The sequence below is a fragment of the Phyllobates terribilis genome, unplaced genomic scaffold, assembly GCF_046119375.1.
Source record: "Phyllobates terribilis strain yellow unplaced genomic scaffold, ASM4611937v1 Scaffold_2__4_contigs__length_985480577, whole genome shotgun sequence".
In the NCBI taxonomy this organism is placed as follows: Eukaryota; Metazoa; Chordata; class Amphibia; order Anura; family Dendrobatidae; genus Phyllobates; species Phyllobates terribilis.
The window spans coordinates 345,409,048-345,481,136 of record NW_027362762.1 but is presented as its reverse complement, the minus strand read 5'-3'; the positions used below and the strand labels follow the sequence as shown (position 1 = coordinate 345,481,136).

The 72,089-nt window shown below is 44.3% G+C and overlaps 1 protein-coding gene across 1 annotated transcript; it reads left to right on the top strand.

Annotated features, from left to right (window-relative positions):
* The first annotated feature begins 40,762 nt into the window (after positions 1–40,762).
* LOC141252004 (SH2 domain-containing protein 1B-like) lies at positions 40,763–61,186 on the top strand. The gene is made up of 4 exons (XM_073670441.1): positions 40,763–40,958; positions 43,425–43,488; positions 49,935–50,118; positions 60,640–61,186. Exons 1-4 carry the CDS (start codon positions 40,825–40,827, stop codon positions 60,678–60,680), a joined length of 423 nt encoding a protein of 140 aa, XP_073526542.1. The 5' UTR covers positions 40,763–40,824; the 3' UTR covers positions 60,681–61,186.
* The last annotated feature ends 10,903 nt before the right edge of the window (positions 61,187–72,089 follow it).

Sequence of the window (72,089 nt, the reverse complement as noted above, 5' to 3'; positions counted from 1 at the left end):
TTATAATGTGAATACTATTTTAAAAAAAATCGCTAAATTTCAGTTTTTTTCAGCACCTTCCCTGCCAAAATAATGGATTAAAAAGTGATTAAAAAGTATGTCCTCCAAACTGATACCAATGAAAACTACAGCTAGAGCACCAATTCCACACAAAAAAAAGCCCACACAGATTTGTGGACTGAAAAATAAAAAGTTATTGTTGTTCGAATATTTACCCACATAACGGAGGGAAAAAATGTGCCCCAGTTGCCCCCGTCCAAACCCCCAAAAAAGGTATTTCTTTCAATATATAATATGTAGCTGAAAATTGTGCCCAGCCAAAACAAGCTCACGTAAGGCTACACTGATGGGAAAAGAAAAAAATAATTGAAGGTGTTGTTTGGGAGTTTTAAAAAGTTGAATGACAGCGAGTATTTTTAGAAAATGATAAAAGAACCATGAGTTCCCTGTTCTATCGTCCTCTGTATCAGCAGCATGGTTCTATTGATCCCTAACAATCCTTTAGCAATGACATCACATCTATCAATCAAGTCACAAGTGAAGCCAATCAATGGCCTGAACAGTAACATTTAGTATACCTTGTTGGATGGCTTTTAAGCTATGTTCACACGTTGCGTTTTTTAATGTAAATTTTCAGCTGCGTTTCACAGTACCATCAAAGTCTATGAGATTTCAGAAATCTCATGCGCACACCTTGGTTTTTTTTCCTGACTGTTTTGTCAAAGAGCTGCGTTTTTGCAAAATGCAGCATGTCACTTCTTTCAGCGTTTTTCACATATAGAAAGCAACGGATAATACAAAAACGCAGGTATCAGGTTTTGCAGCATTTTTTGTGCCAAAACCTGAGAAGGTTGAATCAGATTTTATTTTTATGCACTAAACTTTACCAGCATGCACAAGAGACAAATGTACCCTAACAAAAACACAGTAAAAAACGCACCAAAAACTAAGCAAAAATCGCAGTAAAAACTAAGCAAAACCTGCTTTTTGTAAGCAGCTTAAAAGTTGCATAAAAAAACTGCAAAAATGCAACATAGAATAACTCAAGAGAAAACAAGAAGTATTGCAGACTCAAAAAATAAAATTTAAATTTTATTGAAATAGAATTAAAAGTTATGTTGTACAAAAAACACACAAAATAAAAAAAAAACAGGAGACATATAAAGTGACATAGTGCATGGCCACCAAATATCCATAATTTTAATTCATATGAGGCTGTCAGACATGTAAGTTGTCATCAGTCTGAATATAAGTTACAGAAAAAAGAGGGGGAATGTGGATACCGTATCCAAATGGGCACCTCGGAAAAGGTTACAATGTATATAGATCCCATCAAAGTTGAGTATAACATAGGTACCCAGATGTCCTAACTAATAAACGGCAGGCACCGCGCTCCCTCAGGTATTAGACCAATAGCCATATCAAAAAGAGAATAGACAAACCTCAAAAAGGAGAAGGTGGCCAGCAACAGAAGAAGAATCCCCCTCAAGGACCCCTACACGCGTTTCGCTGTGTTGTGTTCACCGCTTCATCATGGGGGATGTGTGTAACATAGCTGGCAGGACCCTTAAATCTCTGTGACAACATATCACATGGTGAATACTGGCCAATAGTGCTGAGCAGACTGGCGCACGTGCGCCCAATTATAAGTCATAACAGAGGCCAGGACCTGGAGCTTGTAAGTCATGTGCTCACATGGGAGCCACCCCCTCCCAAGTGGTGCGTGGCGGCGCATGCGCGCCCCGGCCCGAGAGCCCCAGCAACTTGCCGGCGGCGTCACTACCCCTGCGCATGTGCGGGAGCCAGGACGCGTCATCATGGCATGCGCGCGGCAGACACAGACACCCCGGAGAGCACAGAGCACAAGGACAAGGAAGCGCACGCACACTGCACCACTGATGACCTAATAAAAGTCAAGGTGAGGAGACCACACATAATACACTGTGTTCCAAATTATTATGCAAATAATATTTTCTCAGATTTTCCCAAATTACCTATATGAATTGCAGTCATTGTAATTTTCCAAATAACTATTAGAGTACAATTGAAAGGTTTTTGTACAAACTGCCTATGATAGCAGTATATTTAAAAAAAAATAAAAAACTCAAACTGCACTCAAAATGCATGTTCCAAATTATTATGCACAGCAGAGTTTTCAACCTTTTCATTTTAATAAAGAACAAAAAAATGGTCATTTTTGAAATTATAAGCATTAGCAGGTTATTACAAACTGAAATCAAACAGTTTTCAGCTCAAAACTTTATTCTAGGTGATGTTACATTTGCACATAGGACCCCTTGTTCGAAAGGAGCTTCTGAACTCTCTCGTCCATTGCATTTGTCAGGTTTTGGATGGTTTCTGCTTCCAATTGTTTTGCATGAGGACAGAATACCCTCCCAGAGCTGTTGCTTAGATGTGAACTGCCTCCCGCCATCATAGACACTCCTTTTGATGATGCTCCAGAGGTTCTCAATGGGGTTGAGGTCAGGGGAGCATGGGGGCCACACCATAAGTTTGTCCCCTTTTATGCTCATAGCAGCCAGAGATGCAGATGTGTTATGTGCAGCATGAGACAGGTCTGGGTCCTGCACTGCCCCCATCTATTTTGAGGCCTGATGGCACATACAGAGGTGAATTACAAGACTAATCTTAAGGCCACGGCCCCCCTATCAGTATTTGGTCAGTATTTTTTCTCAGGAGTGGGAGCCAAAACCAGGAGTGGGTGATAAATGCAGAATTGGTGACTTGTTTCAATTATACCTTTTCTCTGATTGTTCCTCATCTGGTTTTGGCTCCCACTCCTGAGAAAAAATACTGACCGAATACTGACCAAATACTGATAGTGGGGCAGTGGCCTAAGAGTTGATTCGGATTGGGTGCACATTGTCGCGGGTGGGATGGCTTTTACGCTCTTTTGATCAAAATAATTTCAGTTATGTACCCTATGTTATTTACATGTACTATTACTATTTACTTACTGCAGGGTATTTGCTCATTGTTTTTATCCTAGTTTCTGTATGTTAAATGGCCACAGTGTGAACGCTCACCTACACATTGTACTTATACCAACATGTGTGCCAGCCCATTTCTTCAGTTTTGCTAACATTTAGAGTATAGTACGCATTTATGGTGCATAACCACTGAGGCTAGTGAATGACTGCAGCAGTTTACTTGGCTGATGGATGATACATCTAGACAGGCAGAGATCTTAAAAGAGGTGGTGATGGACCAACAGGTAATATAAGGGGGAGTTTAAGTATTAGTTATTTTAATAACTTATAACAATTTCTGCTGTTGACCAACTTTTTGAAGATTTCAGACAACCCCTTCAAGTACCAGGCTAGACTGTCGTCTTAAGAGGTTAACAGAAAGCTATGAAATGTATTCTTATAACATGGACATTTCCTTTAAGATCTGTGAATTTTCTACAAGTTGTTATTTATAGATATGCATTACTGGATTATATGCAATGCGCGCAAAGAAAATTTCGCAACAAGTAACCCCCAGTTTGTAGCATTTGTAGTTTTATGAAACCAGGAAATTGTGGCCAAAAACAGATCACCTTTCTACAAGTTTATTTTATATTTAGTGTCAACCTCAGATATCCGGAGTGAACAAAAACAGGAAATATGTAAAAGGTTTATATCAGGAATGCATCTCTACTGCAGATCGTCTTCATCTTCAAAGAACAATGAGACCTAAAAACAAGTGAGGAGAAAGACAATGGAGAAGTTGCCCATAGCAACCAGATTCTTCTCTATGTTTTTAATGCAGCTTAAAATTAAGAATATTTGTTACACTAAGCAATGAGTATTTGTTACACTTTTAAGTATTATACTTGTCGTCAGTTCTGATAACTTTATTATACCAACATATTTTGCAGCACTTTATACAAGTAAAACGACAAGATATCAGATGAATGAAATTTAGAGGAGTAAGCACCGCCATAGGAATAAAAAACTGCTGCCTTTGTGTTTAAAGAAGCCATCTATAGCAAAGAGAAAAAAAAACAATACACAAAAACTAGGCATATATCCAAGAACCAGAGAGATATATTATAAAGTTTATTCTAGCACATAAATGAAAACTTAAAGGGGTTGTCCAGCAGGGCCGGCGTCAGCACCCGGCGCACCCGGGCAAGTGCCGGGGCCCGGAGCAGGCAGAGGGGCCCACTGGCAGTCGCGCACCCCGCTGGGCTATGGGTGGAGGAGAGCGGTGTCAGCGCCCGCCCTTCTTCCCCGCTTGCTCAGGGCCCCGGCAGCGGGATACTTACCTCTCCCCGTGCCTCCGCAGATCCGCTGTCTTCCTGCTCTGCGCTCCCTGTGACGTCTCAGGTCAGAGGGCGCGGTGACGTCTCTCCACCGCGCCGTCCCCCTGAGCCGTCACAGGGAGCGCAGAGCGGGAAGACACCGACAACGCTGGAGTCCGGACCCGAGCAGCTGCAGCAGGTAGCAGGTGAGGAGGAGGGAGGTGAGTATTTGATTTTTTTTTTTAATGTATGGAGGCATGGGGCATTATATGGGGGGGTGACAGCCTGCATGGGGCATTATATGGGGGGGGGGGGTGTGACAGCCTGCATGGGGCATTATATGGGGGGGGTGTGACAGCCTGCATGGGGCATTATGGAGAGAGGGGGTGACAGCCTGCATGGGGCATTATGGAGAGAGGGGGTGACAGCCTGCATGGGGCATTATAAGGGGTGGAACAGCCTGCATGGGGCATTATAAGGGGGGGGGGGGACAGCCTGCATAGTGCATTATGTGGGGGGAATAGCCTGCATGGAGCATTATAAGGGGGGGGCAGCCTGTATGGGGCATTATGTGGGGGGTAACAGCCTGCATGGAGCATTATAAGGGGGGGGGGCAGCCTGTATGGGGCATTATGTGGCGGGTAACAGCCTGCATGCAGCATTATATGGGGACCAGTATCCTGTATGGAGCATTATAAGGGGGCCAGTATCCTGTATGGAGCGTTATATGGGGGCCAGTATTCTGTATGGAGTCTTATATGGGGGCCAGTATTCCGTATGGAGCCTTATATGCGGGCCAGTATTCCGTATGGAGCCTTATATGGGGGCCAGTATTCCGTATGGGGCCTTATATGGGGGCCAGTATTCCGTATGGGGCCTTATATGGGGGCCAGTATTCCGTATGGGGCCTTATATGGGGGCCAGTATTCCGTATGGGGCCTTATATGGGGGCCAGTATTCCGTATGGGGCCTTATATGGGGCCCAGTATTCCGTATGGGGCCTTATATGGGGCCCAGTATTCCGTATGGGGCCTCATATGGGGGCCAATTTTCCGTATGGGGCCTTATATGGGGGCCAGTATTCCGTATGGAGCCTTATATGGGGGCCAGTATTCCGTATGGGGCCTTATATGGGGGCCAGTATTCCGTATGGGGCCTTATATGGGGGCCAGTATTCCGTATGGAGCCTTATATTCGGGCCAGTATTCCGTATGGAGCCTTATATGGGGGCCAGTATTCCGTATGGAGCCTTATATGGGGGCCAGTATTCCGTATGGGGCCTTATATGGGGACCAGTATTCTGTATGGGGCCTTATATGGGGGCCAGTATTCCGTATGGGGCCTTATATGGGGGCCAGTATTCCGTATGGGGCCTTATATGGGGGCCAGTATTCCGTATGGGGCCTTATATGGAGGCCAGTATTCCGTATGGGGCCTTATATGGGGGCCAGTATTCCGTATGAAGCGTTATATGGGGGCCAGTATTCCGTATGGGGCCTTATATGGGGGCCAGTATTCCGTATGGGGCCTTATATGGGGGCCAGTATTCCGTATGGGGCCTTATATGGGGGCCAGTATTCCGTATGGGGCCTTATATGGGGCCCAGTATTCCGTATGGGGCCTTATATGGGGGCCAGTATTCCGTATGGGGCCTTATATGGGGGCCAGTATTCTGTGTGGAGCGATTTGCCGTTTTCTGAGCTATTATAGAATTTACAATAGATATCACTCATGTAATGTAAGAAGTGAAATCTTTGCATTGTACTATATATATATATATATATATATATATATATATATATATATATATATATATATTTCTCTGCGGTATCTGTGCATCATGAATCGTGGTATGTGTTAAAGGGGCCACTGAGACTCTTTCGCCCGGGGCCCAGAGAAACCTGGAGCCGGCCCTGTTGTCCAGTCTCATAAGGAGAGTCTGCCAAATCCTGCAATCTGTCACAACTTCCCTGTACACAACAATGGGAGACAAGAAGTATGCACAAATGGAGATCAACCATAAAATTACATTTCTTTCTCATTGTTCTGAGACCCTGATAACATTCTTTTGGGTCTAGCGCCCGGTATGTTTTATATTTCAGTAACTGTACTGTCTGCGATGGGTTTCTGTTTATTTCATTTATAGATAGGGAAGGTTCAAGCTCTATTAAGGTTTTTTTTTGATTATCATATACAGCCCTTTAGCTTTTTAACTGTTTTTAATACTTGGCTTTTATGTTAATAAATATTGTCATTTTATAGGTGATCTATATTTGTGCATACTTCTTGTCTCCCATTCTTACTTGCACTTTTTGGTAGGATTTTTGGTTGATCCCCTTGTATTTTGCTGATGCCCCCAAATTAGTTTTTTTAACTTCTCTGTCTGCGTGACCACTTATATGCAGTTTTCATACGTGGAGTCACCTGCCGACTAGACTCATATGACTGCAAGTATGCAAATCGCCCACTCGCACAGAGGATGCCGGGGAATCATCACAGCATGCACACCACACACTGTCATGGTTCTGCAGTCACATAGAGTGACTGCAGACTTTTCTTATGAGACTGGATACCCTTTTAAATGACCCACACTAATAAAGAAACAATTAAAAACATTTCAAACGACATGAAAACAACACAGGGTCTGTATAAGATACAAACCACCTAGCAAGTAACAATTGCCACTTACAGGAAAGGATTGTTGTAAAAATCTATGAATATCAAATTCATTAAGAGCTGTGCACCTTTTAATGAATTTGGCGCATCTTTCAGTTGCCTTGTGCCACCGCAAGAAATAGTCTGAAACAGAATTATGTCTATATGGAGAGATAATTGGAAAGGATCATTTAAATGAAGTGATAATCGGATATGAGCGTTTTAACGAGACCTCGTCCACTGATTATCAGCTTGTGTAAACTTGGTGGCATTCACCCTTTGAATGAACAAATTGCTTGTTTGTAAGGTAATCGTTCATGTTGGCATTAAAAAGATCGTTATCAACAGAATCGTCCTGTCAAATCATAGTATAAGCTGCTTCTGGTGATGATATTCAATTACCTCAAAAGGATTGCATTAACCATTTTTCTATGTGCATAGACTTCTGGTCTGCCTGTCTATGCAGGTCTTTAAACAACCACTGGTCAACTTGTATATAGCTGATTGTTGGTCGTTTAATGGTCACAGTCGGCAGGTGTAAATGCACCATCTTTTAGGCTTAGCTCTATTTGCATTAAATTCTGGATTGAAAAAGATTTCTAGATTTCTCCCTAGGGTATTATATATGCTTTCATGTGATGTTAGAGACTCCTGCAGGCAGTGTCGGACTGGGGTGCCAAGGACCCACCAGTAACCAACTCCAGGGCCCCACTTTTCAGCTACATGCAAATGTGCTAACAAGTATAGATAAAGTGGAGAGTCTTCAAAAAATTTCTCACAATAGGCTTATCTCATCCAGTTAAAAAGTCATAATTTTATTAATATCTTAAAAAGAAAACAAACAATTTTCTGGTCATAGACAATAATAATAATAATAATAGAGCGGTAGTATCAATTCAAAGAATAAAGTTTTAAAGTAAATGTACACTCAAGATTGTCAGGGACCATGATCTATTTGCTTTCCCTCCTTTTCTTCCCTAATAGACATCCCTGCCGCGAAGGTTGGCACCCTAGATGCAAATCTAGGGTCACTTAGGGCAAGACGACGGTGAGTGGGGGCGCCATAAACTTGCGTGCATCTAGGGTGCCAACCTCTGCGGCCAGGCAGGGATGTCTATTAGGGAAGAAAAGGAAAGCAAATAGATCAAGGTCCCTGACTTTCTCCGCCCTGTTGTATCTATATAATTTCAACTCTATTGAGTGACATTAACATAACTCTGGGTATATGTGTGACATCTTGAGTGTACACATTTACTTTAACACTTTACCCTTTGATTGGATACTACCGCTCTATTACTGTTATTGTCTATGACCAGAAATTTGGTTGTTTTTCATTTTAAGATACATGCAAATGTGGCATTATCTTCAATTATAAATTTATAGAACAATGAACTGGCTATATTGTTAAATGAATAAGATGCCGCCTTTGTCTGTACATAGTGATTCAAGTATATAGTGCCAAGTACTGCTCATATAGGAGGGTGGTGGCCCACTCTTGCATAGGGGGACCCACTGGAGGATTCTCCTGTACTCCTGTGGGCCAGTCCAAGCCTGCCTGCAGGGTATTCCAATAATATGATTCATTTAGTGTTATATTGTATTACAGGTTTTTGGTGCTGCATTTAATTTTGTTGTTTTTTTGTTTCATTTTTTTGAGTCCTACTTTTTTGGGGAGTACATACAATGTATGACAAATACATGCTAAATGAGCTCCTCCCTCCACCTCACTCCTTCCTTTTACATATAATCTTATGAGCAGCAACTGTCACCTCCTATCTCAGTAATGTAAAAATCCGTGAATTGAGAACTTTCAGGATGAATGATTAGTTCTGGTGCTGAAAGAAGCAGACTTGTCTGATAAGTTATATTACAAAGTTCAGGGACCACATTGATTGTTTATAATGGGGTCCTTCAAGATTCCGTTATATGTCTATTTTAGAACAAAAGAATAATCGTATCATATGGAACCATTTTCCATTCTAAAAACGGACAAATGATAAACCCTGAAGGACACCATAAAATTCAAAGGGGTCCATCTGCTTCTATTTGTATCAGTTAGGAAAAGGATCTGTTTTGGACTTGAATTCCGTTGATCTTTCCCTAATAAAGTAATAGACAAATGGAGAGAGAGAAAGCATTAACTTGTACCAAATTTATTACAAGACCTGAGCCACTGTGAAAAATCTGGTGCATTTTCTGCCTGCTTGGTCTAGTTTTTCTCTGCCCTACTATTAAATCTTACGCTAAATCTTTTTTCTAATAGTAGTATCTAAGGACCTAAATAACAGCGATCACAGCAACCATAGTGGCATGCCACAGCCCTCCACGGCTGCATTTAGTCTCAGAGCGTGAGAGTTCATGTTTCTGGCTAAAGAAGCCTTGTCTGCATCATTTAAATAGCAGTTACAATCTGCAACTGTTGTGCAGGCAGATCATCTTTACTTAAACACGTAGGTTTTTGCATTAATATGTATAATAATGTAGAAAACGCAGCACAACTGGACCAGGGTGCACGAGTAGGGTCCAAAACCATAGAATTTGTAGAAAAGTCTCGGCACACCAAAGATAGAATCATAGAATCATAGAATCATAGAATGGTAGAGTTGGAAGGGACCTCCTGGGTCATCTGGTCCAACCCCCTGCTCAAAGCAGGATTCACTAGATCATCTCAGACAGATGTCTGTCCAGCCTCTGTTTGAAGACGTCCATTGAAGGGGAACTCACCACCTCTCGTGGCAGCCTGTTCCACTCATTAATCGCCCTAACTGTCAAAAAGTTTTTTCTAATATCTAATCTGTGTCTCCTCCCATTTAGTTTCATCCCATTGCTTCTAGTCTTTCCTTGTGCAAATGAGAATAAAGATGATCCTTCTACAATGTGACAGCCCTTGACATATTTGTAGACAGCTATTAAGTCTCCTCTCAGTCTTCTTTTTTGCAAGCTAAACATTCCCAAATCCTGCAACCGTTCCTCATAGGACATGGTTTGCAGACCAGTCACCATTCTGATGAATTTACTGGTTTGTTATAGCAGTCCCCAGCAAAACACGTTTCGATCTATACATTAGACCTTCATCAGTGTACTGCAGGTGAAATATAAGCATAACAAAAGTACATCAAAAGTACAAAAGTACATCATTTTGGTTGAGCAGGAAAGGAACATACACAAAACACATATGGAACAGTAGGTCACTGTGTCTAAAGCAAGTTGATGTATAAAGATGAAGCAAAATTAAGATAACCTACCCACTTGCTAGGAATAAGGCAATAGAGCAAGGAGTGGGGGGCGCAGTGTCCCAGCTAGGGAATCCTGTGGGTGCAAAATACACGGTGGTTCAGTGGGACAGCCATGCAGTGTGAAACTGCTGGTGCTAATAAAAACTGGTTGGACTATGCATACCTTGAGCGCTGAAGCAGAATGCGTGAGGACGCTTGGAATCGCGATATCCACCGCTGATAGCTGGCATGGTAGTGATGGGAGACGGAGTTTATCTCATGAGTGGGTGGGACAAGCAGTGGCAGTTAGCCAATGGGAAAGGCTTTAGGTCTGATAGGAATCGTACGTGTCCGGTGACGTTCATCCTCCGGCTCCGATGTAGAACGAAGGGAACCACTGATACAATCTGCTCCTTTTTTAGGCCAGCAACGACGACGACCAAACAGAAGAAGGTGAGGCGAGCCAGCAGGCGTAGAAAGAAATATGGACTTCACTCGAGTCACCCGGTCCCAGACTCACCATTGGTGGTAAATATTTCTTCCAAAACCCTGAGTGTTGCCCAAACTTCAGTCCTACAGAAAGGACTATCATTTTGCCCCACGTACAAATATAGTACCTTTAAATTAGATATGGAGTTACAGCGTTTTTATCGGACACTTCGCCTTAAAACACACTTTGGCAATAGTCCTTCTACCATTACACCATCGGAACCAGTAGCATGCATTACATCCCATAGTTTGGGTCTAAAAACAAGGAGTACGTATAGACCCCCTCGAGGGACCCATGCAGTAGAGACGTTCATTTCTTTTGTAGACGGTGCCTTTCAGGAGTTACGTACCAATATTGACCGAGGCAAGATACACTGTCAGGCCAACCTGACTTCCCTGGACTGACAGGCCCTCTGGAGCTTGCAGGAGGATAAAGATCTAATTATAAAACCAGCCGATAAAGGCGGGGCCATTGTAGTCCTGGATAAATGCGACTACATTGCCGAAATCCAGAGACAATTGCAGGATGGGTCCACTTATCGGAGACTTCCTAAAGACCCCACATCCCAAGTGCAGTCCCTTATAGCTTCTGTCTTACAGCGGTTTTTGACAGCGGGGGTCATTGACGTCAAAACGTGTGAATTCTTAACTAATAAACATCCGGTAATCCCGGTGTTTTATGTTTTACCCAAGATTCATAAAAATCTGACTAAGCCCCCAGGCCACCCAATAGTAGCTTCCACGGACTCACTTTTATCACCACTCTCCATATTTTTAGAAAAAATCCTAACACCCTTAACCCAAACGAGTCCCTCCTATTTACTGGACACAGGATCTTTCCTCACAAGTTCCCCCTGAAGCTATTCTAGTTTCCTTTGATGTATCAAGCCTCTACACCTCTATTCCCCACATCCAAGGCATTAATATGGTGGAACACATACTCAGAGATTCACAGACAGACCCATCAGTCATAGATCTCTCCATAGAATTGTTGACCCTTGTTCTGACACAAAATTACTTCTTATTCCAAGATACTTTCTTCCTGCAGACCAAGGGGACCGCCATGGGATCGAATGTGGCCCCTCCATATGCAAATTGCTACATGACTGCCTTTGAGGCACAGATCGTGTATCCCAATTCGCTCTTCCAGAGGCATTCCATCCTTTGGAAACGCTACTTTGACGACATTTTTTGCATATGGGGTGGCCCACAGGAGGCCTTGGACGAGTTCTTTAGTTTCCTGAACTCAGCATGGCCCAACTTGAGTTTTACCATGGACTCACATCCACAGCGGATCAGCTTCCCTGACACTCTAGTCATCGAGGATAACTTGGGCTTTCTGAATACTGATCTCTTTCGGAAACCTACGGATCGTAACACCCTATTACATTTTTCTAGCAAACACCCATGCTCTATGAAACGTGCCATTCCGAGGTCCCAATTCCAGAGAGTAAAACGTATTGTCACGGACGCATCACTTTGTAACCAACGGATACAGGAAATGTCTCTCAAATTCCAAGAAGGAGGATACCCCCAGGAATTACTATATGATCAACAGGGGGTTCGCAGACAACCACGATCAGACACTTCCGATCACATTCCGTTTGTTCACACATTCCACCCCTCAGCCTACATCCTGCACAGAACAATACGGAAACACTGGAATATCCTCCGCACAGGGTATCCCACCATAACTGCATTCCATCAACCATTTTTACTGTGCTTTAAAAGAGCACCCAACCTTAAGGACTCACTAGTACGTGCTGACATAGGACCAACAAAACAAGGCCCACGCCAAATATTTTTACAAACACCCAAGAAAGGCACCTTCCCTTGCCTCCAATGCCACCAGTGCCACAACATCCTTAAAGGAGACACCATTCACCACCCCCAAACCGGCAGAAAATACACCATAAAAGGTTTTTTCACATGCGACACAAACTATGTGGTGTACCTCATTAAATGCCCTTGCAGTTTGATTTATGTAGGGGAAACAACGCAATCCATTAAAGATAGGATCTCCAAACATAAATCTACTATCAGATGTAAAAATTCACTATTACCCATTCCTCAACATTTTATCGCAGCAGGACATAATATTGCACAATTACGCTTTCAAGTAATTGAACAGATTCAGCAACCTCATCGTGGTGGCGACCATATCCGTAAGTTGAAACAGAGAGAGGCCTACTGGATCCACGAATTGCAATCCCTGGCTCCCAGAGGGCTCAATAGAGATTATGATTTACTTTCATTCATGTGAATCTCTCTGACTCTCCGTTATCATTTATCTATAATACTATGGGTACTCTAGTTGATCTGTCTCTATTATTATCTGCTATTTAGCATATGTCCGCTTTAAAAGTGTGCTTGAACCATACTGTATGATGTACCATGTACACTAATACATTCCTCCTTCTGTTCCAGATGATCTTAAGGGCCAGCAATCGTTCTCCTCCAGCATCCTCCCCATACCCTTGGTGCATAGTTCACGCCCCACCTAAGTGGAACGCAATGGACAGCCCCTGGTTGCGACTTCCTGCCCCGTGGAACGCACTGCTTCATCGGATGACACGCTCACTCGCGCATGCGTGCACCCCGACCAATCAGATTCGCTATCCAGAGCCTCCTAGCGTCACTTCCTGTGATGTCACCGGACACGCGCGATTCCTATCAGACTTAAAGATTCTCCCATTGGCTAACTGCCACTGCTTGTCCCACCCACTCAAGAGATAAACACCGTCTTCCATCACTACCATGCCAGCTATCAGCGGTGGATACCGCGATTCCAAGCGTCCTCACGCATTCTGCTTCAGCGCTCAAGGTTTGCATAGTCCAACCAGTTTTTATTAACATCAGCAGTTTCATACTGCATGGCTGTCCCACTGAACCACCATGTATTTTGCACCCACAGGATTCCCTAGCTGGGACACTGCGCCCCCCACTCCTTGCTCTATTGTCTTATTCGTTGCAAGTGGGTAGGTTATCATAATTTTGCTTCAGCATTATACATCAACTTGCTTTAGACACAGTGACCTACTGTTCCATATGTGTTTTGTGTATGTTCCTTTCCTGCTCAACCAAAATTGATGTACTTTTGTTATGCTTATATTTCACCTGCAGTACACTGATGAAGGTCTAATGTATACACCGAAACGTTTTTTGCTGTGGACTGCTATAATAAACCAGTAAATTCATCTTTGGTGTGCCGAGACTTTTCTACAAATTCTATGGTTTTGGACCCTACTCGTGCACCCTGGTCCAGTTGTGCTGCGTTTTCTACATTATTGTCTACGCCTTTCCGAATGCACACTGTCGTGTCTTGACATCGCCAACATTCTCCTATAATGCAGATGAAGCATCCAATATCATTGCGCAGACGAACCTTTCAAGTGAATTCCTGAGAATTCCACCCAGGGAAACACGTGGATGGGATCTTGAGAAGGAACATAGGCACCAAACAAATATTGAATTACATTGTGCAACTTTGACTGAGTACTTAAGGGTCCACAGGATCCCAAGAGGACTAAAGGTACCGATACGCCCTACCCTATTTGCAGATATTCCGGATTACTGTACCAAGTTTGAACTTATCCTGAATAAGTGCTCAATTGATCTTATGTTACTAACAGTTGATTTCTTACACAAGGCAATTACCACCACTAAGGAACAAATCAAGAACATTGAGACACAGCTAACATCTTCGATCAGCCCAGAGGATTTCCGGAAACTACAGAGCAAAATCCAGGTTAATATCGATTTACACAAACGGGACACCGAGACCAGAAAAAGGAACAAGTTCGCCAGGGACTCTGAGAACTACGAACTGAATCGAGTCTACAAATGGCGGGACAACTCCTCTTCCGGCAGAAATACCCACCGCTCAGCCAAGTCATCTACGGACTTTTCATCCTCCGGCTTCGATGTAGAACGAAGGAGACCACTGATACAATCTGCTCCTTTTTTAGGCCAGCAACGACGACGACCAAACAGAAGAAGACGAGGCGAGGCGGCAGGAGTAGGAAGAAATATGGACTTCACTCGAGTCACCCGGTCCCAGACACACCATTGGTGGTAAATATTTCTTCCAAAACCCTGAGTGTTGCCCAAACTTCAGTCCTACAGAAAGGACTATCATTTTGCCCCACGTACAAATATAGTACCTTTAAATTAGATATGGAGTTACAGCGTTTTTATCGGACACTTCGCCTTAAAACACACTTTGGCAATAGTCCTTCTACCATTACACCATCGGAACCAGTAGCATGCATTACATCCCATAATTTGGGTCTAAAAACAAGGAGTACATATAGACCCTCTAGAGGGACCCATGCAGTAGAGACGTTCATTTCTTTTGTAGACGGTGCCTTTCAGGAGTTACGTATCAATATTGACAGAGGCAAGATACACTGTCAGGCCAGCCAGACTTCCCTGGACTGACAGGCCCTCCGGAGCTTGCAGGAGGATAAAGATCTAATTATAAAACCAGCCGATAAAGGCGGGGCCATTGTAGTCCTGGATAAATGCGACTACATCGCAGAAATCCAGAGACAACTGCAGGATGGGTCCACTAATCGGAGACTTCCTAAAGACCCCACATCCCAAGTGCAGTCCCTTATAGCTTCTGTCTTACAGCGGTTTTTGACAGTGGGGGTCATTGACGTCAATGTTAGAACTCTCCTGTTAGGTTTTTTCTATTTTGCTGGTCACATGACCTTTTTGCCTATTTAGTCCTGCTCCGCCCTTCTGGCCATGCTGGACTTCATTGTAATTTCTACTCTTAAGCTAGCCAGGTGCTTTGTAACCTTTCTCAGTCAGTTTAGCTAGGTCTTTTTGACCTTTATGTTCTATGTTGTGTGTTTGTCTTTTTACTGCTACATTTTCTGCTAGGAGATGTTCATCTTTCTCCCAGTCCCTAGTTCTTGTAGGGATCCCTCCCTCACATCTATAGGTCTTTGTTCAGACTAGCTGAGGACTTTAGCGGGTCTGATCGCAGGATCAGGTTCCCCGTTACATCGTAGGGATCTAGCTTAGTTCTATTGTAGGGACAGATCTCCTGTCTTTCCTTAGTGCTTGTAGCCTATCATAACAGTAAGTCCAGCCTAAAAATATCTCTAAGGAAAGACCTCCAGTTTCCATCATGGTGTCGGTTCAGAATTTGGCTCAACGCCTGCAGGGACTCTCTCTGGAGGTGGCCGAGCTCCAACAACACGTGAGTAGCTGTTCTGGAGCGCATTTTGTGGAGCCAAAGGTACGATTGCCTGATTTATTTTTTGGTGAACAACAAGATTTTTTTTCCTTTAAAAATGCTTGTTTATTGTATTTTCGTTTGAGACCCAGATCCTCTGGTGATGAATCACAGCGCATAGGGTTCATAATGTCACTTTTGCGCAAAGAACCTCAGGGATGGGCCTTTTCTCTCCAACCTAGTGATCCGTGCTTTAGATCAGTGGATAGTTTTTTTTCTGCTTTGGGGTTGTTGTATGATGATCCTGATCGTGTCTCATCAGCTGAGACGGAATTGAGACTTTTGAGACAGGGATCAGGTAATGTGGAAAATTATTGTACTCACTTCCATCGGTGGTCTGCTCAGGTGGGGTGGAACGATTCTGCTCTGAAAAGTTTGTTTCTTGCTGGGGTAGGTGAAAGGGTTAAGGATCTGCTTATTGCTTATCCTACACCTGGAAACTTGCAGGAGGCAATGCAATTAGCTATACGGGTGGACAGGAGACTGCGTGCAAGGGTTAATGAGAGCAAATCCTTTGCCATGTCAGCTCCTAGTCTTGAGAGGGCCTGTACTGACATTGGAGAGCCGATGGAGATTGGGGCGATGTCACCCCGCTCTCAGGAAAAAGACCGCAGGTTTTCTGAAGGTTTGTGCTTTTATTGCGGAAAATCTGACCATTTCATTAAGAACTGTGTACTTCGTATGAACAAAGAAAAAAAAAGGAGGCCAGTTACGCCCGTATAGCCTGTTTAAACACTAAGGGGGTATTTCTTTCTGCCACTACTGCTGCTCAGGAAGAATTAATTGAATTTCGGGTATTTGTGGATTGTGGTTCTACTCTGAATGTGATTAATGGGGGATTCTTGTAAAAACTTAATTTAAAACCTAAACCTTTGTCATCCCCTATTGCAGTGGTTTCTGTCGATGGCTCTCCCTTAAAATGTGTTACTCACAAGGTTTATGAATTTCCCCTCACTATTAATGGTATTCACCAAGAAAATTTGGATTTGGTAGTATTAAATAATTTCCCTTCTCCAGTAATTTTGGGGTTACCCTGGTTAAAATTGCACAATCCTGTACTGGATTGGTCTACTAATGAAATTAAGTCCTGGAGCCCTAAGTGTTATGACAAGTGTTGTAACGGGCGCATTGCTGCTGTGGATAAAGGGGAATTACCTGTACCTATTCAGGATTTTTGGAAAGTTTTTTCTGAGGAGGAGTCGCAAATTTTTCCTCCCCATAGAGACTATGATTGTACCATTGAATTTGTCCCTGGAGCGACTCTTCCTAAAAGTCGTTTATTTAATCTTACTATTCCTGAGAGAAAGGCTTTGGAGGAATACATACAGACGTGCTTGGCCCCCGGTCATATCAGACCCTCTAAGTCACCTGTGGCTGTTGGATTTTTTTTTTGTTAAAAAAAAGGACGGCGGTTTACGTCCTTGTCTGGACTTTCGCGAGATTAATAAAATTACTGTACGTAATCCCTACCCACTGCCATTGATTCCTGATTTGTTTAACCAGTTAGTGGGGGCCAAGTGGTTCTCTAAAATTGACCTCCGGGGGGCATACAATTTGTTGCGCATGAAGGAGGGTGATGAATGGAAGACTGCTTTTAACACTCCTGTGGGTCATTTTGAGAATCTGGTTATGCCTTTTGGTCTTACCAATGCACCAGCATTTTTTCAGAATCTTATTAATGACATCCTTAGACCTATGATCGGCAAAAATGTGGTTGTGTATTTGGATGACATTTTGATTTATTCGCCTGATCTGGAGTCTCATTGGCGGAGCGTACGTGAGGTATTACAGTTATTAATTGACAATTCGCTTTTTGCTAAGCTAGAGAAATGTGAGTTCGCTGTACAGAGAATTAGTTTTTTGGGCTACATTATCTCCAGCGAGGGCTTTGAGATGGACCCGGTGAAAGTTCAAGCTGTGCAGGAATGGCCTAGGCCTATGGGTTTGAAATCGATACAGAGGTTTTTGGGTTTCGCCAATTATTACAGAAAATTCATTAAAAATTTTTCTATTATTGTTAAACCACTGACCGATCTCACCAGGAAAGGTGCGAATACGGTTCAGTGGACTACTGAGGCCATTGAGGCGTTTGTTTTTTTAAAGGAGAGGTTCAGCTCTGCCCCCATCCTTATGCAGCCTGATGTGACTAAGCCGTTGTTGGTTGAGGTTGATGCTTCTTCTGTGGGGGTCGGTGCGGTGTTGTCTCAGGAAAACAAGGATGGAGTACATCCCTGTGTCTTTTTTTCAAAAAAATTTTCTGAGACTGAACTTAATTACGATATTGGTAATCGGGAATTGCTGGCTATTAAACTCGCATTTGAACACTGGCGTCATCTCTTGGATGGTGCTGAATTTCGCATTCAGGTTTTCACTGATCATAAAAATCTGATCTATCTTGATGCTGCCAAGCACTTGAATGCCCGTCAGGCTAGGTGGGCACTTTTTTTTTTGCGGTTTAATTTTTCCGTTACTTACATCCCGGGTACCAAGAATGTTAAAGCTGATGCGTTGTCTCGCAGCTTTTCTCCCATGGTCGGTGCTGAGGAGGAGGAGAGCATTTTACAAGAAGGTGTTGTGATTGCGGCATTGGACTCCGTTTTGGAAGATGAGATTCTTAAAGCACTGGAGAATGCCCCATCTAGCACTCCCCATGGGAGGTTGTTTGTGCCTAGGACCTTTAGGAGAGATTTGTTTGTTGAGTGTCATGAGTCTCGGTTGGCAGGTCATCCAGGAATTTCTGAGACCAAGAGACTTGTGGGTCGCAGTTTTTGGTGGCCTGGATGGCAGAAGGAAGTCATTAAGTGGGTGCGTCAATGTACTGTGTGTGCTAGATCTAAGTCTTCTCATACTCCTGCTGCGGGGTTGCTTTGCCCTCTGGAGGTTCCTAGTGCACCTTGGACACATCTGGCTATGGACTTTATTACTGACCTTCCCTCCTCTGAGGGTTTCACGGTCATCTGGGTGGTCGTGGACCGTTTTAGCAAGATGTGTCACTTGGTTCCCTTCATCAAACTGCCCTGCGCTAAGACACTCGCTAAGGCCTTTGTCAAGGAAATTGTCAGACTCCATGGTGTTCCTACTGACATTGTTTCTGATAGGGGACCTCAGTTCGTGGCTCGTTTTTGGCGGGCCTTTTGTGACAGGTTGGGAGTTCATTTGTCGTTTCCATCCGGATATCATCCTGAGTCTAATGGCCAGACAGAAAGGAAGAATCAGGATGTTGAGCAGTTCTTGCGTTGTTTTGTGGCAGACAATCAAGAGGGGTGGTCTGAGTTTCTGCCGCTTGCTGAATTTGCTCTTAACAACCATACATCCTCTTCTGCTGGGTGTTCGCCTTTTTTTGTTGTTCTGGGAGACATCTGTCTTTTGGGTCATTCTCCAAATTGGTATCGGCTGTGCCTGAGGAGGAGAGTTTTTCCGGTGATTTGGAGAGAGTTTGGACGGATGTGCGTGGTAATCTTGAGGAGGCTAATAAAAAATCTAAGAGGTACTTTGACAGGAAACGTCAAGAGGTTTTGTTTACGGTTGGTGACATGGTTTGGTTGTCCTCTAAGAATCTGCGGTTGAGGATTCCTTCTAAAAAATTGGGTCCCAAGTTTGTAGGGCCCTTTAAGGTGCTTCAGGTAGTTAACCAATCTGCTGTTAGGTTGGAGGTTCCTACCTCCTGGAAGATTAATCCGGTGTTTCATGTTTCTCTATTGAAAAAGCTGATGTATCAGATAGAGACGCCACTGCCACTGTTCCTCCGATGGTGGAGGACGGGGAATATGAAATTTCCCGCATCCTTAATTCTAGATGGTATAGGGGGAGTTTGCAGTATCTCGTCACTTGGTAGGGTTTCGGTCCCGAGGATAACTCATGGGTGAGGGCAGATGATGTTTCTGCTTCCAGACTTGTCAGAGCGTTTCACAGGAGGTTTCCTGATAAGCCTGGTCCTAGGGGATCCGGAGGATCCTCTTAGAAGAGGGGGTACTGTTAGAACTCTCCTGTTAGTTTTTTTCTATTTTGCTGGTCACATGACCTTTTTGCCTGTTTAATCCTGCTCCGCCCTTCTGGCCATGCTGGACTTCATTGTAATTTCTACTCTTAAGCTAGCCAGGTGCTTTGCAATCTTTCTCAGTCAGTTTAGCTAGGTCTTTTTGACCTTTATGTTCTATGTTGTGTGTTTGTCTTTGACTGCTACATTTTCTGCTAGGAGGTGTCCATCTTTCTCCCAGTCCCTAGTTCTTGTAGGGATCCCTACCTCACATCTATAGGTCTTCGTTCAGACTAGCTGAAGACTTTAGCGGGTCTGATCGCAGGATCAGGTTCCCCGTTACATCGTAGGGATCTAGCTTAGTTCTATTGTAGGGACAGATCTCCTGTCTTTCCTTAGTGCTTGTAGCCTATCATAACAGTCAAAACGTGTGAATTCTTAACTAATAAACATCCGGTAATCCCGGTGTTTTATGTTTTACCCAAGATTCATAAAAATCTGACTAAGCCCCCAGGCCGCCCAATAGTAGCTTCCACGGACTCACTTTTATCACCACTCTCCATATTTTTAGAAAAAATACTAACACCCTTTACCCAAACGAGTCCCTCCTATTTACTGGACACAGGATCTTTCCTCACAAGTTCCCCCTGAAGCTATTCTAGTTTCATTTGATGTATCAAGCCTCTACACCTCTATTCCCCACGTCCAAGGCATCAATATGGTGGAACACGTGCTCAGAGATTCACAGACAGACCCATCAGTCATAGATCTCTCCATAGAATTGTTGACCCTTGTTCTGACACAAAATTACTTCTTATTCCAAGATACTTTCTTCCTGCAGACCAAGGGGACCGCCATGGGATCGAATGTGGCCCTTCCATATGCAAATTGCTACATGACTGCCTTTGAGGCACAGATCGTGTATCCCAATTCGCTCTTCCAGAGGCATTCCATCCTTTGGAAACGCTACATTGACGACATTTTTTGCATATGGGGTGGCCCACAGGAGGCCCTGGATGAGTTCTTTAGTTTCCGGAGCTCAGCATGGCCCAACTTGAGTTTTACCATGGACTCACATCCACAGCAGATCAGCTTCCTTGACACTCTAGTCATCAAGGATAACTTGGGCTTTCTGAATACTGATCTCTTTCGGAAACCTAGGGATCATAACACCCTATTACATTTTTCTAGCAACCACCCATGCTCTATGAAACGTGCCATTCCGAGGTCCCAATTCCAGAGAGTAAAACGTATTGTCACGGAAGCATCACTTTGTAACCAACGGATACAGGAAATGTCTCTCAAATTCCAAGAAAGAGGATACCCCCAGGAATTACTATATGATCAACAGGGGGTTCGTAGACAACCACGATCAGACACTTCCGATCGCATTCCGTTTGTTCACACATTCCACCCCTCAGCCTACATCCTGCACAGAACAATACGGAAACACTGGAATATCCTCCGCACAGGGTATCCCACCATAACTGCATTCCATCAACCATTTTTACCGTGCTTTAAAAGAGCACCCAACCTTAAGTACTCACTGGTACGTGCTGACATAGGACCAACAAAACAAGGCCCACACCAAAGATTTTTACAAACACCCAAGAAAGGCACCTTCCCATGCAACCAGTGCCACAACATCCTTAAAGGAGACACCATTCACCACCCCCAAACCGGCAGAAAATACACCATAAAAGTTTTTTTCACATACAACACAAACTATGTGGTGTACCTCATTAAATGCCCATGCGGTTTGATTTATGTAGGGGAAACAACGCAATCCATTAAAGATAAGATCTCCAAACATAAATCTACTATCAGATGTAAAAATTCACTATTACCCATTCCTCAACATTTTATCGCAGCAGGACATAATATTGCACAATTACGCTTTCAAGTAATTGAACAGAATCAGCAACCTCGCCGTGGTGGCGACCGTATCCGTAAGTTGAAACAGAGAGAGGCCTACTGGATCCACGAATTGCAATCCCTGGCTCCCAGAGGGCTCAATAAAGATTATGATTTACTTTCATTCATGTGAATCTCTCTGACTCTCCGTTATCATTTATCTATAATACTGTGGGTACTCTAGTTGATCTGTCTCTATTATTATCTGCCATTTAGCATATGTCCGCTTTAAAAGTGTGCTTGAACCATACTGTATGATGTACCATGTACACTAATACATTCCTCCTTCTGTTCCAGATGATCTTAAGGGCCAGCAATCGTTCCCCTCCTGCATCCTCCCCATACCCTTGGTGCATAGTTCACGCCCCCCCTAAGTGGAACGCAATGGACAGCCCCTGGTTGCGACTTCCTGTCCCGTGGAACGCACTGCTTCGTCGGATGACACGCACGCACACGCGCATGCGTGCACCTCGACCAATCAGATTCGCTATCCGAAGCCTCCTAGCGTCACTTCCTGTGACGTCACCAGAAACGCGTGATTCCTATCAGACCTAAAGCCTCTCCCATTGGCTAACTGCCTCTGCTTGTCCCGCCCACTCATGAGATAAACTCCGTCTCCCATCACTACCATGCCAGCTATCAGCGGTGGATACCGCGATTCCAGGCGTCCTCACGCATTCTGCTTCAGCGCTCAAGGTATGCATAGTTCAACCAGTTTTTATTAGCACCAGCAGTTTCACACTGCATGGCTGTCCCACTGAAGCACCGTGTATTTTGCACCCACAGGATTCCCTAGCTGGGACACTGCACCCCCCACTCCTTGCTCTATTGCCTTATTCCTAGCAAGTGGGTAGGTTATCTTAATTTTGCTTCAGCATTATACATCAACTTGCTTTAGACAGTGACCTACTGTTCCATATGTGTTTTGTGTATGTTCCTTTCCTGTTAAACCAAAATTGATGTACTTTTGTTATGCTTATATTTCACCTGCAGTACACTGATGAAGGTCTAATGCAGGGGTCCTCACACTACGGCCCGCGGGCCACATGCGGCCCGAGGAGGACTTTCATCCGGCCCGCCGGGTTATGGGCGGAGGAGAGGAGAGCGGTGCCATTGCCTGCCCTTCCCCCCGCTTGCTCAGGGCCCCGGCAGGCGGATACTTACCTCTCCCCGTGCCTCTGCAGATCCGCTGTCTTCCGTGCTCTGCGCTTCCTGTAACGTCTTTACACCGCGCCCTCCCGAGTGCTGTCACAGGCAGCGCAGAGCGGGACAACGCCATCGCGACGCTGGAGTCCAGACCAGAGCAGCGGCAGCAAGTGAGAAGTGAGGTGAGTATTGGATTTTTTTTTTTTTAATGTATGGAGGCATAGGTCATTATATGGAGGGTGACATCCTGCAAGGGGTATAATATGGGGGTGTGACATCCTGCATGGGGCATGATATGGGGGGAAAGGGACATCCTGCATGGGGCATAATATGGGGGGGTGACATGCTGCATGGGGGATAATATGGGGGGGGTGACATGCTGCATGGGGCATAATATGGGGGGGTGACATCCTGCATGAGGCATTATATGGGGGGGGTTACATAGTTTTAAAAGGCCGAAAAAAGACAAGCGTCCATCCAGTTCAGCCTATTTCTTGTGCACTGCAGCTATTCCGCTATTCCTATACCATGCGGTATAGGCCAATTTACATCATTGAGGAAAAATTCACTTCCCGACACCAATCTGGCAGTCAGATTAAATCCCTGGATTAATTAACTAAGCATAAGATGTAATTTTATTGTTCTCAAGAAAGGCGTCCAGGCCTCTCTTGAACTCATTAAGTGAGTTGGACATCACCTCTTCCTCTCCCAGAGAGTTCCAGAGTCTCACGGCTCTGACCGTAAAGAATCCCCTTCTATGCTGGTGCAGGAACCTCCTTTCCTCCAGACGCATAGTGTGCCCCCTCGTCTTTGTCACCATCCTTGGTATAAACAGGTCATGGGAGAGATCTCTGTACTGCCCCCTGATGTATTTATACATGTTTATCAGGTCTCCCCTAAGCCTTCTCTTTTCCAATGTAAATAGGCCTAATTTTGCCAACCTCTCTGGGTATTCTAGTCCCTCCATTCCCTTTATTACCTTAGTCGCCCTCCTTTGTACCGTCTCTAGCTCCAATATGTCTTTCCTGAGCACCGGAGCCCAGAACTGTGCACAATATTCTAAGTGCGGCCTTACCAGCGCTTTATACAGAGGAAGAACAATGTTCTCATCATATGCCCCTATTCCTCTTCTGATGCATGCCATGACTCTATTTGCCTTCGCAGCTGCTGCCTGACACTGGGCACTCCAATTTAATTGGTTATTAACCAAGACGCCCAGGTCCTTCTCCATGTCAGATTTCCCCAACGGTTTCCCATTTAATATGTATGGGTGACTGCTGTTTTTCTTTCCCATGTGCATGACCTTACATTTATCGGCATTGAACCCCATTTGCCATTTTTTGGCCCAACTCCCCAATTTATCTAAATCCTCCTGTAGCTGTGCCCTATCCTCATCTGTATTAACTACTTTACAAAGTTTAGTATCATCTGCAAATATTGCTATTTTACTATGCAACCCTTCCACTAGATCATTAATAAATATATTAAATAATATAGGGCCCAAGACAGACCCTTGAGGCACCCCGCTAGTAACCCTGACACACCCTGAGCTTACTCCATTGATAACCACCCTCTGCTTTCTATCACTCAGCCAGCTATTTACCCACTTGCACACATTATCCCCCAGACCAAGCATTCTCATTTTATATACCAACCTTTTGTGACATGGGGTGACATGCTGCATGGGGCATTATATGGGGGGGTGACATGCTGCATGGGGCATTATATGGGGGGTGACATGCTGCATGGGACATTATATGGGGGGTGACATGCTGCATGGGGCATTATATGGGGGGGGTGACATGCTGCATGGGGCATTATAAAGACAGGGGAGTGATATCCTGCATGGGGCATTATATGGGGGGTGACATCCTGCATGGGGCATTATATGGGGGGTGACATCCTGCATGTGGCATTATATGGGGGGTGACATCCTGCATGTGGCATTATATGGGGGGTGACACGCTGCATGGGGCATTATATGGTGGGGTGACATGCTGCATTATATGGGGGGGTGACATGCTGCATGGGGCATTATAAAGACAGGGGAGTGGTATCCTGCATGGGGCATTATATGAGGGGGTGACATCCTGCATGGGGCATTATATGGGGGGTGACATCCTGCATGGGGCATCATATGGGGGGTGACATCCTGCATGGGGCATCATATGGGGGGGAAGGGACATCCTGCATGGGGCATTATAAAGACAGGGGAGTGATATCTTGCATGGGGCATTATATGGTGTGAGAAAGGGACATCTGGCATGGGGCATTATATGGGGGGTGGCATCCAGCATGGGGCATTATAAGGGGGGAACAGCCTGCATGGGGCATTATAAGGGGGGGAACAGCCTGCATATGGCATTATAAGGGGGAAACAGCCTGCCTATTAGGAACATTTACCTGCCCATTGAGGACCTATGCTGCCTATAGGGGACCTATGCTGCCTATTGGGGACCTATGCTGCCTATTGGGGACCTATGCTGCCTATTGGGGACCTTTGTTGCCTATTGGGGACATTTACCTGCCTATTGGGTTCATTTTCCTGCCTATTGGGGACCTATGATGCCTATTGGGTACAGTTACCTACCTATTGAAATACCGGTTGATTTAACTTTACTTGTTCTTCATTTTAAATATTGTATTTGTTCCTGTATTGTTTTTTTTACTTCAAAATAAGATATGTGCAGTGTGCATAGTTTTTTTAAAAAACTATATTCCGGCCCTCCAATGATCTGAGGGACTGTGAACTGGCCCCCTGTTTAAAAAGTTTGAGGACCCCTGGTCTAATGTATAGACCAAAACGTTTTTTGCTGTGGACTGCTATAATAAACCAGTAAATTTATTTTTGGTGTGACGAGACTTTTCTACAAATTCTATTGCATTAATATGTGACTTTTCACCAAATTTTTCATGTTCAGCTAGACATACAATGTAATAGTGGTTGCATAGCAGAATAAAACTTTTTTTTTTTTGCTTCTGCGTTAGAGAGGTATTAGCAATCAAAGTATTTATCACGTAATGAGTTAACACCAACTTGGATTTAACAAAAGTTACTAAATAGTTTTCACTGTGGACGTGTACTTTTTCTCTGTGTGATGATGACCAATCATAAGCAGGCAGCAACACATCAGAAAAAGAACACACCTCATCATATCTTTGAGAAGGTTTCTTAGTTTGAGTGTAAGGAGAAAGATAAGCGAGAAGACGCACACAGTTAATGTCTAACAGAATGGCTGCAAGTGAACACCACCATCTGCTGGTCAAAGACTATAAAGAAAGTGAAAGCAGAAAGAATTGCATTAGTAGCAACTCAAGAGTGAAGTGCATGCTCCCTCTGGGAAGAGATTGGAGAAGACGCCAAGGTCATGTGAGAGCTGTGGAGCAGTGAGCAATTATAAAAGGCCCAGGAGGGCAGTGAAGGCTGAGGAGTTGACGCCCGAACCTGTAGCAGGATAGACTTGTGCTGCAGCGAGCTGGCTTATAGCTGCCATTACGAGAGACCAGATCCTAGTAAGAGCTAAACCGCATTTTTGCTAAATAAAATGTACTTACAAAAAATGAAGGCTCTTAGTGCATAAATTGGCCAATGCATGTATGCCCATCAACCACGGCAGGATGGCCTCCGCATGATGGGTAACTAACCTCCTAAACATGCCTCTCTTGGGCTATAAGCCCACAGTTTAAATGGGCAAACATGCCTCTCTTGGGCTATATGCCTACAATTTTAAGTGGGCAGGTAGAAACCAACACTAATTAAAAGCACCCATGGGGTGATGAGTGGAGTGCAGAGTCAGAAAAAGAGACAGTCAAAACCTCCATGGTAAACTGCAAGAAAACAAAAAACCTGACCAGCACCTCCATATAGTATAAACAGGTGCATGCTGCAATGACTGCATAACATACAATTAAAAAGCACAGTAGCACACTGTTAGGGCCAAGACATATGCAAGCACTGAGAACATAAGAGCTAAACCGCATTATTGCTAAATAAAATGTACTTACAAAAAAATTAAGGCTCTTGGCGCATAAATTGGCCAATTCATGTATGCCCATCAACCACGGCAAGTTGGCCTCCACATGATGGGAAACTAACCTCCTAAACATGCCTCTCTTTGGCTATAAGCCTACAGTTTAAATTGGCAAACATGAATTGTTGGGCTATAAGCCTACAATTTTAAGTGGGCCAGTAGAAACCAACACTAATTAAAAGCACCTTTAGGCTTATGGGTGCAATGCAGAGTCAGAAAAGGAGGCAGTCAAAACCTCCATGGTAAACTGCAAGAAAACAAAAAACCTGACCAGTACTTCCATATAGTGTGAACAGGTGCATGCTGCAATGACTGCATAACATACAATAAAAAAGCACAGCAGCACACTGTATGTTATGCAGTCATTGCAGCGTGCACCTGTTCACACTATATGGAGGGGCTGGTCAGGTTTTTTGTTTTCTTGTAGTTTACCATGGAGGTTTTGGCTGCCTCCTTTTCTAAGTCTGCACTCCACCCATCAGCCCAAGGGTGCTTTTAATTAGTGTTGGTTTCTACCTGCCCACTTAAAATTGTAGGCTTATAGCCCAAGAGAGGCATGTTTACGAGGTTAGTTACTAGTGTTGAGCAAGCACTAAAATGCTCGGGTGCTCGAACCTCGGGCCGAGCTCACCGTGATACTCGGGTGCTCGACCCGAGCAACGAGCCCAATGTTAGTCTATGGGAGACCCGAGCATTTTTGCGGCGGCACCCCCGGCAGTCTGTAGAAAGCCTAAAAAGAGCCCAAAACGATAGTGACAGTGCTCAAAAGACATGGGGACAGCATGGGGATCGCCCCAGGAAGCATTTCTGACCCCCAGGTCACTGCTGTCAACAACGTGGTCAGAGGTATTAAGCCACATTTAAGGGCTCACAATAAAACGTTCAAAAACAAAACTGAAACTGTTTTCCTGTGAAATATGTTAACCCCTTAACGACCTTGGGTCTTTCTGTTTTTGTGTTTTCATTTTTTGCTCCCCTTCTTCCCAGAGCCAGAACTTTTTTAATTTTCGTTCAATTTGGCCATGTGAGGGCTTGTTTTTTGCGGGACAAGTTGTACTTTTAAACGCCTTCACTGGTTTTACCATATCATGTGCTGGAAAATGGGAAAAAAATTCCAAGTGCAGTGAAACTGCAAAAAAAATGCAATTCCACAGTTGTTTTTTGGGTCCTTTTTTTACCATGTTCACCGATTGCTAAAACTGACCTGCCATCATTATTTTCCAGGTCATTACGAGTTCGTAGACACCAAACATGTATAGGTTCTTTTTTATTTAAGTGGTGAAAAAAAAATCCAAAGCTTGCTAAAAAAACAAAAAAAAAATGACTCCATTTTCCGAGACCCTTAGCTTCTCCATTTTTCGGGATCTGAGGCTGGATGAGGGCTTATTTTTTGCGTGCCAGGCTGATATTTTTATTTATACCATTTTGGGGTACAGCCGATGTTTTGATCGCCGTTATTGCATTTTATTGCAAAGTTGTAGCGACCAAAAAAACGTAATTCTGGCGTTTAGAATTTTTTTCTCATTACGGCGTTTACTGATTGGATTAATTCTTCTTTTATATTGATAGATCTGGCGATTCTGAACGCGGCGATACCAAATATGTGTATGTGGTTTTTTTATATATATATATATATTTTTTATTTTGAATGGGGCGAAAGGGGGGTGATTTAAACTTTTATATATTTTTTTTTTTTTTATATTTTTTAAAACTTTTTTTTTACACTTTCTGTTTGCTGCTGTTTTCTGTTTCTCCAGAGGAGACTAGAAGCAGCAGTTGTCTGATTTCTTGTATGCAGGAGAAATGCTCACTTGCTATGAGCGCTGACCACTAGGTGGCGCTCATAGCAATTGAGACATGACAACCACAGGCGTCTGCTGCAGACCCTGGGTTGTCATGCCCACCCATTAGTGACCCGCGATCACGTGACGGGGTCACTGATGGGCGGGGCTTAGGACTTCCGGAAGCGCGAGTTAAATGCCGCTGTCAGAGATTGACAGCGGCATTTAACATGTTAACAGCCGCGGGTGGATTGCGATTCCAATAATCAGCTGACATGCGCTCGGTTCAGTGCGGGCTCACCGCCGGAGCCCCCACTTAACCGGCCTTCCCGACCTGGTGCGTACTATTACTGACCAGGTCGGAAAGGGGTTAAGGAACATCCTTTCCAGGGTAAAGACTTGTGTATAAGGTAAAATAAATAACCAAAAACAAAAATACTCCTCCACACCTTGGGCTATGTTCACAAGTAGCATTTTTTATGCGTTTTTGCACTTTTGTATTGCTTTCAACCGTGACAAATGCATTCACCGGGAAATGTCATTTTAACATTTTACAACCTTATCTGGCCATGTGCTGTGTGACACATGCATACAGTGCTGAAAAGACATGGCAACAGCATGGGGAAAACCCCTGAAAGCATCTCTGACACCCAGGTCACTGCCTAAAAGTGTGCCCATCAGAAGTGATCCTTGCCTCATCAGAAGATGCAGACTTGCAACTATCCCCGTGCAAATTCTTGTCCCAGGGCAGTATTCAATTGTACCTCCCCCATTCCTTGCAATGCAAGCGCAAGTATGCAGCCTACCACCCACCCACCCCCAGGCTGCAATACCATACTGCTAGCTTGCCTGCACTTGAAATTGGGCCTTTTAGGCATGCGGAGGCAGAATCTGGCCACCACGTCATGGCTGCGTCGGTAGCCTGGCATCCATACTCGGTCCCCAGCCGCCCCGCGGCCGGGTGCCCACACACGGTCCCCAGCCTCCTGTGGGCGGCCGGGTGTCCATAAACGGTCCCCAGCCGCCCCTATTTGTCCCGGTGCGCCTTATACACAAGCGCGCATACCAAAACATTACCTGTGCCCTCCCCAGTGCATTTAGTGGGAAGGACAGCCTAACCACAAACACGTGGACAAGTGAATGTGGCCAGGGATGGTCCATTTCACTGATGCCTTCACACTGGGCTAATATTGTGGAAGCCGGGACACAGTTGGACACTGGGATGCAACACGTCCTCCAGACATAGAGGATTGCGGGTCCTGGGTCAATCAGGCTTCAACACGAAGTTCAGAAGGTAGACTGCAGCAGTGGTCGGCCTCCTACACAACGAGTAAATTATTCATGATCATGAGGCCATCCACCTCCTTAGCTTTCTGTTCCTTGGAATGCAAGCGCATGTATGTAGTAGCAGCTAGGCCTGAGGTGGTCAGCGTTTTGGCGCATATTCTACCTCCTCCGAGGATTGCTGGATGTTTTCCTACTATCCCAGCTCTATGACTACCGTTAAAACAAAGCTTCAGGTGATGAATGATGGATGAGGTGGTGGCAAAGGAGAAAGAGCAGGAGGAACAGGGACCATTCACATCAATATCAGGCCAGCCAACCACACATGTCTTGTAGGATATGTTTCTGTACAAAAAGGAGCGGTTCGGCTACACAGTTATAGGGCATACAGTGAGTGCAATGCCTACCAAAAATTTCGAGGCACTCCAATGCCCCTTGGAAGTGACATGGAGGTCAGAAGGCCTTAACTAAACCGGTTTTTCCATTTATAGCAACTGGGTCTCCTGTACACTGTTGGCCTAAGCAGTGAATGGAAGGCTTTCCAAAAATTATGAGGAACTGCAATGCCCCTTGAAACAGACGTGGATTACAGCATACTAAAAACCTTCTACCCATTATTGGGGAGTGGGTCTCCCTTAGTGTTCGCCTATGCTTTGAAAAGCAAAAGCTGACTAAAATTAGGAGGAAATGCAATGCCCGTTGGAAGAGTCGTGGAGGTTAGAGGTAATTAAAAACAACATTTCAATGCCCCTTGGAAGAGCTGTGGAGTTCAGAGTGGTTTAACAAGACAGTTTTAATGCCCCTTGGAAAAGTGGTGGAGGTTACAGTGGAATAAAAAGACAATATCAATGCCCCGTGGAAGAGACGTGGAGGTCACAGTAGCTTAACAAGACGGTGTTAATTCCCCTTGGAAGAGTGGCGGAGGTCACAGTGGAAAAAAAAGATAATATCAATGCCCCTTGGAAGAGACGTGGAGGTCCCAGTGGAATAAAAAGACAATATCAATGACCCTTGGAAGAGACATGGAGGTCACAGTAGCTTAACAAGACAATTTTAATGCCCTTTGGAAGAGACGTGGAGGTCACAGTAGCTTAACAAGGCAGTTTTAATGCCCCTTGGAAGAGTGGTGGAGGTCGCAGTGGAATAAAAAGACAATATCAATGCCCCTTGGAAGAGTGGTGGAGGTTACAGTGGAATAAAAAGACAATATCAATGCCCCGTGGAAGAGACGTGAAGGTCACAGTAGCTTAACAAGACGGTTTTAATACCCCTTGGAAGAGTGGCGGAGGTCGCAGTGGAATAAAAAGACAATATCAATGCCCCTTGGAAGAGACGTGGAGGTCCCAGTGGAATAAAAAGACAATATGAATGACCCTTGGAAGAGACATGGAGGTCACAGTAGCTTAACAAGATGATTTTAATGCCCCTTACAAGAGCCATGCAGTACAGCATATTAAAAACATTATTCCCGTTATTGGGGAGTGGGTCTCCCATAGTCTTTGCCTATGCCTTCCAAGCAAAAGCTGCCAAAAATTAGGAAGGGGGAACTTGCAATGCCCCTTACAAGAGCCATGCAAGCCAGCATATTAGAAACATTATTCCCATTATTGAGGAGTGGGTCTCCCATAGTCTTTGCCTATGCCTTCCAAGCAAAAGCTGCCAAAAATTAGGACGGAGGAACTTGCAATGCCCCTTACAAGAGCCATGCAGTACAGCATATTAAAAACATTATTCCCATTATTGAGGAGTGGGTCTCCCATAGTCTTTGCCTATGCCTTCCAAGCAAAAGCTGCCAAAAATTAGGACGGAGGAACCTGCAATGCCCCTTACAAGAGCCATGCAGTACAGCATATTAAAAACATTATTCCCATTATTGGGGAGTGGGTCTCCCATTGTCTTTGTCTATGCCTTCCAAGCAAAAGCTGCCAAAAATTAGGATGGAGGAACTTGCAATGCTGGCAACACGGACCACGGTCACCATGGTGGTATAGTGGTGGTGGAGGCTGAGGATAAGGAGAAGAGCAAAAAACAGCCAAAATGAGGAAGCATATACCCATATGTGGGTGTGAAGCGGTGCATGGGAATACACCTCCCGAAATAACACAGTGGATTTGACTTTATGTTACTCTGCTGTCATTTGGTGGTGATGAGAAGTCTGGCCCAATCCAGCCCTTGTTCATTTTGATAAGGGTCAGCTTGTCAGCATTGTCAGTTGACAGGCGAGTGCACTTATCAGTTATAATTCCCCCAGAGGCACTAAAAATACGCTCCGATAACACGCTAGCGGCAGGGCAGGCCAGGACCTCCAAGGCGTACAGAGCGAGTTCATTCCAAGTGTCCAGCTTGGATACCCAATAATTAAAAGGCACAGAGGAATCACAGAGGACGCTGGTACGGTCGGCAAGGTACTCCCTCACCATCTTTTGAAATTTTCCCCTCCTTGTGAGAGTACCCCGCGCCTCAGGGTCTGTCCGAAGGGAGGGTCTGAGAAAACTGTCCCAGACCGTTGACTGTGTTCCCTTGCCTCTGCTGGATTGGAGTTGCGTCTCTCTCGCATGTACGCCTTGGTTGGGCAACAAACTGTGACCTCTGCCGCTAGCGTGTTCAGATGGGAATTTTTTTAACAGTTCTGCAGCAAGGGCCTTCTGGTACTGCCCCATTTTTGTAGACCTCTCCACCTCAGGAATAAGAGAGTGAAAGTTCTCCTTGTAGCGGGGGTCTAAAAGTGTCACCAACCAGTAATGACTGTCACCCAACATTTTGACAACGCGAGGGTCACGGTTAAGGCAGCGTAACATAAAGTCAGCCATGCTTGCCAGACTGGTAACGGGCAAGACTTCCGTGTCCTCACCAAGATGACGACTGACCATGCTCTCCTCCTCCTCCTCCTCCCCCCTGTCCTCAGGCCACCCACGCTGAACCGACGGTATGACAGTTGTACAGGTACTACCGTCTACAGCGCAAGATACAAGCTCCTGTTCTTCCTCCTCCTTCTCTCCCTCATTGTCCCCCAATGCACGTTGGGATGAGATGAGGCTGGGCTGTGTGTAATCGACCGCTACGGCTTCTTGATCCATCTCATCATACTCTGGCTGCAATGCCTTCTCTTTAATTCTCTGCAGAGAGCGTTGCAAACGACAGACAAGTGGAATGCTGACGCTAATGATGGCGTCATCGCCACTCACCATCTTGGTGGACTCCTCAAAGTTTGTCAAGATGGTACATATGTCAGACATCCAGGTCCACTCCTGAGGTCTTATGTGTGGAGTCTGACTTGAATATCGACGGCCTTGTTGCAGCTGGTACTCCACAACTGCTCTCTTCTGCTCACAAATCCTTTGCAACATGTGGAGGGTAGAGTTCCAACGTGTGGGGACATCACACACCAGTCGGTGTGACGAAAGCTGCAAACGCTGCTGCAACACAGCAAGGGCGGCAGAAGCTGTAGCCGACTTGCGAAAATGAGCCGATAGGCGGCGTACTTTGACGAGCATATCTGGCAACTCGGGGTACGATTTAAGAAAAAGCTGAACCACGAGGTTAAGCACATGAGCCAGGCATGGTACGTGTGTGATCTCGCCATCGCCTCAGAGCCGCCACCAGGTTACGGCCATTGTCACACACGACCATGCCTGGATGTAGGTTCAGCGGTCTCAGCCACAGATCTGCCTGCTCTTTCACAGCTGTCCACAACTCACAAGCACTGTGAGGTTTCTCACCTATGCTTATGAGTTTCAGCACAGCCTGTTGCCGCTTGGCGGAGGCAGTACTGCAGTGCTTCCAGCTTGTAACTGATGTGGTGATATCTGAGATGGAGGCTGAACATTAGGAGGAGGAGGATGATGCGCAGGAGCTGTACACTGTGCTGGCAACTCTGACTGACATAGGGCCCGCAATCCTCGATGTGGGGAGGACGTGTTCCGTCCCAAGGTCCGACTGGGTCCCGGCTTCCACTATGTTTACCCAGTGTGCCGTCAGGGAGATCTACCATCCCTGGCCACAAGCACTTGTCCACGTGTCCGTTGTCAGGTGGACTCTCCCAGTAACAGCGTTGTTGAGGGCACGGCAGATGTTTTGGGACACGTGCTTGTGTAGTGCGGGGGATGGCACACCGGGCAAAATAGTGTCGGCTGGGGACCGAGTACTGAGGGACGGCCACCGCCATAAGGTGGGGCGTTGGCTGCGAATTTCCATTTTCATTCAAAGGTCTGGGTGCTTTGCTGCCATGTGCCTGATCATGCTGGTGGTGGTCAGGCTGGTAGTTTTGTCACCCCTGCTGATGCTGGCATGGCAGGTGGTACAAATGGCCTTTTTGGGGTTATCAGCAGAGTCTTTAAAAAAATTCCAGACTCTGGAAGACCTACAGGTTGTACTGGCAACGTCCCTCGTGTTGGTGTTACAGGGATCTGTTGCCTGCCTTCTGTGTGCGGCCACCACACTGCTTCCTGCCTGTTGGGGTACTCTGTGTGCTGCTGGCCTCGCTCTGCATGTCCTCCTGCCACGTTGGGTCAGTTACTAGATCATCCACCACCTTCTCCTCTTCCACTTGCGCACCACAATCCTCCTCCTCACTTCCTGGCAATTGTGTCTCGCCATCGTCCACCTCTCGTGACAAATTGCCAGCGTCGACTTCCTGTGGCCGTGGCTGCTCAAATATTTGGGCATCGCTACATATGATCTCCTCTTCCACCACTTCAAGCGGAGCAGGCGAGGGGCACAAATCTGGAAATGGACCAGTGAACAGCTCTTCAGAGTGTCCAAGTGTGGGATCAGTTGCTGTCTGACGACACTCGGCATGATGGGAGGAAGGAGCATCAGGGTGAGGAGGAGCATGCGGTCGAGACTCACGGCTACTAAGATTTGACCGAGTGGAAGACAGACCGAAGGTGGTGGAGCCCAGGTAACTGGAAGTATTATCCAATTAATAACCTGTTCACACTGATCAGTTCGCAATACTGGTGTTGTTCTGTGCTTCCCTAGTAATTCGGTCAAGAAGTGGGAGCGAGAAGATGTGGCTGCTGGTTGTGGCACATTTTCACCTTGGCCACGGCCCCGTCCTCTGCACGCACCATCACCAGAACGTCCAGTTCCAAGTCCCTTGCCACGTGCCTTGCCCATTGTAAAGTAAGTAAAATAGCTTACACTTGCACTATCAATGGAAAAAGTGTAATAAAAAGTAGATTAGAACCGTGGAAGAGGAAAACCACAGTTCTATTTCTCTGGCCTACACCCGACTCTTTTAAACAATCTGAACAATCAGGGAGAAACTATTACTGTTTTTCTTTACGGAAAAAATACCAAAAGCTGAATAATAGAAATTTTTTACCGTGGAATCCCAAAACCACAGTTATTGTTTACTGGGGTATACCAGACAATTTTAAATAGATATATTTGCGGCTGAACAGTGAGAAACACACTCAAACTGTTTTTCTTTAGGTAAAAATGGCCCAAAAGTGGATAATACAGAGGTTTGAACTGTGGAACTGCAAAACCACACTTCTATTTCTCTGGCCTACACCAGACTATTTTCAACAAATATATTTGTGTCTGAACAATCCGGGAGACACTATTAATTTTTTTTTTTACGGCAAAAAATGCCAAAAGCAGGATAATAGAGATTTTTTACCATGGAACGGGAAAACCACAGTTATAATTTACTGGTGTATCCCAGACTCTTTTAAACAGATATATTGGTGTCTGAACAATCAGGAGACACTATTACTGTTTTTCCTTACGGAAAAAATACCAAAAGCTGGATAATAGAGATTTTTTACTATGGGACGGCAAAACCACAGTTATAATTTACTGGTGTATACCAGACTCTTTTAAACAGATATATTGGTGTCTGAACAATCAGGAGACACTATTACTGTTTTTCTATACGGAAAAAATACCGAACGCTGGATAATAGAGATTTTTTACCGTGGAACGGCAAAACCACAGTTATAATTTACTGGTGTATACCAGACTCTTTTAAACAGATATATTGGTGTCTGAACAATCAGGAGACACTATTACTGTTTTTCTATACGGAAAAAATACCAAAAGCTGGATAATAGAGATTTTTTACTATGGGACGGAAAAACCACAGTTATAATTTACTGGTGTATACCAGACTCTTTTAAACAGATATATTGGTGTCTGAACAATCAGGAGACACTATTACTGTTTTTCTATACGGAAAAAATACCGAACGCTGGATAATAGAGATTTTTTTACCGTGGAACGGCAAAACCACAGTTATAATTTACTGGTGTATACCAGACTTTTTTAAATAGATATATTTGCGGTTGAACAGTGAGCGATACACTCAAACTGTTTTTTTAGGTAAAAATGGCCCAAAAGTGGATAATACAGAGGTTTGAACCATGGAACTGCAAAACCACACTTCTATTTCTCTGGCCTACACCAGACTCTTTTAAAAATATATATTTGTGTCTGAACTGTCACAGACACACTTTTTTTTGGGGGGGGGGGGGAGACACCAAAAGGTTAATAAGATGGGTATTTGTACAGTGTGAAGGAGGAAAAAAAAAAAAAGAGGATTTAGATGAAAAAAAAAGGATTTTTTCCTGGCCCCCGAGACCTGGAGCTAAGTCCAGCAATTTCAGCAACAGGAGCACACAGGACTGTAATGCAGCGTTTGCTGGTATAACCACTGCATCTCCTATACAGCCTGCCTGCCTGCCTGCTTGATATCTGGGATGGATATTAGTCCTGAGAAGGACTGTTTGTTTGATCTCGCAGCCTTTACAGACCCTACACTAACTATTTTGCAGTATATATCTCTCCCTAAATCAGCAGCGCTGTCCCTACATTGTCTGATCCCAACCGTCTGTGTCCAAGATGGCGGCGCCCGGTTTTAAATACTCGAGGTGACGCTGTCCGGCCAGCCAATCAATGTAATGCCCAAAACCAACATGGCTGCGGCATTACAGTGATTGGCTGGCAATCCCTGCATGTTCATTGGCTCTGTAAAGAGCGGCAAACATGCAGGGCGGAGACCCGAGCTCCCGCCCGAGTAACCCGGAAATGCTCGGTACACGCCCGAGTAGCGTGATGCTCGGGCGTGTACCGAGCAGTGTCGAGCATCTTCACTCAACACTATTAGTTACCCATCATGCGGAGGCCGCAGCGGAGTGACATTCGTGTGATCCGTCGCTTCCAGTGTAGACTTACGGTACAAAGTGGGGACTGGGGCTGTGCTTCAGGGAACAAAGGTGGCTAGTGTGACAAGTGGGGTGAAAACTCACCAACTAGGGATTTGCAGCCTAGAGCGTGGAATCGACAACTCCCGTTAGGGCCTATGTGACGTTGTACGTTGCCTAGAGAGTGACGACAGTGACTGGCCCAGTAGAGACAGTGACTCACTTTGAGTTGGAGTATTATGATTAAGACATCACTGATGATAGCAGTTATTTAATGGTAATAATAAAATGATAATGTGTAAATAGCATTGTGTCAATATCTTGTTCATCTGAATTACTGTATTCTTCTGGTAACTTGTTTCATTTTCACTGATAGCGATATCCCCTGATATCTTGTTGAAGGCACCCCTTTAATTGTGTTAATCGAATAAATAGTTGTTAGTTCACATACCACTGCCACCTCATTGTCTGAGCCATTGCATCCGCGTACCTGTTAACATGAGTGTGAGAACTATTACACACATTCTGATCTCCTGGTCTAACCTCCTGCATGATTGGAAAGCACAAATGACTAATGACTTTCATATAAGGGTACTGTGAAGGGAAAGGCAGTACAGCTGAATTTAGCTATGTCATATTAAACACCCTTCTATCAGTTCTCTTCCTCTCCTAGCACTGTGGCCTCTGCTGTATGGTCCCTCACCCACACTGGGTGTCAGTAATCCCACCTATGCCTGTTGTGCTCAACTTGTATGCGCTGTGGAGTGAGATCATAGCAGGTTGACATTACATCTCACCACAGGCGAAGCCCAGAAAAGACTGCTCCTATGTCAGATGCAAAGTAAGTACAAGTGTAAGGCTCACCTGATAAGGTGGATCCACGAAGCCTCTAGTCTGTGGGGTGCACATGGACTCCAGGCATTGGTGCAGATTCTCAGAGGACACATGGAAGTTAGATGTCTGGCTTGATTTGTTCCAAGATTGATTTGTTTGTTCTTCTTGCCATCCATGGTATTGATAACATCCTTCTCCAGCACCATATTTCGAAGGTGTAGATTCTTCTTCTGCCTTGTTTCTTTATCGTTCAGGTTTCATATCCATATGTTACTACAAAAAAGACCAAACTATGTATGAGCTGTGTCATTGACGCTGAAATGTTCTTCAATTTGAACACTTTGTCCATTGACTTCATTGTTGATTTACCCATAGGTATTCTCTTATTGACTTCCAGTCATCACTGCATCTTGAGTGATTATTAATCTGAGTAGGTTGAAGTTCTTTACAACTTCCAGTTTGTCTTCTTCCATCTCAAATGAGTCGCAAACATACCTGGCAGTAGTCAGTATATCTTTATCTTCTTTGTATTGAGTAGCTGTCCCATGTTTGAACTTTCCATCTTGACACTCCGTTATAAGTCCTTTATTCCATCTATGCTTGTTGCTATCAATGTTTTATCGTCTGTGTATTTAAGATTGTTGATGATTCATACAACAATTTTGATTCCTTCTTCATTTGTGGCAAATCCAGCCTTTCTGAAAATAGCTTCTGCATATCAATTGAAAAGAAATGGTGACAGGATGCAACCTTATCTGACACCTCACTCTACTTTGAACCATGCTATTTCAACATGTTCCGTTTGGACTGTTGCTTCTTGGTCTATGTAAAGGTTCCTAATAAAGCTGATCAGATGGTTCAGCACACCCATATCCTTCATGGTATTCCACAGTTAGTTTCTGGGGTTCAACACAGTCGAATGCTTTGCTGTAGTCAATGAAGCAAAAATAGATTTCCTTGTTGTATTCTTTGGCGTTTTCCATTATTCATCAAATGTTAGCAATTATGTAGGAGATCGAAGCATAGGAGACAAAGTGTTGCAAAGCCGTGCAGCCTTCAGGCCTGAACAAAACCCTGCGGAACTGTTCCCAGGGAGAAGAATTGCAGAGTGGACAGAATTAGACAGTGCCCTGGGTCAGGTGACAGTCACAACACCAGCCTTCAATATAAAAGGTCAGCACGCCAGTACAGGAGTGTTTTTGGCACCAAGAGAAGTGGCAGACCCTCTCGCTGCTGCTCCAGCAGCCGAAGCTGCAACCGAGGGCATCAGCCAGGTCCAGACCCAGACGCCGACGGTCAAGCACCGAATACCAGAGCTACGCCACTCAAGACCCCTGATCCAGACAACGTCGGTCAACAGTCAAGTACCAGCTCCCACTGATGCGAACTGAAGAGGCCCTGAGAATACCCAGCCAGAGACTTCAGCCTGGGCCGGTGAACAGGGCTGTTTGAGACAGGCTGTCACTTCCAGCACAGACTTACGGTAACTAGCGCAGGGAGGGAGAGGGCTACGGAACGGACGGGGAACAGTGGAAGCTAGAGCAGCCCCGAGAGCGTGAATACACTTTGTAAGGGAGATGTGTGACCAGTGAGAAGGAAAAAGTGGCCCTAGTGAAGACCCAGGAAGCTGCAGCAACTTCTAGAGACTGTTCCTGCCAGATACTGTGCTTGCCCCTCTACCTTTAGAACTAGTTTGGACTATTGACTCAGAGCTGATTTAGGAGTTTCTTATTGTATACTAATTCCTATACTTTTGTTATCCAGTTTCTTGTCAAAGACATTGTAAATATTGTTTTTTTGTGATTTGCCATCCTCAGCCATTTGACTTCCACTGAATATTGTTAATCCAATAAAGAAATTGTTTCAACCAGGTCCTCCGCTGTTGCATTTATTCGCCTGCTTACAATTACATCTCATGGTCCCCTGCTTGTTCCTCTTGCAGCTATTTGTCGAAGTATGGCTGTAACTGTCTTTGTAGGATCTTCAGTAGTATTTTGCTGGCATCAGGTATGAGCGCAATAGTCTGATACTTTCCACAGTTGGTAGCATCTCCCTTCTTTGGAATAGGAATAGCTACCGATATTGTCCAGTATTTGGGCCATTTACCAGTTGTCCGTATCTGTTGACACAGGCATGTGATGACATCCACTGCTGCTTCAGAAGACATTATTAGCTTTATTGGAATATTGTCAGGCGCTCAGTTGTTTGACAAAAGCTATATCTCAGCAATGACTTAGTCTTTCAGGATATTCGGCTCTCTATCAATTCCAGTCACTGTTTCTTCCCATATCACTGAGTCGTTCTTGTAGAGATGCTTGGTGTAGTCTTTCCATCTTTCCTTGATCTGTTCAGGTTCACTTAGTTGGTTCTCATTGGCGTCTTTGTCCCTAAAACAAAGCTCTTTTCCCCTATAAATAACAAAAATATGAGAAAAAAAACGCAATTATTTAGTATAATAATTTTATTGCACAGACATTGCAGTTAACTGGACAATAAGGCCCATTCAGGCCTGGTCAATAAGGGATCAATAAAGAAAATGACATGGAAAGGAAAATAGAAAAAGGGCAACTTTTTTTTATATATATATATTTCACTTAAAATGTAATTTAGAAATAGATGAATTTCTAGTGATACATTACCTTTAAGGGATTATTGGATTTACCATTCTGTAAAGACTGTTTGTTTTGTGTTGCTTCTGTATGTGGTCATTCTAGAGTCTAGCCATTCACACCCTTCACTTCCTGTGTTAAATTATGCTGTATAAATGATTGATATACATATAGCTTCTTCACTTATCTAGCCCAGACAGTAAACTAGATTTTCTGTTCATTTCAATAATTTTTACCATTTCAAGATGGATCTGCCGTTCTACCATGGAAATATAGGTCTTAAAACTTGTGAAAATCTTCTCCTCCGAAAAGGAAAGAAAGGATGTTATTTGCTGAGGGACAGCGCATCTGTTCCAGGAGCCCTTTGCCTTTGTATCTTGTAAGTATATTTTGAATTTTCATTATATCACTTGCATGAAATGTCACTACATGTACAGTATAAAACAGGACAAACAGTAAACCAAAAAACATTGATCAGATCATTGCTTGCTAGGCTGGTCATACACAGTAGGGAAAAAGCAAGCTGTGAATGAAGGCTGCCCAACCGCCCCTGACATCTAGCAATCCTTAGAGAATCTGTGTTTTTACAAGAATATGCGCCACGTTGTGTTTTGTATTGCTGACAGTTTTGCATTCTTGTTTTTGGAAACTCTGGAAGTATAGTCAAAGCATTAAAGTACAACTTATTTTTGCTAAATTTAATACATTTTAATGCATTTTTTTTTCAATTTTTTCTTTATTATCTTTATTGTGTCTCTCATATGGAGCTAAGGAGCTCCAGCTAATTAGACAAAATGTCTGGATTGTGTAAGTATTGAAAGCACTATAGCAATATGCCTACATGACTTAATAAAAACAAGGCTTCGTTCCCACAATGAGCTTTTGGTGAGTGTTTGATGTTACAGATTATCTGCACCATTTATGCACCTATTAAGTAAATTAGATTCCTTGCGTTTTTTCATTGTGTTTTTGAGTGTGTTTTTTTTATGTGAGTTTTATCGTGTTTTTTACACTGCAGTTTTTATCTTTTCTTGTTCTGTCATGTTTTAAACAACGCTGCTTTTGTTTTTGATACTTCCTGGTATTTGGCTTTTGATAAAACTTCATGTGCAGATTACATGCGTTTTTGATGCGGGTCCGCTGCGCATGTGTGTTTTTCTACCTGCGGATTTTCCTCACAGAATCTAAGTCAATGGGAAGAGTCTTCACATAAAACTCAGCGTGCTCGCAAGAGAAAATGACATGTTGCGGATGTGAAACGCACTGCAGATCACTCTACTTCAGCGGCGCATCATTGGATGGATCTCTGATGATGCAGAGTTCTAGTCACCAGACTGCTGTAGTATTTTCTGCAAGTGAAGAAGAACTTATTTCTGTTAAAAAATCTGACATATGATGGAACCCAAATAGCCCCCTGTGCTACCAAATGTAGCGACACTGCAGTTTTGGTCTGTTGCCAAATGCTGCTGTGTATTCAGAATTATGGCCCATTTAGATAAGATCGGGGAATCGGGAATTCATAACAAAACACTCATTTGTCGGGTGCAATGATTATTAAGCTGACGTAAAAATCATTGTCATGATGCAGATAATATAATAATCTATGGACACAAGACAGTCATATTAACACTCATATTGTGCCAATGGAATGTTCACCGGTCTGTCTAACCAGGTCAGTAAATGGCCACCAATTGACTTTCATGTAGCCAATCGCCGGACGTTTAATGACCTGGATCGGCAGGTGTAAATTCACCAGTCAGCATTGCTTAATAATAAATGAATGGGCAGAGTAAATCCTCTATGCAGTGTAGAAGCAAACACACAGAGAGCTAAAATGTATGCATGCATGTGATTATTTTATATTGCATTATTACTATATGTACTAAATTTAGGGTTCAATTTTAATCAAATTGTGTGTGCCTATCCATCACTTGGTAGAACCTCACTTGGATGAAGAACCTCAACCAAATGTATAAGGGATTGTGCTATTTCTGCTAACCTGTTAAATAAAAACAGTTGAGACAACTTTAATATACCCCTCTCCAAAAAAACGTAACAGTAAATAAGCTATAGACATTTTATACAAATAGAAAGAAATGCCCGTGATTTTGAAAGCCAAAAATGGCGAGATACGCAATTATACAATGGCAAAGTCAAAAACACTCAAAATATTATTAAGTTCATTTTTACAAAGTAGTATTTGGGTCAAAATTTTGCATTCGTTTTTTGAAGTCAAAATAAGGAACAAAGGCAAAATAACATGAAAAGACTTGCATCCACTCCTAGATTTGGCTTATAAATAGTGATGCAGATATTGATGAAAATACTGCCATTTAGAAGTAGCCTAAGACCATGTATTATGAAAGCAATCGTCCTATTGTTTCATTTGCTTGGCTAGGTATCTAAGAAGTAACGTTTCTCCTTGCGGAGAGCGACATGCTAAGCACGTCAAGGTGAGGAGACTTTTCAAGCCGTAATACTCCTCTGGGAAATATGCAAATTGTCTCTTCAGAGAGGAAGAGAATAGGCTACAATGCTGAAATTGAAAATTTTGAAAAAAAATATATTGCACCAGTTCAACATTGTAAAATTAGTTTACTACCTCAGCCACCAAAGTGAAGATAATACAATGGATTTATTTTAAAAAAAAACATCAAGTCTCATAGTTCCCTGCCCATTAACATTTGCATTGCTCACTTAATTAAATATAAATGCTGTAGATATACTGTATCATAGAACAGAATGGTAATCTTTGGATTGCTAGATAAATATACAGAATAATAGCTTTAAAAGTGATCAGATACATTATTTATATACAACTAATCAATCAAACTTGCTCTCATAGGTATGGAAGATTGATCTATACATACAGAATATTTCAAAATATTAATGGGCTTTACATGATTCAGGTAAGAAATACTCATATTCAACTATATACTCACAATTTGTCTCCTCATTATATAGATTTTTGGGTGTTTATTAGTTATTATTATTATATAGCCTCCCCTCAGCAGCCTGCCCTAAGCAACTTTCCCTCTAAAACCTACCCTCAGCAGCCTCCCTTCAGCAGCCTCCTCAGCAACCTGCCCTCAGCAGCCTCCCCTCAGCTGCCTTCCCTCAGCAACCTGCCCTCAGCAGCCTCACTAACCTGCCCTCAGCAGCCTCCCCAACCTGCCCTCAGCATCTTCCCCTCAGCAGCCTGCCCTCAGCTGCCTACCCAACCTGCCCTCAGCATCTTCCCCTCAGCAGCCTGCCCTCAGCTGCCTACCCAACCTGCCCTCAGCAGCCTCTGCCCAGCAGCCTCCCCAGCCTGCCCTCAACAGCATCCCCTCCCCAGACTACCCTCAGCAGCCTCCCCTTCCCAGCCTACTCTCAGCAACCTCCTCTTCCCAGCCTGCCCTCAGCAGCATGCCCTCAATAGCCTCCCCTCCCCAGCCTGACGTCAGCAGCCTCCCCACACTGCTCACCTGCCGCTTCCTCACATTGCCCACCCACCACTTCCTCACACTGTCCACTCACCTCTTCCTCATGCTGTTCGCTGCCACAGCCTCCAATGGCGCCTATCTCCCATGCTGCTCACAAGCGACACGTTGCTCCGAGTACGGAATCAAAATGGGTGCGCATGTCATGTGAGCATGCTATGGCCGGACCATGATGCACTTGGCCGCAGCTTAAAGGTACAGCGCCCAATTCTGCCCAGCGGGTGCATTAACAACACTGGAGGTGTATCTTTAAATCACCATAGGTGGTTTAACTGTGCAGTGTTATGCATCTGGTGTGTGGCGCCCCTGAGTGCTGTTGCCCCTGGGACCCAGTGAGCCAAAGCAAAGAGGCGGGGCCTGGGCTGTCAGCATGTCTGGGCCCCCCCTCTTTGCTATTGTTCACCGGCCGCATACAATAGTAAGGGCAGTGATGCCCTAATGGCAGCCCTGCATATATTGCTTCCATTTTTATACATCAGCAGTTACTAAAATTTACCAGACCAAATACAGTTTCATATGTAATAGAGCTGCAATGTATCCATAAGAATCGAATGCTATTTGGTTGATTGTATGGGATCTGTTTATCTTTTTTTAAGCACCCATAGCCCTAAAAGGTGAGTCTCATTCGAAATATGGAAGAGACTGGTGCATGCTGCGGTTGTTTTCACATGCAGATTCGATCTGAGGAAATGAAAGGCTCATCTTAACAGTCTGATTAAATAACATTGGTCCTAGTGCTGTCCATGTAATGTCAGTTCTTCCACGGTCAGCACTTGGTCCGAAAATATGGTTGTGTGAACCTGACTTAATTGTAATTCTACCGTGGTAAAATAGTCTGAACTGTTATTGGAATGGCAGCATGATGTAGCTTGATTTTTACGTGGATACTGCCAGTTCCCTCTCAAGCTTTTTCTAACCTAAATGTCATTTATTGGCATGTCCATAGCATAGTAAATTTTGCCAGCTAAAATCCTAGAAGGCAATTCCAACTTCTTTTTGAGATCACTAACAAATGCCAGAGGGCTAGTTACATTCTTGCCTTCAGTTTCTAGCTACTACACAGAATTTCAATCCTAAACAGTTCATACATTATCTTAAAAAAGTTTCATTTTGAGTGGATACCCTGCAAATGATAAGGCCACTATTGCTTCCTCACCCTGATTTACCATGTCACACAAATACTACGTTTTTCCAGGCATTTTCCAGTAAATTTTACCTCCTGAAGAGCAAAGATAACATTCATAACCTTGATCTTTTCTGACTGGACCCTGGTTTATGCTTCATTTTCTCTTCAATGGCTTCTTGGACACTTTCTGCAAATTGTTGAATGTACCTAAAAAACAAACTACAAAGGCAATACACACTAAAGTTTAATGCCTGTCTATCTGAAATATGAATTAATTTTTCAAAGCCTATATGAAAGTGTCAGAGTTCCACAGAGACTACACTGGGGAGATGACACAATATCTCACCGATGCAGTCACTCTGTCAGGATTTCGTCAGGGATTCGTGAGCACATGATCCTGACTACACACTACGTAGGTATTGGCAAGCGACCAGTGAGCGTATGGCGCCACACCTCCAGATTCCAATGCATGGAATATGTGTATACGCCCCCGTACGGTCACTCTCAGCTTCACGATAGCCCAATTATTATTATTCGCTGCCACCACCTTCCAGATTTGAAATATAATACAGGCCTGGTAGGATGCCTGCATTCTGGTAGCGTATGGCTTCGGGGGAGGGAACTATTACAGGACAAAAGAAACAGAACTATTAAATTTTATCTTTAATCCAAAAGGGGGGCAGTGTTATGAAAAATATACAACATTTTACAAGAGGGGACAAATACAGTACAGAATATACAGTTACACAAAATAAAACAGGATTAAAGAAGACTTACTATAGAGATCGCAGCGATGATTCAGTATAGGTGGAGGGAATCACTCCACTTCTGGCCATTATCGAACAGGACCCGTGCTACATATAAATATGTACTTCCAACAAGAGTACTCATCCATCCTCTGTGGATTCTTTTATGCCTAAGGGGAGACCTGTCCACACACCCTCTGAGCTGACATCATGTGGGCTGGGCTCCACCCTTCATGTTTTTATTAAAAACTCTTCTTTGATAACTCCTCACTGGTGGATCGCAGAAGCCTGAAAGTGATACCATATTTTTTATTATGAATTTATCTTTCCGTAGAGACAACACATGGCATAGTTGCGATCCATTATTCTTGTACTTTGGCGCCACAGCTCCCCAGAAGGGCTTACAGTGACAGGAAAATATCCATATTGTTCCTTAGCTGACCGTGTCACTAAAAATATGGGTCCCATTATTATCAGAATTCTGTAACTTAAGATATTCCATATTTCGTATCGGTATCGGACGTCCTGGGAATGAAGTTTTTCAGCTAGATGTCAATCTATTGCAAGCCTGCGTTTAATTATCCCCTGTCTCTGCCAGGGAGAAAGACCCTCACATTTTAATTGGGTGGTAGCACCTCTCTTGTGCCAGTATTTGTTTAAGTTACTTCTGCTGTGGGTGAGAGATCGCTCTTTAGATTGTCAGCTCTTCTCTGGTGACAAATGGTAGGTAAGGAAGGGGTGAAGAGGGGTTTGGGAGAAATGGTTAATATTTTCTTTATATTTCCCTGACAGAAAGAAATATGGATAAACTTGACACCTGAACTTAAAGGGAATGTGTCAACAGTATTGCACCCCCCAAAACTAATTATATGCACATGTAACACTTTAGAAGACAAGTCCAGCAATACCTTTACATGGTCAGTCCATTCCTCAGTAACTGAGAAATCAGCATTTGAATTGATATGGAAATGAGGCTATTGTAGATCTGAAGCCTCTGTCACTCCAGCTCTTTGCCCTGGCCAGCGCCATCTCCTCTGGCTTGACGTGACTGACAGTCTCTATGATGTGTGACTTCAGGTAAAGGAGCCTTCAGTCAAGCAGGAGGAGGCTCTGCTAGGCAGGAAATAGAGCTAGAGTGACAGAGGCTTTAGATTTACAAAAAGTTCTTCAGCCTCATCTGCGTAACAATTCAAGTGCTGATTTCTTTGTAATGGAGGGAGGGACTGGTCATGTGAAGGTATTGCTTGACTTGTTGACTTAGACTTATGTGTATGAGCTCATGCACATATAAATAATGAGGCTGTTGGTATCCTGCGGACAGATTCTCTTTATAAAGCATAGCAATATTTGTGCATTGCTATGCTTTATAAGTGATCAGAGTGAAAAAAAATTGAAAGTCCCATAAAGGGACTAAGCTAAAAAGTAAAAAAAAAATGTTAAAATATTTCTTAAAGAAATCACAAAATAATAAAAATATAATGTACCCATAAATAAATATTTTTATGAAAAAAAAGTACACATATTTGGTATCGCCATATCCAGAAAGTCCCAACCTATAAAACTGTCCCACTAGGTAACCCCTTCAATCAATAAAAAAAAAACAAGTCAAAAACCTATGTTTCATCATCATGCCACCGAAAAAAAAGTGGAATAAAACGTGATCAAAAAGACAAATGTAAATAAAAATGATATCTCTGAAAACGTAAACTTGTCCCACAAGAAAAAAGCTGCCATACAGCTCAATCAGCGGAAAAATAAAAGTTATAGCTCTCAGTTACGCTGAACAGGGGTCAGAGTAACTCTGCTGCTGCATTATAGTGAATGGTTTCTTCGGGGGTTTCATCTGAATCGTGTCACTTGGAGATTTAGATGAAACGCCAAAGTACGTGCTCAGTATAGAGCGCAGGATAAATGTGATCCCAAACGTTATGTAAAATGTTCGCAATAAAAGATTTAACTCAATACACAAAAAAGGTAAGTCTCCACTCAGATCCATCACCTGTTAATGGAAATATAGGATGCTTCCAAGTTACTGGTACTACAAAGTCTCTGGAAAAGCGAAATAGCTTCTCGCCTCCCAAAGAAATTCAGCAAATTCTTCGCTCCCAAATCCAAATGCCCCTTTCATTCTGAGCCTCAGTGTGCCTAAACCACATTTAGCATCCACATGTTTGGTATTTCTTTAGCGATGAGAGCCCGCCTGATTTACAGGTGCGTGTCTCCAGAAGCAGCTGGGCACTGCAACATACTGGGCACTAACACGCACTGGGCAATACAACGTACTGGTCACTACAATGGCAGTTTGCAATTTTAACTCAACAACATCTACTGCTGCTTGTTTCTGGAAAACACCCATGGAGTCAAAATCGTCACTACAACTGTAGATAAATTCTCAAAGGGGTATAATTTCCAAAATGGGGTCACTTGAGGGGGATTCTACTCTCCTAGCACATAGGGGCTTTGTGGAGTCCGCAAACTATTTTAGGAAAATCTGTGCTCGAGTAGTCAATTAGTGCTCCGTCCTTTCATGGTCTCACCGTATGGCTAAGCAATACTGTACAGCCACATATGGGGTATTTCTACATTCAATAGAAATTGTGGGACAAATTTTGGTGCCATTATTGTCCATTTCCCAGTGTGAAAACGTAAAATCTGGGGCTAAAACAACATTTTTGTGGTAAAAATGTAATTATTTTTTCTTCACTGGTCAATGGTATAAAATGCTGTGACCCACCTGTATTGTCAATATGATCAATGCACCCCTAGATGAATTCATTGAGAGGTGTAGTTTGTTAAATGGGGTCACGTATGGGGGGTTCTGCTGTACTGGCACCTCAGGGGCTCTGCCAGTGTGACATGGCACCCTCAAACCAGTCCAGCAAAATCTGAACTCCAATATGGTGCGTCTTCCCTTCTGAGTTTTGCACTGTGCCTCAAAAGTAGTTTTCAACCACATATGGGGTATTGGTGTACTCAGGAGAAATTGCACAACAAATTTTGGGGTTCACTTTCTCCTGCTATCCTTGTGAAAATGAAAAACTTTGCGGCTAAAACAAAATTTTGTGGGAAAAATATATTTTTTTCATTTTCAAATCATTCCATCAAAGTTTGGGTTCCAAAACATCACTCCTTCCTTTCTGAGCCCTGCCATGTGCTCAAACAGTAGTTTTTCCTCCACATATGGGGTATCTGCGTATTCAGGAGAAATTGCACAAGAAATTTTGATTTATATTTCTCCTGTAACCCTTGTGAAAATAAAATATTTGGGGCTAAAAGCATTTTTGAGGAAAAATTAGCTTTTTTTAATTTTCCCGGCTCTATGTTATATTCTTCTGTGAAGCATCTGGGGGTTTAAGGTGCTCACCACACATCTAGATACATTTCTTGAGTGGTCTAGTTTTTAAAATGATGTCAATTGTGGGGTGGTTTCTACTGTTTAGGCACAGCAGGGGCTCTCCAAAAGCAACATGCTTTATTTTATTTAATAATTTTTGTGTGTTTTCAAAACATTTTAATTGAAATTATCCTAAAGGGATGAGAATTACAATGGTCTGGTTGACATCATTCTAGTAGTGTTTTTCCAAGACAGTACTTTTTTGTATCATGTGTGGGGTTACAATTTGTGGTCAGATTCTATAGGACTCAAAAAGAACCTCAATAAATGCAATTGCTCTTTAGCATATCAGTCACAATCTAAAAGGTGGCCCCTTAATTCTTAAGATTGATGACCGTCTTGGTTTTCAGTCCCCCACGATCACAAAGTGATTACATATCCTAACAGTATGCCGTCACATTGTGTGATGTAAATAACCTATCAAAGTGCATTCCATGACATTTTTTGACACCTTTTTCTATTCTGAAAACAATAAATTCTCGGGACACCGATGGCTAGTCTTAAGACTATGCTTATAAATTCTGCATTTATAAGCATAAAGTATTATTATTATTATTATTATTATTATTATGACGTAGCTAATACTGTGTTGTTTTGCTCACTTTAGGCAGGAAATGGAGTTAAAGAGAAGTTATTCCCAAATCTCAAGGAGCTTATATCTTTTTATGAAAAATCTAATCAGGGACTGGTCCACAATCTGACATATCCTGTCAACAAAGAGTCATGTGAGCAGATACCACTCTCACCAAAAGGTTCCTTGAAATGTGTCGTACTGGAAGAGACCTATGAGGGTAATGAAAAATTGGTATCTCCCCAATATTTTTTATGTGATGTGATAAAGTATAAATTGAAAGACACAAGATCATTAGGACCCAGAGTTTAATTGTTTGAAGTTTTCTTTCCTACTGTAAATCTTTTTATGATCTTCTGGATTAGATAAATTGCTTATGTATAAATGGTCATTCAAACACAGAAAACCTTGAAGTTGAAAAGTGTATTTGACCTGCAAAAATATTTCTTTAATAGCATCATTGTTATAATATGTAAATATATAATTATACCCAAAGGCAAATATAAGAATCAAATTTTGACAGCTCATTGTATATCATTTCTCAATAGCATTCACTAGTTTAAAGCAGCACTCTCATCAAAAGTTTTTATCCTCATAATATATTGCAGTCATAATATGATATAGCACTGTGTACTTCCAATTGCTCAATTTGCCCTTATACCCAGTTAATTCTTCTCTTTTCAATTAGGTCTATGACATCATGTGTCTAAAATAAGAATAGCTGAATCCTTCTAAGCTTTATGTAAAAGTAAGGAAGTCTCCTTTCCCTCCATGAGTCATCACTGCAAAGAACATGGCGGGGGCGGGGGGATTTCGGGGGCGGGGTTGAAGAGGAGCAAAAGGGTTAGAAGTTGAGGAGTGGGATGACTCAGGAACAAAAAAGAGACTTCCTGTTTCTACATAGAGCTTAGAAGGATTTAGCTAGTCTGTTTTTAATCACATGATGTCATAGAACTAATGAAAAAGAAAATAATTATCCGGGTAGAATGGCAAAATGAGCAATTGTAAGTACACAGGGCTATATAATATGATGATTGCAATATATTAACAGGATAAAAACATTGATGGGAGAGCTTCTTTAAGTACCTCCACTCAAATGCTAGAGAAGAGTTTGGATTCCCTTATGCCCCTAAGTGACTGTTATAGCTCAAACCTCTATATCCCTTATAGTTATATTCCTGGTGATTCAGGGTTTTATATTTATAGATGTACAGTATGATCATGGTGAGGAAAAGCAGTCTTGTCAGTGCAAAAATGAAACCTGACTGATGCAGCGTATTTTGAAACTTTCTCCAGGATTCCGAATGCCTTGTGTCAGCTATCTTTGTGCCTATCCCTATATCCTCAGTGACTATTGGTCTTCACTAGTGTTGAGCGAACATGCTCGACACTGCTCGGTACTCGCCCGAGCATCACGCTACTCGGGATGTTCGGCGAGCACCGAGCATTTCCGGGTTACTTGGGCGGGAGCTCGGGCCTCCGCCCTGCATGTTTGGCGCTCTTTACAGAGCCAATGAACATGCAGGGATTGCCAGCCAGTCACTGTAATGCTGCAGCCATGTTGGTTGTGGGCATTACAGTGATTGGCTGGCCGCACAGCGTCACCTCGAGTATTTAAAACCGGGCGCCGCCATCTTGGACACAGTTGCTCCGGATTAGACAGTGTAGGGACTGCGCTGCTGATTTAGGGAGAGATATAAACTGCGAAATAGTTAGTGTAGGGTCTGTAAAGGCAGCCAGAACAAACAAACAGTCCTTTTCAGGACTAATATCCATCCCAGATACTAGGCAGGCAGGCTGTATAGGAGACACAGTGGTTATACCAGCAAACGCTGCATTACAGTCCTGTGTGCTCCTGTTGCTGAAATTGCTGGACTTAGCACCAGGTGTCGGGGGCCAGGAAAAATCCTTTTTTTTTCATCTAAATCCTCCTTTTTTTCCTCCTTCACACTGTACAAATACCCGTCTTATTAACCTTTTGGTGTGTCCCCCTCCCCCAAAAAAAAAGCGTGTCTCTGATTTTTCAGACACAAATATAACTGTTGAAAATAGTCTGGTGTAGGCTAGAGAAACAGAAGTGTTGTTTTGCACTTCCACGGTTCAAACCTCTGTATTATCCATTTTGGGCCATTTGTATCTAAATAAAAAAACAGTTTGAGTGTGTCGCTCACTGTTCAGCCGCAAATATCTCTATTTAAAAAAAGTGTGCTATACCCCAGTAAACAATAACTGTGGTTTTGCCATCCCACGGTAAAAAATCTCTATTATTCAGCTTTTGGTATTTTTTTCCATAAAGAAAAACAGTAGTGTCTCCTGACTGTTGTGACACAAAAATATACCTGTTGAAAATAGTCTTGTGTAGGCCCGACATCCCAGTGTGGTTTCGCAGTTCCACGGGTCAAATCGCTGTACTATCCAGTTTTGGGCTTTTGGTATCTAAAAAAAAAAGCAGTTTGAGTGTGTCGCTCACTGTTCAGCCGCAAATATCTCTATTTTAAAAAGTGTGGTATACCCCAGTAAACAATAACTGTGGTTCTCCTCTTCCACGGTTCTAATCTACTCTTTATTACCCTTTTTCCATTGATAGTGCAAGTGTAAGCTATTTTACTTAATTTACAATGGGCAAGGCGCGTGGCAAGGGACGTGGAAGTGGACGTTCTGGTGATGGTTCATGCAGAGGACGGGGCCGTGGCCAAGGTGAAAATGTGCCACAACCAACAGCCACATCTTCTCGCTCCCACTTTTTGACCGAATTACTAGGGAAGCACAGAACAACACCAATATTGAGAACTGATCAGAGTGAACAGGTTATTAATTGGATAGCAGATAATACTTCCAGTTACCTGGGCACCACCACCTCCGGTCTGTCTTCCACACGGTCAACTCTTAGTAGCCGTGAGTCTCGACCGCATACTCCTCCTCACCCTGATGCTCCTTCCTCCCACCATGCCGAGTGTCGTCAGACAGCAAGTGATCCCACACTTGGACACTCTGAAGAGCTGTTCACTGGTCCATTTCCATATTTGGGCCCCTCGCCTGATACGCTTGAAGTGGTGGAAGAGGAGATCCCATGTTGCGATGCCCAAATATTTGAACAGCCACGGCCACAGGAAGTCGACGTTGGCAATCTGTCACAAGAGGTGGACGATGACGAGACACAATTGCCAGGAAGTGAGGAGGAGGATCGTGGTGCGCAAGTGGAAGAGGAGGAGGTGGTGGATGATCTAGTAACTGACCCAACGTGGAAGGAGGACATCCAGAGTGAGGCCAGCAGCACACAGGGGGAGGGAGGCAGAGTACCCCAACAGGCAGGAAGAAGCAGTATGGTGGCCGCAGACAGAAGGCAGGTAACCGTTCCCCGTAACACCAACACAAGGGACATTGCCAGTACAAGCGATAGGTCTTCCAGAGTCTGGAATTTTTTTAAAGACTCTGCTGATAACCCCAAAAAGGCCATATGTTCCACCTGCCATGCCAGCATCAGCAGGGGTGACAAAACTACCAGCCTGACCACCACCAGCATGATCAGGCACATGGCAGCAAAGCACCCGACTTTGTGGGGCGAAACCCAGGGTCCACGACCAGTGTCAGCGGGTGTCACCACTGCTTCTTCCACTGTTGTGCTTGCATTAGAACCCCCTGTTGTGTGTGCAAGGCAATCCCCTGTCCATACTGCATGTAAAGATGCCCCCTCCTCTCAGTCTTCACTTGTTATGGCAGTTTCTCAAGAAACAGCATCAACGTCCACGTCCCACCACAGCGTTCAATTGTCTATATCCCAGACCTTTGAACGAAAGCGGAAATTCGCAGCTAACGCCCCACAGGCCACAGTCCTAAATTCGCACATTTCACGACTGCTTGCATTGGAAATGCTGCCTTTTAGGCTGGTGGAGACGGAATCCTTCCGCAATCTTATGGCGGTGGCCGTCCCTCGGCACTCGGTCCTCAGCCGACACTATTTTGCCCGGTGTGCCATCCCCGCACTACACAAGCACGTGTCCCAAAGCATCTGCCGTGCCCTCAACAACGCAGTTACTGGGAGAGTCCACCTGACAACGGACATGTGGACAAGTGCTTGTGGCCAGGGACGGTACATCTCTCTGACGGCACACTGGGTAAACATAGTGGAAGCCGGGACCCAGTCGGACCTTGTGACGGAACACATCCTCCCCACACCAAGGATTGCGGGCCCTATGTCAGTCAGAGTTGCCCCCACAGTGTACAGCTCCTGCGCATCCTCCTCCTCCTCATGTTCAGCCTCCATCTCAGATATCACCACATCAGTTACAAGCTGGAAGCATTGCAGTACTGCCTCCGCCAAGCGGCAACAGGCTGTGCTGAAACTCATAAGCTTAGGTGATAAACCTCACACTGCTTGTGAGTTTTGGACAGCTGTGAAAGAGCAGGCAGATCTGTGGCTGAGACCGCTGAACCTACATCCCGGCATGGTCGTGTGTGACAATGGCCCTAACCTGGTGGCAGCTTAACCTCGTGGTTCAGCGGTTTCTTAAATCGTACCCCGAGTTGCCAGATCTGCTCCTGAAAGTACGCCGCCTGTCAGCTCATTTTCGCAAGTCGGCTACAGCTTCCGCCGCCCTTGCTGTGTTGCAGCAGCGTTTGCAGCTTCCGGCACACCGACTGGTGTGTGATGTCCCCACACATTGGAACTCTACCCTCCACATGTTGCAAAGGATTTGTGAGCAGAAGAGAGCAGTTGTGGAGTACCAGCTGCAACAAGGCCGTCGATATTCAGGTCAGACTCCACACATAAGACCTCAGGAGTGAACCTGGATGTCTGACATATGTACCACCCTGACAAACTTTGAGGAGGCCACCAAGATGGTGAGTGGTGATGACGCCATCATTAGTGTCAGCATCCCACTTGTCTGTCTTTTGCAACGCTCTCTGCTGAGAATTAAAGAGGAGGCATTGCAGCCAGAGTATGATGAGATGGATCAAGAAGCCGTAGCGGGCGATTACACACAGCCCAGCCTCATCTCATCCCAACGTGCATTGGGGGACAATGAGGGAGAGGAGGAGGAGGAGGAGGAAGAAAAGGAGCTGCTATCATGCGTTGTAGACGGTAGTACCTGTACAAGTGTCATAACGTCGGTTCAGCGTGGGTGGCCTGAGGACAGGGGGGAGGAGGAAGAGGAGGAGAGCATGGTCAGTCGTCATCTTGGTGAGGACACGGAAATCTTGCCCGTTACCAGTCTGGCACGCATGGCTGACTTTATGTTACGCTGCCTTAACCGTGACCCTCGCGTTGTCAAAATGTTGGGTGACAGTCATTACTGGTTGGTGACACTTGTAGACCCCCACTACAAGGAGAACTTTCACTCTCTTATTCCTGAGGTGGAGAGGTCTACAAAAATGGGGCAGTACCAGAAGGCCCTTGCTGCAGAACTCTTAAAAAAATTCCCATCTGAACACGCTAGCGGCAGAGGTCACAGTTCGTTGCCCAACCAAGGCGTACAGGCGAGAGAGATGCAACTCTAATCCAGCAGAGGCAGGGGAACACTGTCAACGTTCTGGGACAGTTTTCTGACACCCGCCCAGCTTACAGGCCCTGAGGCGCGGGATACTCTCACAAGGAGTGGAAAGTTTCAAAAGATGGTGAGGGAGTACCTTGCCGACCGTACCAGCGTCCTCCGTGATTCCTCTGTGCCTTTTAAATATTGGGTATCCAAGGTGGACACTTGGAATGAACTCGCTCTGTACGCCTTGGAGGTCCTGGCCTGCCCTGCCCTGCCGCTAGCGTGTTATCGGAGCGTGTTTTTAGTGCCGCTGGGGGAATTATAACAGATAAGCGTACTCGCCTGTCAACTGACAATGCTGACAAGCTGACCCTTATCAAAATGAACAAGGGTTGGATTAGGGCCAGACTTCTCATCACCACCAAATGACAGCAGAGTAACATAAAGTCAAATCCAATGTGCTATTTCGGGAGGTGTATTCACATGCACCGCTTCACACCCACACATGGGTATACGCTTCCTCGTTTCGGCTGTTTAATCTTCTTCTCCTTATCCTCAGCCTCCACCACCACTATACCACCAGGGTGCCAGCATTGCAAGTTGCTCCGTCCTAATTTTTGGCAGCTTTTGCTTGGAAAGCATAAGCAAATACTATGGGAGACCCACTCCCCAATAATGGGACTTATGTTTGTAATATGCTGTACTGCATGGCTCTTGTAAGGGGCATTGCAAGTTGCTCCGTCCTAATTTTTGTCAGCTTTTGCTTGGAAAGCATAAGCAAATACTATGGGACACCCACTCCCCAATAATGGGACTTATGTTTGTAATATGCTGTACTGCATGGCTCTTGTAAGGGGCATTGCAAGTTGCTCCGTCCTAATTTTTGGCAGCTTTTGCTTGCAAGGCATAAGCAAATACTATGGGACACCCACTCCCCAATAATGGGACTTATGTTTGTAATATGCTGTACTGCATGGCTCTTGTAAGGGGCATTGCAAGTTGCTCCGTCCTAATTTTTGGCAGCTTTTGCTTGCAAGGCATAAGCAAATACTATGGGACACCCACTCCCCAATAATGGGACTTATGTTTGTAATATGCTGTACTGCATGTGACGCGCCCCCTGGGCCGTGTGTACACGTGTGTGGGATACCCGGTGCCAGGTCTCTGGGGTCTGTAGTCTCCGTGGCGGTGACCCGGTCCCGTGGCTCAGGCTGGTCAAACCAGTGGCAGTCTTTCTTAGGTTTTGAGGTTAATTGTCCGACTGCGCCACCCGTGGATTGCGATCAGGGAGTACCACCGCTGCGAGGCAGACCGCTGAGGCTGGTGTTGTGTGCGCAGCAGAGAATGGGATAACTCCCCACAGGAGGAGTATAGCCTCAGGGCAGTGAGTGTGGATGATGGGGGTGATGGTGCACGAGCGCAGCAGGAACGACTCAGAGTCTTTGCAGTGCAGTTCAGGGTCTTTACTGATGATTATAAGGTAGACCCTCCCGGGAGTACTGGCTAGCATAAGAGGCCTGGTCAGTCTGTGAGCAAGCAGGAGTTCCCCTGGCCAGGTGGAGTTGTAGGCCTCCCCGTCTGTCTGCACTCTTCCTGGCTACCTTGCTGTAAGCGGGTAGAAGTAGCCCACGTCCCTGAGTGTACCGTGTAGTGCTCACCCATATGGCTGGTGTCTTGGGACCTTCTGTTAGCCTCCACTCCACGACGGCGGTGCTGGTCCCTTGCTTGTGACTGAGCCTCCGGGCTTCTATGGCCAGAGGACCTGAAATCCCCTGCCGGCTGGTTTCTGCTGCTGGATATATAAGTCCTCACAGCCTCGGACTCCTGTGTCCGGTTCCTATTGTCTTCTGCCAGGGCGAGCTCTGCTCAGCTTCCAGCCCCTGGTCTTTAGCTCCTAGCTCCTACAGAGCTCCTTGCTGTTACTTTCCCTTGCTCTCACTCTGACTCTGACTGTTCTCTGACTCACTCAACCCCGCCCCAGATCCAGTTTATAAGAGCAGAATTCTCCCCTCCCAGGACTGGGGCAGGAGGAAGTTGCATGTTTAAGGGATCCTGACCAGGAAACCTCCCACTTGCTCTCCGACGTAATATCTCTATTACTGTGGTGACCAGACCCCTGGGGTGCCACACATGGCTCTTGTAAGGGGCATTGCTGTTCCTCATAATTTTTGGAAAGCCTTCCATTCACTGCTTAGGCCAACAGTGCACAGGAGACCCAGTTGCTATAAATGGAAAAAAAGGTTTAGTTAACGCCCTCTGACCTCCATGTCATTTCCAAGGGGCATTGGAGTGCCTCGAAATTTTTGGTAGGCATTGCACTCACTGTATGCCCTATAACTGTGTAGCCGAACCACTCCTTTTGTTACAGAAACATATCCTACAAGACATATCTGGTTGACTGGCCTGATATTGATGTGAATGGTCCCTGTTCCTCCTGCTCTTTCTCCTTTGCCACTACGTCATCCATCATTTATCACCTGAAGCTTTGTTTTAACGGGAGTCATAGACCTTGGATAGTAGCAGGAAAACATCCAGCAATCCTCGGAGGAGGTAGGATATGCGCCAAAACGCTGACCACCTCAGGCCTAGCCGCTACTACATACATGCGCTTGCATTACAACAAAACAAAGAAGATGCTAACTTCTATCATCCTTATCATGCTCCTCACCTTGGCACTCTCAACTCCCCTGATGGAGAAGCCAGGGCCCACCGGAGGAGTCTGATAGTCCGGTGGGCTCGGCCAATGCTGCCCTAAAGCAGGCCAGGCTAAGAAAAGTGTGGGAAAGGTTACCGGGACAAATAGGGGTGGCTGGGGACCGAGTATGGACACCCGGCCACCCCCTGGAGGCTGGGGAGCAAGCGGGGACACCCGGCCACCAGGCGGCTGGGGACTGAGTATGGATACCAGGCCGCCGACACAGCCATGGCGTGGTGGCCAGATTCCGCCTCTACATGCCTAAAAGGCCCAATTTAAAGTGCAAGCAAGCAAGCAGTATGGTATTGCAGCCTGGGGGTGGGTGGGTGGCAGGCTGCATACTTGCGCTTGCATTGCAAGGAATGGGAGAGGTACAATTGAACACTGCCCTGGGACAAGGACTTGAATGGGGATAGTTGCAAGTCTGCAACGACAGGTGCAAGGTGGGAGGCATCTTCGCATGTACCATGAACAGGGGTTTGGCATGCACACACTACAGCGGAATAGGCTCTCCTTCCCACTAAATGCACTGGGGAGGGCACAGGTAATGTTTTGGTATACGCGCTTAATCTTATGTATAAGGCACATCAGGACAAATAGGGGCGGCTGGGGACTGAGTATGGATACCTCGCTGCCGAAGCAGCCATGAGGTAGTGGCAAGCTTCGGCCTCCTCCAAACTAAAAGGCCCCATTTCAAGTGCAAGCTAGCAGTATGGAATTGCAGTCTGGGGGTGGGTGGGTGGCAGGCTGCACACTTACACTTGCATTAAAAGAAAACATAGCAGATGCTAACTTCTGTCATCATCATCATGCTCCTCACCTTGGCACTCTCAACTCCACCGATGGAGAAGTCAGGGCCCACTGGAGGAGTCTGGTTCTCTGGTGGGCTCGTCCAATGCTGCCTAAAGCAGGCCGGGCTAAGAAAAGTGTGTGGGGGGATGTTCCAAGGAGAAATAGGGGCGGCTGGGGACCGTTTAAGGACACCCGGCTGCCCCCAGGCGGCTGGGGACCGTGTGTGGACACCCGGCCGCGGGGCGGCTGGGGACCGAGTATGGACACCCGGCCGCCGGGCAGCTGGGGACTGAGTATGGATTCCAGGCCGCCAACACAGCCATGATGTGGTGGCCAGATTCCGCCTCCACATGCCTAAAAGGCCCAATTTCAAGTTCAAGCAAGCAAGCAGTATGGTATTGCAGCCTGGGAGTGGGTGGGTGGCAGGCTGCATACTTGCGCTTGCATTGCAAGAAATGGGGGAGGTACAATTGAACACTGCCCTGGGACTAGAACTTGCATGGGGATAGTTGCAAGTCTGCATATTCTGATGCGGCAAGGATCACTTATGATGGGCACACTTTTAGACAGTGACCTGGGAGTCAGAGATGCTTCCAGGGGTCTTCCCCATGCTGTTCCCATGTCTTTTCAGCACTTTATGCATGTGTCACACAGCACATGGCCAGATAAGGTTGTAAAATGTTAAAATGACATTTCCCGGTGAATGCATTTGTCATAGTTGAAAGCAATACAAAAGTGCAAAAACGCATGAAAAATGCTACTTGTGAACATAGCCGAAGGTGTGGAGGAGTATTTTTGTTTTTGGTCATTTATTTTAACTTATACACAAGTCTTTTCACTGGAAAGGATGTTCCTTAACATATTTCACAGGAAAAAAGTTTCACTTTCGTTATTGAACGTTTTATTGTGAGCCCGTAAAAGTGGCTTAATACCTCTGACCACGTTGTTGACAGCAGTGACCTGGGGGTCAGAAATGCTTCCTGGGGCGATCCCCATGCTGTCCCCATGTCAATTGAGCACTGTCACTATCGTTTTGGGCACTTGTTAGGCTTTTAAAAGACTGCCGGGGGTGCCACCGCAAAAATGCTCGAGTCTCCCATAGACTAACATTGGGCTCGTTGCTCGGGTCGAGCACCCGAGTATCACGGCGAGCTCGGCCCGAGCTTCGAGCACCCGAGCATTTTAGTGCTCGCTCAACACTAGTCTTCACCCCATCACTGCACATTGACACTAATCCATGCATGCACCTGTGTCAGGAACTGCATCTCAGCCTCATGTGGGCTACAGAGTCTTTTTTGGGGGGAGGGGGTTGAATAATGTTCTCAGATTTGCCATACATTTGTTTAGGCACCATATTTTAAAGGGCCCATGAGCTACATAAAAAACAAGGGTATACAATCTGCAGCTGTATGCTATGGAAATTTACCATGATAATCTCCTGCTATGCTTAGAATAAATGTGTTCTGCTCTTGTCACTGTATCTGCTGCTGCTGTTACATTTCTACATTTTCCTGTAATGTTGAAGCAAATATAATGAAGAGCTTACCTAGTGTACCTTTGCATCGCACAACGCATTGATTACAGTAGGACTGAAACCTAAAAGGATCCTGCACTGAAAATAAAAATCCAACAACACAGTGAGAGGTCCGTGCTGTTAGTTGCATATTAATAAGACTATAAAGCTGTAGGAACAAGTGCACTATGTATGTAGAAAATGCAAACCTTCTTATGCTATATTTATTAGATTTGTTTTAATCCTCCTATTCATTTCTTACAGAGATTGATGACAGAGTGTACGTGGATGTCCTACCTCCTTAACATTCAACCAGAAGAACGTACATTTTAAAGGGATTTCGAAAAATGAAAAAAAAAACTGTCTGTCCCAAAACATCAAAAAAAACTTCTCCATATGCCAAACTTACTAAGTTCTCTCAGGCCTTTTACCGCCAAGATCCAACATATTTTCATTGTGCTCCCTTTACTACTCACATCATGTTTCTTTTAGTGACAAGACACCATAACCAGTTACTTTATCTATGTACTGCATATCAATAAGAATGGCATGGCATAAGCAAAATGTTGCTTTATGGTTAAATAACATTGATTTCTTCACTTTACAGTATATACAAACACTGAATATGTTACTGTGCGTTGTCCTTACATTACACAAAATAGCTTCCAAATAAATATTGCATCTTACATCTTGCCTGTATAAACATGTACTGCATTATAAACATGCAAACCTGTAAGTATATATGTATAACCATTATCCTAAAGTGTCTCTTTCACCCTTTAAGGACTGAGCCAATTATGTACTTAATGACCGGGCCAATTTTTTCAATTCTGACCACTATCACTTTATGAGGTAATTACTCTGGAACGCTTCAACGGATCCCGCTGATTCTGAGACTGTTCTTTTGTGACATATTGTACTTCATGGTAGTGGTAAAATTTCTTCGATGAGACTTGCGTTTATTTGTGAAAAAAATGGAAATTTGGTGAAAATGTAGAAAATTGCAATTTTCAAACTTTGAATTTTTATACCCTTAAATCAGAGAGATATGTCACACAAACTAGTTAATAAATAACATTTCCCACATGTCTACTTTACATCAGAACAATTTTGGAACCAAAATTTTTTTTGTTCGGAAGATATAAGGGTTAAAAGTTGATCAGCGATTTATCATTTTTCTAACAAAATTTACAGTACCATATTTTTAGGGACCACATCACATTTGAAGTCACTTTGAGGGGTCTATATGACAGAAAATACCAAAAAGTGACACCATTCTAAAAACTGCATCCCTCAAGGTGCTCAAATCCACATTCAAGAAATTTATTAACCTTTCACGTGCTTCACAGGAACTGAAGCAACTTGGAAGGAAAAAATGAACATTTAACTATTTTTCACAAAATGTTTACTTCAGACCCTATTTTTTTATTTTCACAATGGTAACGAGTGAAAATGGAAAACACAAATTTGTTGTGCAATTCCTCCTGAGTAAGCCGATGCTCCATATGTGGGGGGAAACCACTGTTTGGGCGCACGGGAGGGTTCGGAAAGGAAGGAGCACCATTTGACTTTTTGAATGTAAAATTTGCTTGAATAATTAGCGGACGCCATGTCGTGTTTGGGGAGCCCCTTATGTGCCTAAACAGTGGAAACCCCCCACAAGTGACACCATTTTGGAAACTAGACACCTCAGGAAATGTATCTAGATGTGTGGTGAAACTTCACAGAAGTTTATAACATTGAGCCGTAAAAATAAATTTTCCACATTTTTCCCACAAAAATGTTTTTCAGTCCCCAATTTTGCGTTTTCATAAGGATAGCAGGAGAAATTGCCCCATACCATTTGTTGTGCAATTCCTCCTGAGTAAGCCGATAAAAATGGTACCGCTGAAAAAGTCATCTTGTCCTGCAAAAATCAAGCCACCATACAGCTCCAACAGCCAAAAAATTAAAAGTTACAGCTCTCAGCACACAGCGATGCAAAGATAATTATTTTTTTCTATAAAAGTTTTTAATATGTAAAAGAGCAAAAACATTAAAAAATTACATAAATGTGGTACCGCTGTAAACGTACTGACCCAAAGAATAAAGCTGCCTTATCAATTTTGCCACACAAGTAACAAAAAAAAAAAAAAAAAATCCTGAATTGTTCGTTTTTGTTCATTCCGCCTCCCAAAAATCAGAATAGAAAGAGATCAAAAAATGTAACTTGCCCGAAAATGGTACCAATAACAACGTCAACGTGTCCTGCAAAAAACAAGCCGTTACATGACTCAGCCAAAATATGGAAAAATTATAGCTCTTAAATATGGCGATGCAAACATTAGTTTTTGCCAAAAAAAGCGTGTTTTAGTGAGTGACAGCTGTCAATCATAAAAACCGATATGAATCTGGCATCGCTGTAATCGCACCGACTCAAAGAATAAAGTCGCCTAATCACTTTTATACTGCACGAGGAACGGCATAAAAAATAAATAAAACCAATTCTTCACCTGCTGCTGATTTGTTTATTCTGCCTCCCAAAGATCGTAGTAAGGCTCGGCGCACATTTATCCTGCGCTCTACGCTGAGTGCTTACACCAGGGTTTCCGTGTAAATTTCTGAAATACGTGATTCAGATGGAACCCCTAATGGAAGATTCCCTGTAATGAGGCAGATGGAGGCACTGTGGACGCCGTCTGACCTATGATCCATCTTTTTAGGTGTAGATAAAAGCGCAGTCGGATACAGCTTTGTGCACCTCTGAAAATAAGGACAACGCTGAACAGAGGCCAGACGGAGCTCAGAGTAACTCTGCTGCCTCATCTCATTATAGCGAATGGATCCCTCAGGGGTTTCATCTGCATCACGTAATTCGGAGATTTAGATGGAAACCCAAAACTAAGTGCTCAGCGTAGAGCACCGGATAAATGTGATCTAAAAGGTTATGTAAAATGTTCCCAATGAAAGCTTCACATAAAAGCTCCTGTCTGTCATGTGTTAATGGAAATATAGGGGGCTTCCATGTTACTGGTAGTACAAAGGCTCTGGAAAAGCAAAATGGCACTCCAAAAGAAATTCAGCAAATTCTGCGCTCTCAAATCCAAATCCCCCCTCCCTTCTGAGCACCGCAGTGTGTCTAAACCACACTTAGAGTCCAAATGTTTGGCAGGGGTATAATTTCCAAAATGGGGTCACTTGAGGGGGGATTCTGCTCTTCTAGCACTTAGGGGCTTTGTATATGGAGTCCGCAAAATATTCTAGGAAAATCTTCGCTCCAAGAGGCAAATAGCGCTCCGTCCCTCCAGAGTGTGGCCAAGCAGTACTGTACAGCTACATATGAGGTATTGCCACATTCAGCAGAAATTATGGGACAAATTTTGGTGCCATTTTTATCCATTATCCAGTGTGAAAATGTAAAATCTGGGGCTAAAACAAAATTTTTGCGGTAAAAATGGTATAAAATTCTGTGACACACCTGTGGTGTCAGTATGATCATTGCATCCCTAGATGAATTCATTGAGAGGTGTAGTTTGTAAAATGGGGTCATTTATGGAGGAATCTGCTGTTCTGGCACCTCAGGGGCTCTCCCAGTGGGTCATGTCACCTGCAAACCACAACAGTAAAATCTGCACTATAATATGGTGCTCCTTCCTTTCTGACCTTTGCACTGTGCCTCAAAGGAGTTGCCAATTACATGTAGGGTATTGGCATACTCAGGAGTAATTGCACAACAAAATGAGAGTTCCATTTTCTCCTGTTACCCTTGTGAAAATAAAAAATTTGGGGCTAAAAGAAAATTTTTGTGATTTTTTTATTTTCACGGCTCTACGTTACAAACTTCTGTGAAGCACCTTGGGGTTCAAAGTGCTCAACACACATCTAGATAAGTTCATTGAGGGGTCTAATTTTCAAAATGGGGTCAGTTGTGTGGGGTTTCCACTGTTTAGGCACATCAGGGGCTCTCCAAATGTGACATGGCGTTTGCTACTTATTCCAGCAAATTTTGAATTCAAAAAGTCAAATGGCGCTCCTTCCCTTCCGAACCCTGCCGTGACCCAAACAATGGTTTTCTGCCACATATTGGGTATCAGCATGCTCAGGATAAATTGCACAATATATTTTGGGGTCCATTTTATCTGGTACCCTTGTGAAAATAAAAAAATTGGGTCTAAATTAAATTTTTTGTGAAAAAAGTTACGTTAATTTTTTTTGCCCTCATTGCGTCAGTTCCTGTGAAGCACCTGAAGGGTTAATAAACTTCTTGAATGTGGTTTTGAGCACCTTGAGGGGTGCAGTTTTTGGAAAGGTGTCACTTTTGGGCATTTTCTGTCATATAGACACTTCAAAGTCACTTCAAATGTGATGTGGTCCCTAAAAAAAAATGCTTTTGTAAATTTTGTTGGAAAAATGAGAAATTGCTGGTCAACTTTTAACCCTTATAACTTCCTAACAAAATTTTCTTTTTCCAAAATTGCACTGATATAAAGTAGATATGTGGGAAATGTTATTTATTAACTATTTTGTGTGACATATCTCTCTGATTTCAGGGCAAAACCATTCAAAGTTTGAAAATTGCAAAGTGTTCAAAATTTTTGCCAAATTTCCGTTTTTTTTACACATAAAAGCAAGTCATATCGAAGAAATGTTCCCACTATAGTGAAGTACAATATGTCACAAAAAAACATTCTCAGAATCAGGGGGATCATTTGAAGTGTTCCAGAGTAATTACCTCATAAAGTGACAATGGTCAGAATTGAAAAAATTGGCCCGGTCATTAACCTACAAAGTGGCTCGGTCCTTAAGGGGTTAAGACAGGAAGGTCAGTCAATCTTGAAAATTGGTAGAAACTTGAAGGTATCTTCAAGTGCAGTCATGAAAACCATCAATTGCTATGATAAAACTAGCTCCTTTGAGGACAGCCCAAGGAAAGGAAGACCAAGAATGACCTTGCTGAAAAGGTCAGTGCTTTATATACCTAAGCCCAGGCCCATATTTGCCACTAGGCACAGGAGGCCCGATGTCTAGGGCGGTTGGTTGCAGCGAGCGGCAGCTTGGTCGAGATTTAAAAAAATAAATAAAAAAATGTTAAATCTCCCTCCTCCAGACTCTTTAAGAAAACCGGCGTCTTTTTGGAGAAGGGAGGGGGCTTGCCGCATTCATTTGTAGTTGCATCTTTAAGATGCGAATACAAATGATCCTTCATGTGCGCTGGCACTTCCAGGGTCAGTGGAGCTCCAATCAGCTCCCTGACCCGATGTGCGTTGACCTTATCACGCTGCCGACATCAGTGCAGAGTGCCGCGAAGGAGTACAAGTTAGAGCCTGGAGCAGGTAAGTGCTCACAGAGCCGAAGATGCAGCCGGGGATGGGTGTTTGCAGTTCAGTATGGGGAACATGAAGGAGGAAGCACAGTATGGAGAACATGAGGGTGGGAAACACAGTATGGAGAACATGAGGGGGGGGAGCACAGTATGGAGAATATGGGGGGGAAGCACAGTATGGAGAACATGAGCAGGGAAGCATACTATGAAGAAAGTGAGGGGGGAAGCACAGTATGGAGAGCGTGAGGGGGGGGAGCACAGCATGGAGAGCATGAGGGGGGAAGCACAGCATGGAGAGCATGAGGGGGGAAGCACAGTATGGAGACCGTGAGGGGGGGAAGCACAGTATAAAGACTGTGAGGGCGAAGCACAGTATGGAGAACATGAGGGGAGGGGAAGTACAGTATGGAGAACATGAGGGGGAAGCACAGTATGGAGAACATGAGAGAACATGAGGAGGGGAAGCACAATATGGAGAACATGAGGGGGAAAAGCACAGTATGGGGAACATGAGGGGGGAAGCACAGTATGGAGAGCATGAGTGGGGGTGAAGCACGGTATGGAGAACATGAGGGGGAGTTTGGTATGGAGAACATGAGGGAGGGAAGCACAGTATGGAGAACATGAGGGGGGAGCTCAATATGGAGTGGGGACAATATGAGGGGGCAGAGAAGAGGGGACCGCATGGAGTGGGGACAATGTGGAGATCATAGTTCATAAGTGAGGAAGGTGTGGTGGGTATAATTCATAATGGAGAGGACTGTGTGGTGGTTTTTGTTTATGAAGGGGTGGTGTGACTGTCATATTTCACTAGAGCAGTGTGGTGGGAATATTTTATAGGAGAAAATAGTGTGGAGAACATGTACCATAAGTGAGACAGTGTGGAGTCATTTTTTGTGCAGGGAGCACAGTGAAGGACAATTATTTATTTAAGGGCACAACATAGGGCTTATTTAGGGCACAGCATGGGTTATTTTTATTCAGGAACATTATAATGATGCTGTTATTTTTAAGGGCACCGTTTTGGGAAGTGCTGCAGAAGACTGGAGAAGATGGAAGTCTGCAGAGAAGAGCTGTGGATATGAGAAGTCATCATTGAGTCAGGTGCTTAGATCTATGGTGCATGTACATTAACCAGTTGCAGTCTTTAAACGACCGCTGACCTGCTATGTGAAGCCAATCGACAGTCGCTTAATAGCCTGTTTAAACAGGATGTGGCCTCACTTTCATGTGCACAGATGGTGCACGATGGTCTTATGCACATAAATAAGCATCGTTCTCAGCAGCACATGTGTACACAGGAGAATGTGTTGCTGAGAACTCTGCTATATAAAATGAATCTTTCTCCCCCAAAATGCCAATTAATCTGCATACACATTTATTTAGGGGACATAGCCCAAGCATATACAGTTTTAACTTAGCTTATTATTTTATTTTTTTATATGCAAATGAGGGGGCTTCTGTGCACCCTTGGCGTGGCCTATGCCTTGGTGCACCGTTACACCCTCCTATCAGCATATTAAAGCCATTTCCTTATTATAATTGTCAGAGGTCCTTTGGTGAGAGTAAGTACTGTGCATTTCTGTGCTTGTGCCCTGACACTAGAGGAGCACAGTACCACTCCAAGTGGCAGTGTGAACGTGCACACAAGGTGTCTGCAGGAGTGTTCTGATGCCTGGTTGCTGCCTGCTTTCGGCTACGTAATCAATGAGGAGAAATAAACTAAATAGGCAGAAAAAGAGCGTGTATTTGTGCAGTGATCACCAAATTAATAAACAAAGGAAAATATATGGATAATAATAAATATCCTGGGGTGTGCACGCGTCTTCTTGTGCAAAGTGGCTTCGGAGAGAAGTGGCAGTTATTTCAGAGGCCATGGACTAACATTCGTCTTCTTCTTCTCTTTCCACAGGTACATGCTCTGCATAATTCCCCTGCTCCTATGTATGCTGTCTTCTAATGCTCTGCTGACCCATCTCTCTGGTACATGCTCTGCATAATTCCCCTGCTCCTATGTATGCTGTCTTCTAATGCTCTGCTGACCCATCTCTCTGGTACATGCTCTGCATAATTCCCCTGCTTCATCTGTCCCACTCCAATCAATATTCACATATGTTTGTTCTTTCCCCACTATATACCTTATCTGATTTTTAGAGGTGCTAAACTGCAGAGACTTGCGTCCTGGCTCTGTCTTTGATCACCCAGCCATCTCCTGTTGAAATGACCAGCTGTTAATTTATCCACAAGCCGTTCCCACAATGCCCTACACCTGATATAGTTTAATGTGGCCTATATATTTAGACTCTCTGTAAGGGGTGCACGCGTGCTGGGGTGTGCACGCGTCTTCTTGTGCAAAGTGGCTTCGGAGAGAAGTGGCAGTTATTTCAGAGGCCATGGACTAACATTCGTCTTCTTCTTCTCTTTCCACAGGTACATGCTCTGCATAATTCCCCTGCTCCTATGTATGCTGTCTTCTAATGCTCTGCTGACCCATCTCTCTGGTACATGCTCTGCATAATTCCCCTGCTTCATCTGTCCCACTCCAATCAATATTCACATATGTTTGTTCTTTCCCCACTATATAACTTATCTGATTTTTAGAGGTGCTAAACTGCAGAGACTTGCGTCCTGGCTCTGTCTTTGATCACCCAGCCATCTCCTGTTGAAATGACCAGCTGTTAATTTATCCACAAGCCGTTCCCACAATGCCCTACACCTGATATAGTTTAATGTGGCCTATATATTTAGACTCTCTGTAAGGGGTGCACGCGTGCTGGGGTGTGCACGCGTCTTCTTGTGCAAAGTGGCTTCGGAGAGAAGTGGCAGTTATTTCAGAGGCCATGGACTAACATTCGTCTTCTTCTTCTCTTTCCACAGGTACATGCTCTGCATAATTCCCCTGCTCCTATGTATGCTGTCTTCTAATGCTCTGCTGACCCATCTCTCTGGTACATGCTCTGCATAATTCCCCTGCTCCTATGTATGCTGTCTTCTAATGCTCTGCTGACCCATCTCTCTGGTACATGCTCTGCATAATTCCCCTGCTTCATCTGTCCCACTCCAATCAATATTCACATATGTTTGTTCTTTCCCCACTATATACCTTATCTGATTTTTAGAGGTGCTAAACTGCAGAGACTTGCGTCCTGGCTCTGTCTTTGATCACCCAGCCATCTCCTGTTGAAATGACCAGCTGTTAATTTATCCACAAGCCGTTCCCACAATGCCCTACACCTGATATAGTTTAATGTGGCCTATATATTTAGACTCTCTGTAAGGGGTGCACGCGTGCTGGGGTGTGCACGCGTCTTCTTGTGCAAAGTGGCTTCGGAGAGAAGTGGCAGTTATTTCAGAGGCCATGGACTAACATTCGTCTTCTTCTTCTCTTTCCACAGGTACATGCTCTGCATAATTCCCCTGCTCCTATGTATGCTGTCTTCTAATGCTCTGCTGACCCATCTCTCTGGTACATGCTCTGCATAATTCCCCTGCTCCTATGTATGCTGTCTTCTAATGCTCTGCTGACCCATCTCTCTGGTACATGCTCTGCATAATTCCCCTGCTTCATCTGTCCCACTCCAATCAATATTCACATATGTTTGTTCTTTCCCCACTATATACCTTATCTGATTTTTAGAGGTGCTAAACTGCAGAGACTTGCGTCCTGGCTCTGTCTTTGATCACCCAGCCATCTCCTGTTGAAATGACCAGCTGTTAATTTATCCACAAGCCGTTCCCACAATGCCCTACACCTGATATAGTTTAATGTGGCCTATATATTTAGACTCTCTGTAAGGGGTGCACGCGTGCTGGGGTGTGCACGCGTCTTCTTGTGCAAAGTGGCTTCGGAGAGAAGTGGCAGTTATTTCAGAGGCCATGGACTAACATTCGTCTTCTTCTTCTCTTTCCACAGGTACATGCTCTGCATAATTCCCCTGCTCCTATGTATGCTGTCTTCTAATGCTCTGCTGACCCATCTCTCTGGTACATGCTCTGCATAATTCCCCTGCTCCTATGTATGCTGTCTTCTAATGCTCTGCTGACCCATCTCTCTGGTACATGCTCTGCATAATTCCCCTGCTTCATCTGTCCCACTCCAATCAATATTCACATATGTTTGTTCTTTCCCCACTATATACCTTATCTGATTTTTAGAGGTGCTAAACTGCAGAGACTTGCGTCCTGGCTCTGTCTTTGATCACCCAGCCATCTCCTGTTGAAATGACCAGCTGTTAATTTATCCACAAGCCGTTCCCACAATGCCCTACACCTGATATAGTTTAATGTGGCCTATATATTTAGACTCTCTGTAAGGGGTGCACGCGTGCTGGGGTGTGCACGCGTCTTCTTGTGCAAAGTGGCTTCGGAGAGAAGTGGCAGTTATTTCAGAGGCCATGGACTAACATTCGTCTTCTTCTTCTCTTTCCACAGGTACATGCTCTGCATAATTCCCCTGCTCCTATGTATGCTGTCTTCTAATGCTCTGCTGACCCATCTCTCTGGTACATGCTCTGCATAATTCCCCTGCTCCTATGTATGCTGTCTTCTAATGCTCTGCTGACCCATCTCTCTGGTACATGCTCTGCATAATTCCCCTGCTTCATCTGTCCCACTCCAATCAATATTCACATATGTTTGTTCTTTCCCCACTATATACCTTATCTGATTTGTAGAGGTGCTAAACTGCAGAGACTTGCGTCCTGGCTCTGTCTTTGATCACCCAGCCATCTCCTGTTGAAATGACCAGCTGTTAATTTATCCACAAGCCGTTCCCACAATGCCCTACACCTGATATAGTTTAATGTGGCCTATATATTTAGACTCTCTGTAAGGGGTGCACGCGTGCTGGGGTGTGCACGCGTCTTCTTGTGCAAAGTGGCTTCGGAGAGAAGTGGCAGTTATTTCAGAGGCCATGGACTAACATTCGTCTTCTTCTTCTCTTTCCACAGGTACATGCTCTGCATAATTCCCCTGCTCCTATGTATGCTGTCTTCTAATGCTCTGCTGACCCATCTCTCTGGTACATGCTCTGCATAATTCCCCTGCTCCTATGTATGCTGTCTTCTAATGCTCTGCTGACCCATCTCTCTGGTACATGCTCTGCATAATTCCCCTGCTTCATCTGTCCCACTCCAATCAATATTCACATATGTTTGTTCTTTCCCCACTATATACCTTATCTGATTTTTAGAGGTGCTAAACTGCAGAGACTTGCGTCCTGGCTCTGTCTTTGATCACCCAGCCATCTCCTGTTGAAATGACCAGCTGTTAATTTATCCACAAGCCGTTCCCACAATGCCCTACACCTGATATAGTTTAATGTGGCCTATATATTTAGACTCTCTGTAAGGGGTGCACGCGTGCTGGGGTGTGCACGCGTCTTCTTGTGCAAAGTGGCTTCGGAGAGAAGTGGCAGTTATTTCAGAGGCCATGGACTAACATTCGTCTTCTTCTTCTCTTTCCACAGGTACATGCTCTGCATAATTCCCCTGCTCCTATGTATGCTGTCTTCTAATGCTCTGCTGACCCATCTCTCTGGTACATGCTCTGCATAATTCCCCTGCTCCTATGTATGCTGTCTTCTAATGCTCTGCTGACCCATCTCTCTGGTACATGCTCTGCATAATTCCCCTGCTTCATCTGTCCCACTCCAATCAATATTCACATATGTTTGTTCTTTCCCCACTATATACCTTATCTGATTTTTAGAGGTGCTAAACTGCAGAGACTTGCGTCCTGGCTCTGTCTTTGATCATCCAGCCATCTCCTGTTGAAATGACCAGCTGTTAATTTATCCACAAGCCATTCCCACAATGCCCTACACCTGATATAGTTTAATGTGGCCTATATATTTAGACTCTCTGTAAGGGGTGCACACGTGCTGGGGTGTGCACGCGTCTTCTTGTGCAAAGTGGCTTCGGAGAGAAGTGGCAGTTATTTCAGAGGCCATGGACTAACATTCGTCTTCTTCTTCTCTTTCCACAGGTACATGCTCTGCATAATTCCCCTGCTCCTATGTATGCTGTCTTCTAATGCTCTGCTGACCCATCTCTCTGGTACATGCTCTGCATAATTCCCCTGCTCCTATGTATGCTGTCTTCTAATGCTCTGCTGACCCATCTCTCTGGTACATGCTCTGCATAATTCCCCTGCTTCATCTGTCCCACTCCAATCAATATTCACATATGTTTGTTCTTTCCCCACTATATACCTTATCTGATTTTTAGAGGTGCTAAACTGCAGAGACTTGCGTCCTGGCTCTGTCTTTGATCACCCAGCCATCTCCTGTTGAAATGACCAGCTGTTAATTTATCCACAAGCCGTTCCCACAATGCCCTACACCTGATATAGTTTAATGTGGCCTATATATTTAGACTCTCTGTAAGGGGTGCACGCGTGCTGGGGTGTGCAC

Coding starts and splice junctions, on each gene's coding strand:
- LOC141252004 (XM_073670441.1), top strand. CDS start 40,825: ATGGATCTGCCGTTCTACCATGGAAATATAGGTCTTAAAACTTGTGAA. Junction 40,959..43,424: donor GCCCTTTGCCTTTGTATCTT/GTAAGTATATTT, acceptor TTGCTCTCATAG/GTATGGAAGATTGATCTATA. Junction 43,489..49,934: donor ATGGGCTTTACATGATTCAG/GTAAGAAATACT, acceptor TGCTCACTTTAG/GCAGGAAATGGAGTTAAAGA.